At 41.1% G+C, this 60,948-nt stretch overlaps 1 protein-coding gene across 1 annotated transcript; it reads right to left on the reverse strand.

The window, feature by feature from the left end:
• Positions 1-21,126: 21,126 nt before the first annotated feature.
• On the reverse strand, positions 21,127-59,284 carry LOC309683270 (chondroitin sulfate proteoglycan 4-like; the record flags this gene model as incomplete). The annotated part of the gene is made up of 10 exons (XM_082497503.1): positions 21,127-23,592; positions 24,092-24,275; positions 28,223-28,395; positions 32,533-32,664; positions 36,236-36,434; positions 41,537-41,713; positions 42,558-43,028; positions 43,887-47,456; positions 48,067-48,230; positions 59,200-59,284. 10 exons carry the CDS (start codon positions 59,282-59,284, stop codon positions 21,548-21,550), a joined length of 7,200 nt encoding a protein of 2,399 aa, XP_082353629.1. The 3' UTR covers positions 21,127-21,547.
• Between the last annotated feature and the right edge of the window lie 1,664 nt (positions 59,285-60,948).

Below are 60,948 nucleotides of genomic sequence, written 5' to 3' on the forward strand. Positions count from 1 at the left end.
GAGTCCTGTTCTGCTGAGACCCCAGATGAAGTCAAGTCAATGGATGGGTTTGCCTTAGTTGATGAGGACTGGGTCAGAGACCAGTTAAGCAACCTGGACATCCATAAATCCATGGGTCCGGATGGGATGCACCCGCGGGTGCTGAAGGAGCTGTCTGAAGTCATTGCTGGACCACTCTCCACCATCTTTACCAAGTCTTGGGAAACGGGCGAGGTGCCTGAGGACTGGAGGAAAGCAAATGTCACTCCAGTCTTCAAAAAGGGCAAGAAGGAGGACCCGGGTAACTATAGACCGGTCAGCCTCACCTCCATCCCTGGGAAACTGATGGAGCAGCTTATCCTTGGTGCCCTCTCAAGGCATATCAAGGATAAGAGGGTTATTAGGGGCAGTCAGCATGGCTTTTCCAAGGGGAAGTCATGCTTGACCAACCTCATAGCCTTTTATGAGGAAATAACGAGGTGGATGGATGATGGCAGAGCGGTGGATGTGGTCTACCTTGACTTCAGTAAAGCATTTGACACGGTCTCCCACAGCATCCTCATGGCTAAACTGAGGAAGTGTGGACTGGATGACCGGATAATTAGGTGGACTGCGAACTGGCTGAAGGAGAGAAGCCAGAGAGTCGTAGTCAATGGGGCAGAGTCCAGTTGGAGGCCGGTAACCAGCGGAGTGCCTCAAGGGTCGGTACTGGGGCCCATATTATTCAATATATTCATTAATGATTTAGATGAGGGAATTGAGTGTACTATCAGCAAGTTTGCTGATGACACTAAGCTAGGAGGAGTGGCTGACACGCCAGAGGGCTGTGCTGCCATCCAGAGAGACTTGGACAGGCTGGAGATTTGGGCAGGGAATAACTTAATGAAATACAACAAGGGAAAGTGTAGGGTCCTACATCTGGGCAGAAACAACCCCAGGTTCCAGTATAGGATGGGGAGCTACCTGTTAGAGAGCAGTGTAGAGGAAAGGGACCTGGGGGTCCTGGTGGACAGCAGGATGACCATGAGCCAGCACTGTGCCCTTGTGGCCAAGAAGGCCAATGGCATCCTGGGCTGTATTAGAAGGGGGGTGGTTAGCAGATCGAGAGAGGTCCTCCTTCCCCTCTACTCTGCCCTGGTGAGACCGCATCTGGAATATTGTGTCCAGTTCTGGGCCCCTCAGTTCAGGAAGGACAGAGAGCTGCTGGAGAGAGTCCAGCGTAGGGCAACTAAGATGATTAAGGGAGTGGAGCATCTCCCTTATGAGGAAAGACTGAGGGAGCTGGGTCTCTTTAGTTTGGAGAAGAGGAGACTGAGGGGTGATCTTATTAGCGTTTATAAATATATAAAGGGGGAATGTCATGAGGATGGAGCCAGGCTCTTCTCAGTGGCGACCAGTGATAGGACAAGGGGTAATGGATTCAAGCTGGAACACAAGAGGTTCCACTTAAATTTGAGAAGAAACTTCTTCTCAGTGAGGGTGACAGAGCACTGGAACAGGCTGCCCAGGGAGGTTGTGGAGTCTCCTTCTCTGGAGACATTCAAAACTCGCCTGGACACCTTCCTGTGCAACCTCGTCTAGGTGTTCCTGCTCCGACAGGGGGATTGGACTAGATGATCTTTTGAGGTCCCTTCCAATCCCTACCATACTGTGATACTGTGATACTGTGATACTTCTCCCACTATCATTCAGTGTATGAATATTTCAGCCTTCTTGGATCAGCACCTTAGCTTTACTGGTGACAGGTATGTCACGGTAAGCACTCTTTTCCTCATTTTAAGTAATTCAGACTTTGTAACCTGCAGATGAAATGACAGAAGTAATTTAAAAGCATTTACCAATGCTGTTTTCAGGTTTACTGTTTTTAATTTATGATCTGTGGACTGTTTCTAAGAGGTTCACACACAGCAATGGAAAAGCAAGCCAATTGTCAGTGGGTTTAAATTCCCTCTAGATGAACTGCATGTTGATTAACTGCACTGGAAAAGATGAGGGAAATCTGCAAATCAAAAAATCGAATAGGATCAAATTGTGCCATCTCAAAGAGAACTTTATAAACACTTAATTTTCTCCAAAAGCAGCCGCTGTTTTATAAAAGGGGCCAAGGAAGTGATTTACCAGTTAATTTAATACCACTGTAATTGCAGAGAAGGAGGAAATGGTGCGCTATGCTTTTGTTAAATATTGCTCAATACAAGCAACTGCATACCGAAATTGATGCCTTCCCTATGTTTTAGCTTTTAATGCATAAAAAAACACAAACGTTCATGACCTAATGTCTGGACAAGGAACTTTCATGCTGTCTCACTTCTCTCTTTCAGTTTGGAACTCGTGTTTTTTTTTTCTCCACACTACCTCAAAATATCATAATAAAGAGAAGAAGGAAGAAAAATAAATTTAGGCAGCCTATATAATATAAAAGATTTTTTTTTCATGCATTTTGACATACCAAATATATGCAGGGCCAAATTCTAAGCCTTGTTAAATGTGAAGGCAGATTGAATAATAATTTTAATTTTTAAAAAATCATGAATTATTTATATGCAGAGAAATTTCCACACTGGTCAGATGAATTACTCATAATGAATAATTCATCCAGCTCCATTAAATATTTTTAAATCATTGAAACCTCCATGCCAGGCTGCCCAGATATCTCTTCTGAGATCCTGATCACTCTAAAATAATGTGATCATCTGCAGCACTAGTTCTGAATATTTAAAACATACTTTTAAAATTCTGTCCCTAGTTAAGGAAAGAATAAGCCAGTATGGAATGAGGAACTGCATGTATATAAATCAGGCTCTTTCCACTGAGTGAAATAACCTGAACTCCCAGAAAGTGAAGAACCGTCTTAGTTTCTTAATTTTTAAATGTGGGTCCTCATTTGGGTCACCAGAACCGCTAGATCATAGTATGGGTGTACTTGGTCATTCAGTTCAGTTGTGTGTAGCTACAAGATCAACCTTGCCTTGTTTCTTCAGGGGGTTGCCCTATCTATTCTCTTCTACCTGGGCAAAATTAGCCCAGGAAAAGTATTTAATACTCTGTCTGGCAGGGTGAGGGGCACCTTGCTGAGAAGCTGAATTTAGTGTAGACAGCTTCAGCAGCACATGTGATGTGTGGTAACTGGTAGGATCAGGCCTTTTTTTTTTTGTCAGGAGACCAACTAACCCCGACAATTACGACATTTCATTTAGAAATATATCCAAGTTAAGCCATTAGATTAGTAAACAGTTCCTGTTTGCTGGCAAAGGAGTCTTTTCAAACTTACTCAGCAATTTGTGTCAGATGTTGAATGTTTGTGCTCATAATCTCAAATTCCTGTTTATTTTCAGTGAGTCAGCTCTTTTTTCTTTTTTTTTTTTTTTTTTGCCATAAAAACACATAGTTTCACAGGAATCAGTTTCCCTAGATATTGTACTTCTCATGAGCAACAGGAGGACATAAGTCACTTTTTGTCTTCCTCAATGCTGAGGTCATGAAAAACACCAATCACTTGTTCCTCTGCTATTTCCTTCACACTGAATGTCCTTTAGAGCATACCTGACTATTAATGGCTCACTTCACAAATATGAGAAGTGCAAAAGCCATTCCCTTCTTGTCTTGCAGAAGAATTCGATGTGAAGGAAATCAGGAAGCTGAACAGTATGTGGGAACACGTATTTTTGAAAGGTTGGCTGGCACAACTCAGTGAAGTAACCTCTGTACGACTGTAAAGCCACTGGGATTATGCATTCTCCCATCATCCTCTATCAGCTTAAGTATTTTGTCTTTGTATTTCGCTGGTGTGAACAGTCTTTTCTCTTTTTTGACAATGAACAGAGTCCCAGCTTGATTTTATATGAGGAAATCTCCCTGGGGACTATGCAGACGCACAGAAGATGGGGCTATTGTTTGCTGGGACGTGACAATACCAGACCAGTGGAATATACAGCTGCAAGCCACAGGGCACTGCTGTTCCTGTGTTGTAATCTCCTCCAGTGGAGTCTTGCAGCGCACAGGGGAAAAATCACTCTTTTCAAAGAGGCTAAAGATATTGGAGCTTATGTACTCACATAGGGTCCAAGAGCTCAAACATTGCCAAAAGAGTTAGGTGAAGTGGTCCCATCTCATGCAGTACCAGCTGTGTACTGAGAGTTAGCGTTGCACTGAAGTACGAGGCATACAGGTCATGCTAGGCAGACCGGTGCTAATGAATTAATTAAATAGTGCTGTGGGATGTGCCTAGGCAGTGGCACTTGATGTTGTTAGGTTGTTAGAATCATCCTCAGCAAGGTTTCGGACCAAGACAACAAATAGACTCCCAAAATTTCCTAGGCGTGGTAATTTCCACTTGTGGCCATCATGTTTGGGAAGGAAAGTGAGGTTAATAGGCTGTGGGCTCTCCTAAGAGGATTGGCCTTTGTGCCAGAAAAAGATCTTTGTTATACTTCATTTACCAGCATAGATTTAATCACTAAGTTGAGCTCTTGCCTCAATGATTTCTGTAATTGCGATCTTCATGTCTTATGATTACAATAGCTGATATCTAAAAATGATTCCATGGCCCCCAAACCTGCTCCAGAGGACACACAGCACAGCAGGTTAGAACCCATCACTGTAATGCCTTGCTGTCTGCCAGTCTCCTGAATCAACCCTGGCTTAAATCCAACTTTTCCATCTTCCTTCTGAGGTTGACGCAAATGATGAGAGACTTTCTCTCTCCGCCAGCACCTTCCAGTGGAACACCAGAACTGATAACGGCACAGGCGGGACTCAGGAGCCCCAGCACACAGCTTCCTGGACACTTAACACAGGAAAATGGAACTTGCCTTGGGAAAAAAATAGAAGCACTGACAAGTTCTTGTGCTTTTGGAATGAAATTTAAAACTCATTTTTCCTGGATGAGAAGAGAGAACAAATACATTCAACAGCAGCTCAATCCAAAGAAGCCAATAGGATTTTTGTTGTTGATATTTTTATGAGCACACTACATACATGAAAAAAACATTCTTATAAAAATTGGTTGGGTGGTTGCTTTTTTTTTCAAATTTTGCTCTTCAGATACAATTGTAGCAAACGCTCTTTTAACAACCTGTCTTATGTCAGAACACACCAAAGGGGTACAAGTTTCAGAAAAGGCAAATAGCATGTATACAGTCATCTTTAGCCATTGCATCAACCACCTAAATCAACAAGGGTCCTTTTGAAATAAATAACTTCTAAAAAATATGAGAAAAGGACTACCTTATTCTTTGTGCGCTTTGAGAGTGCCTTGTTATTTAAGCATTTGGGAAATGATCTGTTCCTAATGTTTTCCACTCTTGTTTTTTCCCTCTGTGTTTCCCTTCCATTCTTTAACCCTACACCAGACCACGGTAAAATAAAACTGAAAAGGAGAAGTGCCCATGGAACAAAAGGGAAAACAAAACACCATGGGTGTGGAGGACAGTGGATTCAGCTGTAATTTAGTGCAGTTCCCAGCCTCATCTTTCCAGACTGCCCAGGAAGAGGCCACGTTGCCCAACTCATCAAGTTTCAATGAAAGAGAAACCCACGACTATTGCAACCAGGAAATGTGGACATAACGGAGTTACTTAGCAAACCTGAACATTGTTCATTCTCCATATTAGACACATTGCAGTCAAGGTCACAAAAGCGTTATTCTTTTGTCTTGACAGGGTCTATGACAATTAGGCAAAATGCTTTTTTTTGGTCAGTGCACAAAACAAAACAGCGTTTTCCACAAACCCATTGAAAAGAAACGCGTCGAGCCTGTAGCATGGTTGTATCCTGTGAACAGAGAATGGGTTTATTGCAAGGAAGGTGGCACTGCAGAGAATTGCCAGAAGGGCAGATTGAGACACATGTGGGTATCTTCCTCCCCAGGTTCCTACCATTATTATGCTTCTAATGCCCATGAAGAGACGTTAATCCTATATTCTTAACATTGAAAAATCTGGACAATGAACTGCCTATGGACTACATCAAGATCACACCACACCACACTTTGAAAAAGAAAATGTCATTACTGGAAGTAGCAGTAGCTGGGTATATGGAAGACTGAACTGGTTAAATTCAATTAAAGAGAGCTCCTATTGTAGGCGAGGGCTCTGTGGCACGAACCAAGGAGGAGAAAGGCAGAGTGAGCTGTATAATTTGAGCAGGATGAACAAGGCAAGGAGACAGATGGGAAAAGTCATCAACAGGTGTGGGACTTCATACAGTTGTGGTGGTAAGGGTGGGTTCTCCCCCCTGTGGTGGGAAAGGAGGGGGTGGGTGCCGCTGGAGAACATGGGACCACCTGCCTGCTGCGTGCCGGGGCGGTGTGCATGAGAGGCAGCGAGAACGCAAGCTGCGAAGGCGGTACAGCTGACCCCGTGCGCCTGCTTTGCATCCCAGTCTGCTGCTAAGGCTCTTGTAGGAACCTTTGCTTTCAGACCAGTTTTTATTCTCGTTCCTATGTTCCTCTATTAGCAGCAATTCACTTTCCATGATGTCCCACTTTCCCAAGAGAGGAACATAGCTGAATTCCATTGTTTTATTAAAAAAAAAAAAAAAGTACTCCAAAATCCTTTTTAAAATGTGAATATATAAGTCTTTGTGTCAGGTCAGTGAATATTATTGCTCAAGGACAAGAAATCCGGGGCAAACAGAAGATAGGGTGTACATGTTTATTCAGCCATTGGTTTTTGACACCTTCATTTTTAGGCCCTGAATATATGTGCAAATGATTCTCCCAGTAATGTGCTTCACCTAAAGACATTGACTAAATCAGTGTCAGTTAGTATTAGAAGCCAGGACTTCTAAAATCCTGATCTCCATATTTAACTACCTCTTACTATCTATTTCCTCCCTTTTGGAACAAGTGATCAGAGAAGGTCTGCGCATTTTGCACATGATGTAAAAATTGTGAAAATATATGGGATTTATATTGAACTGATATGTGAGGAGTGTATGGGCAAAATTTGATTTGCTTCTCTTAGCGTTCCTGCACGCTGCTAAGCTTGAATCCTTGAATCCTCTGCTCTCTTCATTGATACTACAATACAAAATGTCCCTTTTGTTTGAAAAGTCGTTAGTACATCAACTTCAACTGAAGTAAGCATGAATGAAACAGAAGCTTATATTTTCCTGCGAAAGCAAGTGACCATCAGTAATTTCTGAGTAATGAAATGGGTAGGTTTCATGATGGAGAGAACTCAGGCAGAACTAACCACAAGTATGTGTCATTCATTATTCACTGTAAAGCTGAGAGGGGAAAGCTAGTCTGCCTTTCATATTTGAAAGCTAAAGGTCACATTCAAAGCATTTTCAAGGTATTAGTAAAATTAATGTTCTTACATCTGTTATATCTCCCTCAAACATATAAACACCGTGCTTTGAATACGTACATCAAAATATACATTTCTTGCCATTATCAATGTAATCCAAGCATTTCAGGGTGCTGAAAAGCATCCCATTTGGAGTTGCTTATCTTTCTAATTGAACTGCAAACAGGTTTCTGCCGGGATGGTATCATTATCTAATGACTCTAAAAAGCATAAAGCTACTGAATTACTGACTGTAATTTAAATACCACTTAGAGAACTGGTAGAAAATCCACTATAAATTTGTTCATGCTCAAAATATTTTTTTTGTTTGTTTATTTGTGATTTAAAAGTTAAAAGAATTTTCTTAAACTTGAATTTTTGCTCACATATCATGTTTATTAAGATGCTGTATTTTTTTATCCTTGGATAGGCTCACCCTTTTTTACTTCTTAGGCTGCAACCTAACAGTGTCCTTCCCCTGCCATTTCCCCCATTGCAATCGTTTGCACTGTTTTCACTCTAACAGATCAACTATCACAATTAAAAATAGCAGTGTTTAAAAAAGGTATCAGCTTGTCTTTATTTGTATTTTCTCTCATTTAATTTGACAAGTGCTTTTATTTCCAGACTAAGAATCTCAGGACAGGCATACAGCACCCACCATGCGGGGCTTAATATTAGAAACACAGCAATACCAAAAACTTGACATTAGGGAGTCTCGCAACACTTTTATCTGAAAAATCAAACAAACCAACACCACAAAAAAAACACACACAAAAAAAAAAAAACAGAAACCCTCTACAGTTTTATGGTCTAAAAAATTAAATTAAGTCCATTCATTATGGAAAGGTTACTTAGACTGCATATCCCCCTGAGATTCTGGCTTCTTTACCAATTACTCTGGTAATTTGCAATGAAATGGACACTGGTCTCTGGATACAGAGTTCAGACCACCACCCTTATTTCATCAAGAACACTAAACAGCAGCCAGATGGCTGCTTATTATAAGCTTTTTAGGAATTTGAACCCAAAGTGAGCAACAAAGTGTGCTTTTCTCCATTTTCCAAGAGCATGAGCTGCATAAATACTGTGAAAATGCAGGACAAAACAGCTACAACATTTTCCACCAGTATCATAGACATTTCCTTGCCTTACTCCTTAAGGTAAGATAAGAAGCTTATTCAGGAATAAATGCCGGTGTCATTTCCTTTGATAAGGGATATAATTTCTTCTGTTTAGAAATGGGGAAGCACCTAAAGTGCCTCTACATGGGGCATCAGGAGAACAGCTCTGCTCTTGGAGCACGGCACTGTGAGGATCATCCTTGCTGGGCTTCACACAGGCAACCAGCTGCAAAGGTAAGGCAACACTTCCTTCCAACCCGTTAACTCCCATCCCAAACCAAAGCCTCACCAGGCTCTGAGAAAAACACCTGCAATGGCACTGACCGGGTACACTGGGGCTAACGTTTAAAATCTAAGGTATGTTCAGCTAGACTCCGCAATGCCTAGCGGAATATGTATATAATAGCCAAATTCAAAGAGGTAGAGAGCATACCGTGGTGGCCCTTCTGTTATTTGAGGAGAATTTCAGGTAGCAGCCTGCCTGCCAGAGAAAAGTGTGAGACGGGTAAGAGCTGAATGACAGGCCACACTTTCACCCCACGACTGCAGAAGCCCATATATTCAGGCAGCCAGTACCCACCGCCCCTGGATCCAGAGACTGGAGATTGTTGGGATGGGAGAAAGGAGAAGCCAGGAAGGAGAGGCTCCACGTGCTGTGCCCATGAGGACGTACTCAGGCATCAAGACAGGCCAGCCCATTCACTCCCCTTCCCCAAAGAGACGAGGCAGGCAGGATCCCTTTGCCTGGCTGCTGGCATTCCTTTTTTATGTCCTTTTTTTCACCAGGGCACTTTGGCTTGACAAGGCTTGACTCAGTCCTTGAGTTCATAAATTTTCAGACTTTGAGTCTGTTTAAGCCCATAAATGTCTTTGAGTTGCAATACGTATTTAAGAAAGACTTACAGGCCTAATCTGAAGACTTCCAAATAAACAAAAACACGATGATGTACCCAGGTATGTTTTTGCAATAGTTAAGCTGTTCACACAGAAACATTTCCTGCTCTTTCTAAATTTCTTCATAGTCAACATCAAAGTTAACTTTGCCTTTTTTTTATTACCTGTATTACCTGTTATCTGTTAACCTTCTAAGCCATCAGCACGCCAGGTCTCGGTCATTCTTTTTTCAAGCAAAGTAATTGCAGATTATTAGTCTTCTCATAAGAGGGGGAGGTTTATTTCCTCAAATATTCCCCCTCACCAAATCCCTCTCTTTCAGGTTCCTTTCCTACTTATACCACGTTCCCAAACATGGACATCAGCACTGAAAAACTCTGCTTGTTTTTGCTCCCATCAATGCAGTACCAGGACAATGCTTCTTCCTTAAGCCACCAGAGCCACGGATTATCCTCTTTGATCTAAAGCATTGGATTGCAGACCGAGCTGAACTGGGTTTCTTCTGTCACCTGTAGTTCCTGCTCAGTGTTCCTCCTCTAGGAGGAGGCAAACTCCGGTTGGACTTACAGTATTTTCCCTCAGACACAGTTGTGTGTGAACACGGTGGGAGGTTTTTCAGAAGCCCAGTCTCCCATTACAGCTGAAGCACAGCAAAGAAAAAAGAGGGTCAAAAGAGAAACAAAGAAAGCCCGATAACTAGGAGTACCACAGGGAAGGGAGAGGGAGGAGAAACTGTATCAGGGCAGTAACAGCATTTATCTTCGATGCTCACAGAACTTGTTTTAAAACCTAATTCCTCACTCTTCAGCTATGTACAAAGCATCATTTTACGAGATTGCTTCCGTGTGGCCGTGTTGCACATTTCAGTCTTTCAATATACGCAACACTAAAAACTTCCTTGAACGCTGAGTTGTTCTTAATTTCTAGCCTGGTTTTCTGAGGGAACAACCCCTGCACAACTATACCATCTGCCTGTCCGCCTCCCAACTCCAATCTCAGTGCAATAGCTGACTTTGGAAGAGGTGCGAAGGTCTTAAAGATGGTAACTTCTTACAAGTTAATTGAAAATTGGCAGCCAAAAAGAAGAAAGCAGCCCAATTTAGTATCTCATGGTGAGTGAAAGACAGGCCCAACTCAGCATCTTCTCTATTTGAAGAGGCAGCAGCCATCTGGCCAGTGTCTAGGCATATTCTGGCTGGTTTGTCAGGACACACATAGCTCTCAGTCAGCCACAGGACACACTGAAGCTTTTCGGTGTAAGATATGTGGGAAGGAACTGAAGATGAACCTGAAGAAGGGCAGGATGAGGGCCCCTAAAGCACACATCCAAGGGAAGCCAGACTCCATTCATCTTGCTGCTCCTCATCTTTCAGTGATTCCTTTTAATGAGGACAAGGAAAGGAGAACCGCTCATAACTTTTGAGCTCAGTGCCAGATCACCAGTGGTTTTAGTCAGATATTTTACAACAATAAGTAGTATCAGCACAGCCGAGACACTAGGAAACTCCGTGAGATCACACAAAACTCAATGAAGAGATGACAGCATTATACTAATACACCTTTTGTGCCATCTTGTCCCAATGCATAGTCACTACCTCACACCATCCTTACCACATGTAAAAGATGGCTGTGCAGACTGCATGAAACATTTGAGCAGATACAATTTTATTCCAGCTTCCTATTAAATATTGTTCTCATTTTTACTTGACGAGGGGCCTTTCTTTGTGCTTAGCAATATTGTCCCCAACCAAATTGTAGCTTAGACACACACAGTTGTTTGCATCACTTTCAGATTAATACAGAACGTGGTTTTGAAATGCCCTGACCTGTGAAAACTGATGCCAAATCATAAGGGATTTAGAAGTTGAACCCTGAACACTTACATTATTATTCCTACACTCTTAAAGTAGCATTTAATAAAAGTTAGTTCTGCAGCAAGCTCAGGCAGTGTTCTGTGAAGGCTGTCTCCTGTATTTTCAAGAACAAGCCAAAATACCTTCTTGTAAAGTGGTTCCAAAACAGCATAGATTATAAGATTATAAGAAAGAGTGTGATTTTGTGTTGTACGCATCTGAGAAAGAGACTCTGCCACGGTAGATTCACATCTGCTGCCAGCTGGGCTCTTTTGTTGGATGGTAGAATAACAGTAGAAACTGGAACAGCAACAGGGAAGCAACTTGTCAAGACAGAGCAGACATAGATGAATATAACTCATCAAAACTTGAAAACAAAGTAAGCATTGTTGCAAAAGCAATTGGGAGAATGTGTCTGTTGGGTAATTGATGTGTGACAGTAAAATGTCAGAAAACTTTGCCTGAGACTGCAGAGAAAGACATGATATGATTTCTGTGGGACTGTTTATCTGAAAACAGAAAACAAAAAAATCAGAAGTTGTAAAACAATGGGGGAAAAAAACCCTTGTCATTAACCGCTAAGGGCAGCTCTCTGGAGAAGAAAATTTATGCAGTGCCTTTGCCCTAGAGGAACTGAATGCTTAGACAACACCACACTGGGAGTCAGTGACTTTATATAAAAAAAATGAAAATAAAAATGGCAAGCTAGTGAGTTAGACACGCAAACACATCCACACAGTGTCAATGAGCATTAGATATCTGAAAATGGTTTTCTTAGTAACTAGTGAAATGTGCCTGGAGCCGCCTCAGCCAACCAGTGGGAAGGAACAAGGTCTGGATCACAAAAGGGAGGTTGGTTCCCAGACACCGGCTGCTGGACAGAATCACAGAATCACAGAATGGTCAGGGTTGGAAGGGACCTCTGGACATCATCTAGTCCAATCCCCCTGCCCGAGAAGGGTGACCTACAGCAGCTGCACAGGACAGCGTCCAGGCGGGTGCCAGGGTGACAGGGCCAGTCTCCACTCAGCAGGGTCTCCCTGCGCTCCTCAGTCAGTGACTCAGGTCATGTCTAAACCAGCTCAGCTGTTTTCCCCAGAAAGCCTGGAAGGTTATCCTGTCAGGGAACATACCTTTCCCTTGGTCTTTGCACGCAGTGGTGGAAAGGGCAGAGCACTCACCTGATTGACCGTGATGTTGACCCTAGTTCTCTGGAGAGCACCAAACTGACGCTTTAGTCTCTGTCTCCTTTTTCATTCAGTATTTCTGCAAAGAACACCTATGGCTCACAGCTTTGGGCTCTCTCCAGGGAGGTGATGGGGCACACCTTTCTCAGTCAGAGAGGAAGAAAGTTTAAACCTGGATTTCCCCAATATTATATGAATGCCCCAATCACTGTGCCTGCCTGCCACCACCAAGTCTTTCCCAGAGTGTGGTGGGGTTTGCAAACACAGTAGCAAGGAAACATGTAATTTAGTTTATGAAACAAGCCAAAGTGTAGGCTAGAGCAAGGTGCCAAGATTTGGCTTACTTTTCAGCAGTTGTGTATATACGCTTCATGGCAGAAACAGTAATATTAACAGATTTTGGTTCATACTACAGCTGTCTAGCTTAACCGTCACAGCTGCACTGGCAGTTAAATTTGGCAGAAAGATGAAAAATTCAAGTTATTTTCTACCCTGAACTGCCAGACCTGGGCTCCCTACCTCATCACCAAAGATAGTGTAAGTCCAAAGCAAGCCCAAAATATGACCAGTCTGATTTCAGCCTCTCCCAGCCAAACCAGGCACAATGAGGACTCCATCTACTAGAAGTAGGTTTTGTGAATGCTGATGTATGTCACTATATATTGGGGAGTGACAACTAAGCAGGTTCTTGTGATTTACCTCAGAGTGAAAGAGCACCCTAGATGGTCTTTTTATTAGCGGCTACGGCCAACACCCCAGATTTCACACCCTGAGCAACATCCTGGTGCCCACAGTGTTTGCTCCTACTACACCCCTGTGAGAGACCCCTCTAAGCTAGGTTTGAAGGATAACATTGGCACACAGAAGTCACTTCCCACCAGCCAGGCTACAGATCTGCTGTGTAACTGTCTGTGTTTCCATCACGTGTTATTTTCAAAGAATGTAGGAGTCCTGTCTGTCTGCCCCGAAAGCAAGAGGGGCTGTGCTGTTTCCTGTGCCTGGGGAATCTTCAAAGGCAGATTGCAGAGACTTTGAGTCAGGCATCTCCTTCACAACTAAAAACATGCTCGGGTGGAACCTATTAGTCACTTGTGTCACCAGTTCTAGCATGGGACAAAAAGTTGAGCTCAGTGAAGTACTTTGTAAATATAAATATTCCCTAATAGGAAAACAACAGCTTCCGTTCTTCTATAGAAACTGTAAACAAGAAAATAAAATAGCTTCTTGAGAAACTTGCTCATCCACCTTTGGTATTTCTGAAGCACGTGCTGTCAGCGTAACCAGTTGGATGATTTCCCCATACAGCATCCAAAACACATTTCCAGCAACAGCTGCTCTTCACTTGCTAGAGAAAGGCAGTTGTAGTCTCAGTGGACTCAGCACAGGCTGTACAAACAACCTCATCATTTTTGCTGTCTTTCATTTATGACATCAATAGCTGGGAAAGAAACAGCTCTATGTCTCATGTGATCAGCAGAGTGTGAAGAAGGTAGGGCAAAATATATTTTTCTATTTATTTTAAACTACTCTACTGGAAAACAGAGTTACCCATATATAACAGGGTTGGTTTATTTTTTCCCAAAGCTGTAGAAGTTGGAGAAGCTGCCATCGGCAGTCATTCTATTCTTTGAAATACACTTAGCAGCTCCAAGAGTTCTGGAGTGATAGTTACAAAGACTTTCTATCATTTGAAGTACTACAAACTTTCTGTTCCAAAATTCATAAACCGGAATGTCTTCTCAGCAAACTTTCCCATAAACTAGAGAAATTTGTGTCGGTGGCTTGTGACCAGTGAGCATTAAACCGTGTAAGAGTTCCATAACAGAGACAAGTAAATCTCCTAAGCAGTAAGAACTGTTTGAAGAAAACGACAACATCCACAACTGACAGCAACAAAACCTGTGACTGAGGAAGTGGGCAGAGCTGGGTTCAGGTACGTACACCCACCCTATACAGATTGTAGCTCCAACACCTGGGAGCTGATGCACTGTTCACAACCAAACTATTACAGTTGCTGCTGGCAGAGGCTTTGATTTATGTATGTGCTTACGTATTCTTGTTCTGGATTTGTGTTTCTTAAAAAATAAAGAATTTTTTAAATTATTATTTTTTTTTAAAAAGGAAGTTAAAACTCTAAAGCAGAACACGGGTAGTCTAGGTTTCTTAGCAAGTACTACCCTCTGCTCACAGCTGACAGCCTGAGAACTTCCCAGCAGGGTGGACGTGGGGAATCAGTGAAACCACAGCAGAGCTCCACTCCCTGACAACAACTACTTCTTCTGCAGCTGCACCCACCAAGATGCAAGAGAGGACCTCCCCCTGACAGCTGAAGCAGTGCAGAGAGGCCAGGCAGAGTGGAGGCTCTTGCCCCTCGTCCATGAAACAGCCTGGTATGACCAGAAAGAGGCTGTTGAATGCCCCCGGTCTGCCGGGCACTGTGCGTGCTGCAGCTGAGCTGCGTATCGGGGGGATGAGCAGCTGCTTCCCGAGCGGTAGCATCACTGAGGGGCATCATGAACTCACCGTTTTAGACACCTTCAGGCACTCTGGTGAACCAGTGAAATGGAAACGGGTATAATGTGTCCTGAAGTGTAACCTGTGGCTTCAGATTGGAGTAGGCCACAACACAGATCAGTGGTGACCAACCATTACCACCCTTTGGCTCTTGAGCAGCACGCACAGAAGTACCGGGCTTCTGAGGGCAGATCCAATACTCAGAACCAAGGACCGCCAAAGAGACATCTCAGAAACCCAGAAATTAGCACAACAGGGAAGACTAAATGAACCTAAAAGTCCCACAACCAGGAGCAAGTTGATTTAGGGAACGGAACTGGGCAACTTATCTCACTGGTGGCACTCCTAGCAGTGTATAGGACCTGGGATGGACAATACAGATTGCCTAAGAGATGCTATGAAGTAGGCTGTTGTTCTTCCAGCTGATTCGTCCCACTTCTGCTTACTTCTACACCTGGTATAATCTGAGTCCTAGAGTTGCTCTTCAACAGTATTTTGTGCAGCCATGTGTAAATGAGATCAGTCCTCAAGATACTTTCATTTCTTTCAAGGAGTAAGCTCAGGTCCATCTTTAGCTGCATTAGTTAGCCCAGTGCTCAAAATCAATACCTCTGTTGCCTTACTTTTAAGTACCTTTCAGTGACTGCCGGTAACTAGATTTACCATTAATTATTAATTGCGATTACAATCAGTCAAAACCTCAGCAAGTTCACCCTGTTCCTTTCTGCACTTTGACCAAGACACTGGGAACATTGCAGCTCTATTTTTAAGGCAATATTCATGCCAACAAGCTTTAACATCTGAGTTATACCCCGGGCAACTCGGCTCAGCCAGACTGGGCAATGGTTATACAAGGAAGGATTTTAGTGATCTAATCTGATGAATCCCCATAACCGGACTTCTTGACAGCCAGCCACCTTTGTAAGTCAACATCCAAAATGTTCATGCCATGGGAGGTTTACTTCTGCTACATTTCCTGCCAGCTGCAGAGGAAAGCAGAAGAAAATGCAAACTGAGTTCTAAGTCTTGCCACCCTCTCTCAAGCACAGCTCTCCCCTCTAATGAGAACAAAACTCATCATCTTGATTCCTGCTCTTCCCTTTCTCTGGCAGTGAGGAGAACTCCCCAAGTCCACTTCCCAGAGGCACCGCCTAGCACATCATCTCTGTCTTTCAAACAAGCCCATGGGTGCGCTTCCACATGACCTCCCCTTGTGTTTAGAAACTCCGTCTAACCTCAGAGAGCTTGTCTCTGTCCCATCCTCCCACCTTCTCCTGCCTCTCTAACCAACCTCTTCCTCAGTGCTCCCTGCTAGCAAAGCAGCTTCACTGGTGGCTTTGCATGTCTCAAACCAGCTTCCTGTGGAAGTACTGGAAGTACTCAAAACCCTCTCCCTTATGGAATCGATTTCATTTATATGTACTTGAATATGCACTTGTATAGGAAATAGGAACTTTTGATTCTTCCAATTATTTATTCTCTCAAGAATTTCCTCATGAATGTGTTTTCATGCACCATACATAAAAGCTGCTACGCAAGATCAAGTTGTACAGTGTATTAGCTGGAGCAAATCACTGTGATCAGTCACACACTAGTTGTGTGCACGCATTTATTCTGATCTATTGCCTGTGTTCTTGGAGGAAGTTCTGACACTTGGTACCACCCCATACCAGTGCTCAATCTGCTCAGTCTTCATTTTTCCCCAACAAATTTCTGAGACCTGATGCCCCTCTCACTGTGATGCCATGCAAAGGTTTTGCAGCTAAAACCTCAGTCTGCGAAACACTTTATGCCTAAGTAGTTGTTACCAGCACATATAAAGCATTACCACAAAAATAACCAAGCACCAAGTCTGGAAATGAGGAAATGATCACGTAAAACAAGCATTTCACCATACAATCTCCCTACAAACAGATGTGAAACTATGGATTTCACCAGTTGCGATGAAAGAACATTTTGTTCTGGGACTGCATTTGGGATATGCAAGCTCTGGCAGGAATTATTTAGCTTGAAATGAGTGAAGATAAATTAGTGGAGTTTCCATTGAATATGCCAGGGCAATTATTTTCAGCCTGTTTAAAAATATTCACAGAATGTACTTCAACATAACATCACAAGGACTGACTTGAAAAAAACAGTGCAAGCAGCACAGAGGCCTGTAGTCCAGTACATGTAAGTAGATTCACTGCTGAATTTGGCCCTGCAGGTAGTAAACAGGCGACTGCAGTAAAAGTTGTACCTGGCCCTTACTAATATTTTAATAAAAGGAAAAACCTACAAGGTTTATGACCATTTCTGTCCTATTTTCTTTTTTTCCCAAACCACCACTTTCTGACTGTAGGAGGGCTGGGGGAGAGGGACACAACCCCAGAACTGAGCACCGCTACTGCTGACACACATTTCTATGCTCAGGACGCTGAGCCACAGCGCCGTGGAAGATGCTCCACCAGGCCACCAGCATTTTTGACAGCTTAGGACAAAAGTTCCTTATCTCAAGTTACAGGAACAACTAGAAACCAGCTAAGTTCTCATTAACGAAAAACAAAATCGGGTCGAACAATGCATTTGGTGTGAAGCTGGAGTGAGTGTGTATTTTTGATCTAGAATAAAAGATAATCTGATGAACTTTAGAGATGAAAAAATCAAAGATTTTTTTATGAAAAAACAGCACATGTATTAACGTTTAAGAACTTGATGTTTTAAAATCTTCTCAGCATGTGCAGTGAAATAAAAGAAAAACTTACTGAAATAAATCCAGTGCAGTCCTATTTTAGCAAGTTCAAATCAATGCATTTATTTTGATGTTACATTCATGCAAGTGCTGAGCACAGCCGGGTAGATGCACAAGGAGATGTTTCTCCTTGTCCAGCCACACACATTATGTTAAGAGGCACAATGCTGGGCATAGCACAACAGCACTCCGGGCACATGTGGAACTTAAAAAATGAACATCAGAAAACTTGGAAGAACGCTGTTGCTGGCGGTGGGATGCTGTTGTTTTTCTGCACTGACCACAGTACTTTACAGGTCTTTAAAGAAAGCACAAAAATCTAAGTGTGTGGATTAGAAACAAAACAATTTATTGACTTAACATGTTTTCAAGGCACTTTCATGCTGCAGTTTAGAACTCCATTTGGTAAGAAAGGGAATCCTTCATAAAATCCCATCTTCACTAAATAAAGCACACAACTTCACAGTTAAGTGGAACAATCAAAAAATTCAAACTAGATCTTGACCATAAACTCTGTACATTTCTGGAATCACAAAAAGAATCCATAAGTACAGAACATTTATCTTGGGGATTTTCTGTATTGATTGTTACTTAGGAAATCCAAGATGAAATTACTCCCAGCAACTTTTTACTGTCTCAAAGCTGGACTTTTAGCTAAGCCAGTGACCTCAGCTCATCCAGAGTTGACGCTTCTCACCGATATTAGATATCTATGTAGGAACACGATGAACTGTCCTCTGCCAGAGACTATTCTGTACTGTCCACAGGGAAAGCCTGCATTAATGCAATCAGATATTTATTTTTTTTTTATTGGGGATTGAGGGTAAAGCAAAATCCCTATGTCATTATCAGTTACAATATTACCTCTGCATTTTGTATGAAACCCAGTAATCAGTGATACAATATACTTATATCCATATAAAGGTCTCATCAAAACATTCCATAATATGGGAGGCATTTTGGCATTATTATCTCACAGTAGCACCAACTGAGGAAGAAAACTGAATGCTGGCACACTTCACTGATGAATTAGGCCTTCAGGCTGTTTTTATTTAAAACAGAAACAAAAACAAAACAAAAAAAAATCTCAATGCTTTTAAAAATTGCTCAAAATACAATTCCATAATGCCTTAATCTACTTGAACACCTATTGTGAGCCAAAAGCATTTTGGAAACAGAGAATGACAGTTCAGCCCATTATGCTGAAGCCAAAAAAGCCAGCAAAAATTCTACCACCTTTTCTGTATTTTTCATGTGAGATTTCTTTCTCCGAGCATGGGAATGCTGAAACTCAAAAATGCCCATTCAGTTGTGGAGTTCTAATTACGCTGCTGTTTTTTTGACTCAGTGGCTATTATGTAGCAGTCTCATTTTTTACCACCATCAGCACTACAGCAGCCTTGTGTTCTATCTCCACTGCACACTGAGCACCGCAACTTTGGGCACACCTATCTTTACGATGATACGTTTACCAAAATCTCAGTAAGCACACATTTCACTTTCACATTTCTGTTCAACCCATCACAGGTCCACCACGTGGCTCTTGTCACCAGGCTCCAGCAGTTTTCAGCACTGCAGTATTTCTGTACCGAATTGGAGGCCTATCGGTTGGTCTCCCAGTAAGTACTGGAGTATGACACCTCTTGACAGGAAGGTCTCACGGTAGGGAAATGCAAGACAGGCTTCTTTAAGTGTCAGGAAAGTGTGGGGTTATAATTCTCTACTCCTCCTTGGAGTGTGGCCTTGGAGGAGGTGTAAAGGGATCAGGTTCCTGCTGCTGGCTAGAAGGCACTGGAGTCAGGCTGTAGCTCTGGAGGAAGTTGCTGTCTGCTTGGTGTTAGCAGAAGAGGTCTCAGGAGATGGCGAGACCTGCAGCTGCACCTCCACAAAGGACACTAGGATGTCCCTGTGATGGCTGGCAGTGCCACCTCTCCGGCTGAGAGTTTCTTAAAAACAGTCCCAAAGATTTTCTTTGGAAAAGCTGAAAAGGTCTATAATGCAGGTCTGCAGCAGTCCATCTGGGGCACCTGAACCCCTCAGCCTTTTACAACAACCGCACTGCTTAAATTCAAACCTGCCCACACTGGCATCAGGGTAAAATGGTAATGACAGAGACATACCTCTGTACCAGGGTTCAAATACATTTTAGTTTGAGCATACAAAGGGGTTCATACCTTTAGTCTCTAGTGCTCCACTAACTTGACCTGCTGAAGATCTGGCTTGCTTATTTTCCACTGACATGGACTGCACACCTTGAAGTGGGCTCTGAAAAATGCACTCCTTCAAAACGCACCACAATCATGGCTGACCATGGCAGAGGTGGTACAGATGAGGAAGAATGTCCCCACTGGTCCTGTGTTTAGTTCCCAGAACACAGCAGTAAGCATAGAGCCTGGCTGTCCTTAGGGGTGACAATTTCCCACCATTGAAATATATAAATGATAGAAACAGTGCAATCATCAACAATAAAAATAAAATAAATCAAAACAAATTAGTCTGAAACAAATAGCACCAAGGATGTTGAAGCCAATACATCTGTTCTGCAAAAGCACCACTGCAGTACTGAGGCTCAAACAAAAATGGTATTCCAGTGTTAACTGAGTGCAGTGCCGAGACTGCACCCTGACACTGAGCATGGTGTTTTACAGAGAAGCTAACTGGGAGCTGTAACAATACAAAAGTACAAAAATAGATTAGAAGTTCAGTGGTTATGATTGCAGCACCATTCCCTTGAAGTCAGTCAGTTCGTTCTCTGAAGTCAAAAAGCATTTTGCTGCTGTCCACGGTTGAAGAAAGACTGGACTTTAACTGGAGACTGCACATCACTATTGAGCTTGGAATTCCAAAACTACAAAAATATTCCCTTTGCAGGGAAAATATTGCACATTTTACCATCAGAGCAAAACTACAGTAGGTAGTACTTGTCATAGTGAGTAAGGCACATATGTTCAGTATTCTGGGAGACAAAGGGTAAATTGTGAAACTTCAGAAGGGGACACATACTTCCTCAGGTTTGTTTCTGTCAGTAGCTCCACAATACGTGATGGTATGCAGCAAGAGGACTTGATTCTACTGTCATCTGCTTGAATGCCCAGGCTCCAGAGAGAGTTGTGTTTGCTTCACTGAAAGCAGTATTTAGCCTTTTGTCAGCAGCAGGAAATTTTGATATGCACTTCCAGACATAACCTAAGCCTAAAGATAATTCAGCAGACAGGCTGACTGGCAGATACACAGTTTTTGCTGTGTGGATTAGAGGTCATGCATGCATTTTACCAGGCTGCAGATATCAAAGGCTAGAGTTCAGTATCAAGCAAGGAAAAAGAAAAAACAACATCTCACAGTAAGAGTATTTTACCAGAATCCTTATATACTGTCATTGCTGTACTATAGTTGGTGAGTTGAATTGTAGATTTTCAGTTCAGCGATGCGCATGAACACCTGTCAAAATAATCACAGCTTTGTTTCTTTAGTACTGGCCTCTGAACAGCCTTCAGGTCACAATGACATTATTGAGATTAGCACCTTGGCAATTACTTATAGAAACAGTTGAAAGTTATTCAAATAAAAGTGGTGGTTCAAGAAAGATTACAAGACCTTTACCAAGCAAACGGTTCTTCAAAAAAAGTAGTTATATTAAAAATACATAATTCATGACAGAACATTTTATTTTACCCCTGTCAAGGCAAATAAAAAATATTGCATACAATGGGTGCACTCAAAATCTATGGGGCCAAGTTCTGCACCAAATTAAGTAGAAATTTTGCTGAAGTACCAACTGGAAATCTTATTTTATGGCCACCGTAATCATTAAGATTTTTATTACTATTATTTCACAGGTATTTGGCTTTCATCTAACAAACAGTGCATCATTTGACCTATAATAAATAAGTGTAATATAGAAAAAATTATACATCAACAGTGTATACTCCCTATTTCATACTACATCAATTAGCATGACCAAAACTGGCCATACCTACACCCAGTATTGATTGCGCTTCAAAGTTGGGTTTGTTTTCCGACAATACTGGACCATTTCAGGATCAAGGCTTAACCAGCTGTTTTGCTGAGACCGTTCTACAGTTGTAGAAACCACCGCAGGAAGCAGATGTTCATGTCTTACTGCCATGAATGTTGAGGCTGTACTTCTCTCAGCTCCCTTCAGGAGAGGAGTCACTGTAACACTGGGTATAGTCAAGCTCCGTTCCAGACATTGATCCTGACTACTGAGTACAGCATCTGTCTGACTTTTGACAAGCGGTTTTGTCTTTTCTTTCTTCTGACACATTAGCAAAACACACACAGAAATAACAGCAACTATGAGTAGCACGGACACCAGGACCAGGGGTATAATGATGTACCAAGGGTTGCTGCTTTCACCTGACTGCTCTCTGGGACTCCTGGCATTAACCTGGGCTGTGGTCTTAGTCCCCGCAGATCCACTTGTTTCCATTGCCAGATTTAGCAACGGACCTTCCTCATGTAGATTTCCCCAGTGATTCTGCCCTGGCCACATGGTTGGTCCAGTCTTCTGTGATGCTGCTGTATTCTGAGAGGAGGCTGGTGGTTCGTTCTTTGAGGTAGTGTAAATCTTTAAAGTGGTTGTGCTGGTTATGGAAGGCGCTTCAGTTGTAAAATCCTGCACAAGTGAAGGACTGTATGGCACAATGGAATACTGAAAATAGCCGACAGCAGGCTGCACAGTGTCTGCCCTGAGTATAAAGGTGAATGAGTCATTTAACAAATCAATGCCTGTCATATTCGTGTCTATGTCTAGAAGCACAACACCGCTATCAATGTCAGCCTGGGTGAATGTCTGAACATCTTCAAACACAGTATCATTCACGAACCTTTTCTTTACAATCCTTCCATGAGACGGGGGCACTATCACTTCAAACCTAGGATTACTATTTGTCAAATTAGCTAGCTCAGAAGCATTCAGGTCAATGCTTCTGAATTTATAAGATGCATGATTTGAAATCTGCATGTTAGGTACAACATGTACTAAAGGCTTCACTGTGATGTTCAACACTTGTCCTGTTAGATTGCCTTCTGCAGTGAAGACCATAAACTCCAGTACTTCTTTGGACGCAGTGAGATTTTTCAGGTGGTAAGACAGCCTTCCTGCGTACAAATCTGCCTGTTCAAATTTAGTAACCTGCTCATTTCCAATCATCAGGTGCCCATATTTGAGTGGCTGAGTTATTTCATACATGATATTAGTGCTTCTCCCATTTGTGACAGCTGAAAGCTGCACATTAGTAATAGTGACAGATGTCTGGCCCTGTGGAAGTGCAACATTGGTAAGGTTGACGAGGACAAGAGCGATTGGTATGACTTCAAGACTGAATAGTTTGTATAAAGGGCGATGTTTACCATCTGTCACACTGAAATAAAACACCCCAGAAGATGAACTTCCATCCTGTACAAACCAAACTTTACCACTGTCAACATCAGCTTGTGTGAAATCCTTTATAGAGACACTAAGATTGCTTTTCATTGCTAGATAACCATTATTGGGGTTGCTAACAATGGTGTATTTGAGCTCGGCTGGGGTGTTATCTAGGTCTTCAACTTTCAGATTCTCTGACCCTAGCACTGACACATCCCCCTGCAAGACTTTTAAATGCAGCCTTTTAGTCTTCAGTTCTGGAGCTTGGTCATTCACTGGAACAACAGTGATATTAAACATCTCCTCTAAAACTTCGCTATGAGGCTTTGATGCAGACTTGCTCTTTAGGTTTAACCAAACAGCAAAAGTGAAATTGTCGTTACGTGATTCAGAATTATCATGTACATACACAATTCCAAATTTGTTCAGTATGTACTGGGAGAAGTTAGGTTTTTCTTTGGTAACGTTTCTTTCTCCAACAACAATCATGCCATGTTGGGGTAAAGATACAACTTGATACCAGACTTCATACATGAAGCGCTGTACCTCAGGTAGCTTAATCAGTAGATTTGAAGCATCTAAATTTGTTTTGTTGATTAATACTCTACCTCCTTCCTGGACTATGGCACCTAGCAGAAAGGAAAAGAGAATCTTAGAAATTGAATATTGTACAGTTGCACTGTTTCAGAGATTAGATATCAAACACTGATGATGCTCAGAAAAGTCTCTCCTTCATGGTATCCTTGATTTCCATGTCACGCTAAAAATAGATTACCACTATTTTTAAAATACAGCCATACATAGGAGACAAGATTTTCTATTGATGCATACCTTAAGGTTAAAGAAATATCAATATCTTGATGCTTCTGACAGTGTTTCTACCTACCATTACAGCAAAATGGAAAATACCTACCACAGCAATAGGGAGGATCTAAAATAGGTAGTTAATCTCATTTTTAAGATGCAATGATGCAGTTTTCCAAGATACTATCTACTCTACGCTGTGTGACAAAAGTATTCTGGTCATTTGTTACTGAAGAGAAAGTAGCCTTTGTTTTTTGACATTTGTTCATTGGTACCCTGACAGATCCAAACCAATTTGGAGCCCAAACAGTACAGCATCTTTACCTGTATTTGCTAGAAGACGACTGTTCTGATCGTGCCTGGTAATTTCATATGAAATGTCAATATGGAACACTTGGAGGTCCAGAGATGATGGTGGAGAGGAGACAGTAAATGTAAAGAAATCTTCTGCACTCCAGCCCGCTGACTCGGCATGTAAGTGCTCATACATGATGACACCTTCATCCACCTGTTTAGGGTAAAGAAAAGCCATAGGTGTAAGAGGAGAATAATTTTAAATACAGACATGTAAGTAGAGAAAAAAATATATCTTAAGAACAGTGTTCAAGAGAGGCCTTTGTCCCTTAGTCCACACACAGTGTATAAGCAACTTACATTGAGATTATCTTGCATTTGTCTTTCTCTTAAGATGGACTCTGTGTTGCCAGAAAAGCTTACTTGAAAGTAGGTTAAACGATACTGGGCATGAATGGTTAACTAAAGGCCTTATGTGAAGAACAGAGATACAAAACATTGAGAAACTTATCTCAAACTAGCAATGGTAATGGTGAACATGAACTCAGCTGGACTGTATCTTTAGTGAATCCATTACCCCTGGACAAGAGGTAATGGATTCAAGCTGGAACACAGGAGGTTCCACTTAAATTTGAGAAGAAACTTCTTCTCAGTGAGGGTGACAGAGCACTGGAACAGGCTGCCCAGGGAGGTTGTGGAGTCTCCTTCTCTGGAGACATTCAAAACTCGCCTGGACGCCTTCCTGTGCAACCTCGTCTAGGTGTTCCTGCTCCGACAGGGGGATTGGACTAGATGATCTTTTGAGGTCCCTTCCAATCCCTAGCATACTGTGATACTGTGTAATTGGAGCATCATATGTCTAGGGTTTTTTTCTTTATAAGGATACCAGCAGGGCTGGATTCATTGTCCTGAAAAAGCATATGAAAAACTGAAGAGTTGAAAAGGACTTTGATGCAGGTATTTAATGGTGAATAGCAAAAAATACTTGGTAAGAGACTACAGAAACAAGAAGGAGGTGCAAGGACCATTGAAATATACTCTCATTTATAACCAAAGAGTTGATGGGATTATGTAGTGAAAAATTTCTATGTTAAAGAAAGAAGGGGATTCCTAAGAGACAGGAAGGAACCCGGCTTGTCCTATATCTGCCTCCAGTGACCTTGCAGATCGTCATACGCAAGAGAATCCTATCAGTCCCACCGTGAGGATTTAAGCTTCAAAGTACTGCAAAATACTGCAGTAAATCTTCAGAGAAACACATATTTATACAAGATATAACCATTTATCTCTTTAGGCCCTAAAGCAAAAGGCAGTATTTTCAGACTAGGATTCTCACCAGTTGGAACTACACCTGAACTTTAAGATCAATACTGTAATACATTGAAACTGCAATAGGATTCCTAATAACCACAAGACTAGAACACTTATGAAATCTCATCCAGTAGATTCAGCGTCTGGTCTGCTTGATAATTCATCCACTGACCTGAAGACAGCTATACCTATTAAATCTTTGGCAACTTCCCAGGTGACCAGTGACCTGGCTTGCATGTGTTTGTTCATAATTGCCAGAGAGGTCCCTGTTTGAGATGGTGCTGACTCTGAGTTTACTATTTGTAACAGACTCTACACAGCTTGCAAACACCCTGAAGGAACTCCTTAGCACACGTTCCCACTACATATGCTTGAAAGGTGTGAAAAAAGAAAACAAAAACCCCCTGCTGCTATCATGGAGGAAGCACTTTAGCAGTGTAGAATCTGAGCTGTGACCACAGGGGCAGACAGCTAATCCTGAAATGACTGCAATGATCTCACCACGGAGATCACAAAGGAGACAGGGCTTGGCAGCCCCAAAACCATCCCAACGTATTACCTAAAAAATTCAGACTGATGTCATAACATCCTATATGCACATCTCCAGGTTTATGCTTTCCCTACATGGATTTAATTCTTAATGACTATTATAGGACAAAACAAAAAAAAGTCGATATTAAAAGGGTATGTTTATTCAGGACAACTTTCCAAACTATGCCTCTAGGACTCCAAGCTGGAGAAAGCAAATTTTTTTAACAAGAACAGGCAAAATATGCATCCTTTAAATTCAGGGGTGTTTAGTATCAATCGTAATAGGGTATTTATTTTTTTTTAATTGCAAGCCCATGCTAATATCTGCACTAAGAAGTGAATGGAATGGGTGAGGATTTCTGTCTTTACCTCTGTAATGATTTTAAATATAATGAAGAAACTGTGGCTTGCTGCAAGATGAAAATACTTCTAAGATACCACAGAAAGTACTGGCAGAGAAGAAAAACCCAAACGTCATGTCGAAAACTACTGTGTTATTCAGGTGTGTTTAATGCACAATTAATTTTCCTATATTGGCTGAACAACAACTGTCCATCAAAAAATTTCTTGGAATGCAAAAGTGATTTCAATTCTTTTTCTTTGGCAACAAAGCAATAAACTACTGGGCATAGGGAAGTGTTCAGCACCATAGCAAAAGTGCTAACTATTTCTATAAGCTAGCTGCACAGTACTTTTCAGAAGTTCAAGTTCCACAATACAGAATGAAGTCAATGAAAACCCAAAGAAATAAACTAACACAAAATATTTTCAATTCAAATCAGATTTACAAGCTTCTTATTACCAAACAGAAATTGAATGCCTTATTCTCTGTTACATGAAGAATATACAATGTTTGTAATATCAATGTCATTTTCTCACTGATATTTAACTTCATGCGGCTACAACACACTAGACAGTGAAAGTTTATTTAGGATGTCTTTTCTTTCCCTTATATCTCACTCTCTACCAGAATAAATAGCAAGCTGCCTAGGATACCTTCATTCTACCTGCAGTAAGTCACTTAGCTCTTTTTGTTTGAAGTGAAAGCGGCCAATACAAATACCTCCAACAGAGAAGAAAAGCATACACATTATTACAGCTCAAATCCTTACATAATTTACAAAGTTCAAAGGAAAGTTAGTGATACATTAATAAGAACTAAAGCTATAGAGAATATGGCATGTTCTGACATGGAACTGTCTCATAAAAATGTAAAGATCATATCCATAGGCAAAAAGTGTAAAACTTCAAAACCTTAGCTGAAAGATTTTTTGTCTGACATGCTTAACTGTTTCATCTAATGCTCATAAAAATCACGCACTTTAGGAACAGAAGGGAAAAGTGTCATTACACAGTTTATTTCCATAATAATGTAAGACAAAACTCAGCAACTATTGCAACAAGACCAGTAATATAATGGGATTAGAACATAGTTTCAAGAGAAACGTTCTGTGTTCATCAAGCTCAAGTGGAGATTCATTCCAGCCCAGTCCCTGGTCAGGTTCTTTTAAAGTCCAATGATAACTAATAAAAATGTCAACCTTTTTTCCAGCTTTTATTGGCCAAGTTTCAAATTCTGGCCAATAGATTTTCCATTCCTTCAAACACTAAATCAAACAGCCACTTTTACAACCTGTTAATGTAGATTAAGACCAAATTATCTCTTATTTTTTCCTCCAGCAAAGTCAGATTAAGCCCCTTTTATCTCCCTCACTTAGATTTTGAGAATAACCTAAGTGCACACAGAGCACACAGTTAGGTCTCCGTACAGAATCTGAATCTAAGTCACTTCTTTTCAGTTGCAAAAGACTGTTTTCCATGTTACATGAGCTGCCACGTTTCAGTCATTCAAGTATGAGACCCTGTATCACAGTTAAGATTCTTTAAACACTTAATATCAGAGCCAATCAAGTCAATAAAAGCCCTCTTGGGGACACCCATGAGCACTGTGTACAGCTGAAATGAATTTGATACTTGGACTTTTCATAGAGCAAAAGGCTATTCCTTCTGCCAAAAACTAAAGGCTTCCAACCTCGGACTGCTGGTTAATGGCACCAGAACAGCTCTTCTTGAAAAATACTGTTACAAGCAAAACAGTGGAAATTGCCAAGACCCTGCTAGTATCCAAGCAGAGAGGAACAAAGGCTCCTCTTGCGTTCATTACTAGCTGCCAGATATTTAATGACACAGCAAATCTCGGTGATCGCACTGATGGGTCACATATGCTTGGTTACTGGATCAGACAAAGAACGAGCAACTGAGATGCCCTTTGAAGTAACAATCTACCCTTGAACTAGTTATTATAAAGTAAATGCTTACCATAGACTGCGTAAAACTGAGGATTTCCTGAGTGGTATTATCAGAACTTACTCTGATCAGCCTTCCAAGTTTTGGGGAAGTTACAATCATAAAAGTTATAGTTCTGTTTCCTGTATTGGTCACATCATTGGTTACAGCTTTCAGGTCATGTCGTAAAATAGGTTTCCTGGAACCTAAAAAATGTCAATTATAAGTAACATAGATTTGCAACAGCAATTTTTCCCAATGGGTAAGTTTTGTAAGCATGACTCACCCTCTCATCTAGATATTCTACTTAGCATTTTAATAACATTGTATAAGATGAGCAAGTTTACCGTTTTTCTAGTTACCTTCTAGTTACAACTCTTCCACAGCTTTTTCAATCAAAAAGGCCACCAGTAGGATATACCTCTGTTTTACAGAAATGAAAAAAGTGCAGTTCTCTTTAGCGCATGTAATTGCTAAATACCACCTTCTGCAAAAACAACCCAAAGTAAGGAGTAGAGCATGTATAAGAAGCCCTGTTCCTCTATTACATGTCTAGAACCAAATTAAGACTCCAGCTGAAGACACCATTGCTAATGTTGTTTGGTAATCCTAGTTGCCCACAGAAGGCAGGGAGATTTGGCAGAGCAAAGCCTTAACACAGTAAAGTTTCTAGTGAACACACAAACCAAAATTGATTATTACTGAAGCTTGTACCACACCTTATCGATATGAAAGACGATTTTCATCAAATGAACTTATAAAATAAATACTGAATTAAAGAAATTAGGGAGACCACCACACAACAGAAATAACAGCCTGAACTGAAATAATGTATTATTAAGATGGATGGACACCAAGAGGTAACAAAATCCTTTTAATACATAGCACCACACTAACCAGTACCTTTTTGCTTAAAGATTATAAAGATTATAAAGAGCTTTCTGGCTTTTAGTCAAACCAAGACAATTTTTGACATAGCTGGGACAAAACCAAACCTAGTAATTTCCTAAAAGAAAAAAGAAGTTTTATTTGGCTTCTTTTTGATGCACTGTTTCACGGTACACACTCAGCAAACTAAATCTCATGTTTAATGATACTTTTGGAGGAGCAATAGATTCCTATAATCCTATTCCCTCTGCCCCCACTTCTGCCCCCATTTTTACATTTTCTTTTTTTCTTGAGCAACAAGCTTTTCTAGGTATCAATACATAATTTCAGATACTAGCAGTATCTGAAGTCTGAATTATCAATCCATCTTTGATAAAGTGTAATGTTTATACAGGAATAACACAAAATAACATGCTCCTGCTATAATATTCAGAAGAAAAAATATGGTAAGCAAACTGAAGAATGGAGATGTTTTGCAAGCCATTAGTAATGTCAGGATTCTGCCTGTTTACAGGTATTTGTGCCCTGGTTCAAATGACATAAACTTTGAAACAGAGTTGATATAATGAAATGAGATCTCCGACTCTGCCTGTTTTCCCCTTTCTACCTTCCCATGCCTCTCTGTCTCCATACTGCTTTGAAAAGCAAAGCAGTCCCTCGGGTCTAGAAAAATTCTTCCACATGATATCTAAAACAACAAGCCTCCCTCTTCTTCCTCTCTCTTTTTCCCCCCTTTTTGCGTGACTGCAGAGAAGGAAGCACAACCTTGAGTGGTGCGTAGAGCAGATGTGGTCAGGAAAGTACAACTGAGAGCAACAGTTGATCAAATGACGTGTATCTGCAAACAGAGTTATTTCTCAATAACCTCCTACTTATGCAAAGCGGGTCTCATTGCCTTAACAGTGTAAGACAGAATAACTCTCAAACATGGTCACACTGTAGTGCTGGAAGTTACCACTCCAATTTTGCATAACCAAACCAGGTTTTCTCACCACCACCATCACAGTGCAGGCAGACGGGGACAGAGGACGTGTACCACAAAGCCCCTGTTTGTTCCTAATAGACCTGATCTCACCCACTGCACAGCACAGGCTGAAATCCAGGCTAGGACCACAGACAATAAATTGTCTCATGCTTTCCTGTAAAATGGGATCCTCCCCCAACCATAATCTTCTCCTTCACCGACTTCTGTCCTGAGACTTCAGAACCTTTTCCAGTGTTCATAGTAGTTCTGCTCCGGTATGACCCCTCAACTGGAGAGGAAGGTTATATGCCATGCCAGACAACAGACTGGGTGAAGGAAAGGGAAGTGAGAACACTGTCTGCTTGTTATCAGGCACCGTAGCAGACAGATCACAAAACCAACCCCACCCAGACACTGGGGAAAGGAACAGAGAGAGGGGAGGAAGACACACAGCAAGGATTGGTGATGCCAAGTAGGGCCAAACTAATCCATACTAAGTAGAATGCCACAGCATAAGGCCATTATTGGTACCTAATAATTTTGGTATCCATTTTTACTGCCTACTTTTAAGATAGAAAGTGATTCAGCATGAGCATTGTGCTTATCACTGCTAAACAGTTATGAATCATCTCATCTACTGACTACTTAGACAGTTTTACTTCCGAACACCTACAAGTCAGGCTGCCTCTCCTCCTCAAAGAGCAACTCAGCTCATTCCTTCTTTCAGCAGTTGCTTCCCTGAAGAGAGCAAATGCTCACATTGTAGATATCTAGCATTTCTAAGAAAACACTCATATATCTAGGAGTCAGTTTACTGAGCATGCTGAATAAAAGAAGCTCCCGTTGAACAGAAAAAATCCATAAATTGTATAAACAAATCTGGTATATCCAACACAAAAGAATACAGCAGTACATGCTCTTATAAAATTGCAGAAAAATATGCTTGATAAAATAGTTTATACCCAGTCATGAAACATGGCAAATTCTTCACGATGTATTCAATTTTTACTTCCCTAGAGAGAAGATTCTTTAAGTTGTCTCAAAATTAAGTTTTCATGCAGTGCCATAAAATATAACAGGACACTGGCTATCGTTTATATGTGTATTAACCATTTCGCATGATCATTGTTGTAATAGTCACTTCATGATGAGCAAGTACAGCTGAAACTCATAGAGCTCCAGAATGTCTTTTAAAAGTATCATAACGAGAACAGGTGTAAAAGCTAGTAATATTTTTTAACACCAAAATGGAATTTCACTAAGCCAAAGTAAACAAGAATTCAGGAAAAAATGTAGGCTTAGATGAATACAGCTTGCAGTGCTGAAAATACTGTATTTTGCTAACTGGAGAACTGATAGTCTAGAGACTTTGCCTTCTATGGAAGTATCAAGCATAGTTTTCTTACAATTATCTTTGGCTTAAGACAGAATTCCTGTAAATCCCTGTGCCTGAGGCAACCTTACACACCAAAATCGCAGATTAATAAGCTTTGTAAATGGATTTATGTGAATCTCATTTATATTGACTGAATTACAAGATCATGCTGCTACAATCTCATTTTTTGTTGCCCCTGTTTAAGTGGCTTTTGTTGCAAGACTTTGTTTATGCAGCTTATATTCAGGAAGTTTAAGAAACTAAAGCGCTCCTCTTCTGTATCACATTAATAAATAAAACTACAGATTAATACCTACAGAGCTTTACCAATTCTCAATCTCTGGCTATACAGATCATGTTCAGAGCAAAAAGAAGGCAGCACAAACAAAAGTGTGATGCAAGACATTGCTGAGAGAAGGCTAACCTTCATTTCTCCTTTAATCCTGCAATTAATGTTAGATTACTAACTCAATGAGGGATTACTCTTGCCAATGCAAAGCAGTAAATGGCTCTGGAGAGACTCTCTTAACACATTGACTCCTGCAGAAGCAGGATTTCATTAAAAAAATACTCAGCTGATGATACAACTATTTCCAATGCACAAATACTAATCAAAGTTTTCAGTCCTTGTGACTCATCAAACAGTCTATGTTGCTCTCTGTAACTCAGCTCAAACAGTAAGAAACTGAACTAGCAATCTGGAGAGCTTTCATGTACCATTCAGAATCCCACAGACACAAGCTTCACTCTGCTTTTACCAGGCAAAACCACAACCAGCTGAGACACCTCTAAAAATATGAATATAATATAGGGCTTTTAAACAAATCTGAATGGAGAATGTTCAGAGTTTAGGCAGTCTTATTGTCACACTGTGCTTATATATTTCACTGCCAATTTCCGTAACTCCAAGCATATGCGCATAACAAAAAGTTAAAAGACTATAAAACAATAAAGCAATGTGTTGTTTGATAAAATATAACTGTTCTTTTAAAAATCAGACAGATAGACTTCCTAGGTACAGTTTTCTATAGTTTAGCCACTAGCTATCTGAGAAATAACCGTACATTATACAATTTTTTCAGGTGGATGAAACCATGATAATCTTTGAAAACAGACCTGGAAAGACTCCAAGTCCTCTGTTCACTTCAAGGCTAATGACTAGTGTCCGAGCTGTGATGCTAAAAATCTGTCGAGGTGCAAAGTTCAAACCATCTGTTACTTGAAAGTTGAAGCCTCCAGACATTGCTCCTGTAGAAAACAGAAATGTGTATTTATTCTCATATTATTCTATTTGTCATCTAAAACATACATACACTGGACACCTTTTGGTTTTGGCTACAGTGAAATATATCCAAAGTCATCCTGAAGCAACTTTTGATCAGTACCTTTGTCTCTTTATTAGAATTAAATAAACTAGTAATGCAGAGAACACATTCTCAATGAAGAACTACTGGCTGTTGCTTACACTGAAGGTCAGACATCCCTTAGATATAAATTAGCACAGTGGCCCTTCCTTTCTTTCTTCACTGATCCCAGTGGAGCTGAAACCAAGTTAAACTTCAGGAGACAAATTTCCTACTTGGGAATGTGGGGGAGAGTTAAGCTTGGGGGAAACTCCAAAATTTCTTACTCCTTTTATATCTTAGGAGGGACCAAAGTACTTAAGCAGTGACATTTTCGCAAAGAAGGAATTTGGGGAGAAAAGCATCTAGAATGTTCTTTCATTTTGATTTAGGTTTAAAGGACTAAATCAACTCTCAGGTTGTTTCCTTTGCCTCTTTGCACCACTTCAGCTTTGGTGAAGAGCGTATGTTGTCACAGCTTAAACTATTTCAGAGGTTATGTTTACTCATAATAAATGCACATTTTTTTCTTTAATCTTAGGACTTGTATGTACTTTGGCACAAGTGATAGCAAAATACCTCCAGGAGTCTGAGTGGATTCCTGTAAAAATACATCTCTCAGAACTGACTTATTCAGGTGTACAGAGCTTCCTATATCTTGCTTGAAGTAGAGGCTCCCTAGATGGTTTAATTAAGTAGAAAGATAGAATGAAAAATTGAATCATTAACTGTTGCAAACAGCTACCACTGCTCGTCTACTTGCTTAGCCCAATTTAGCGGTGCGATCTTGCTACGTGAATATATATCCTGAAAGTAAGAGGGTGCCATGTACGTTCACTTAAAGAGCAGCACTCCTTGCCTAACTATAAATTAACATATCAGAAGGTTTAAACGTGGGTTCTGAGATAGTTAACAACTACCCTAGGTGACACTCTTATATCCAGCCAGGCACCAAAGCAGCTCTGGAAGATCAGGTTATATTGTTTTTATTTTAAAAGCTTTTATTCTCTAATGTTTTCTCTCAATAAAAATGCACAAGTAGTTGTGCATTTAAAAAAGGCACTGAGGAGTCTACTATTTGCTTCAGGCTGCCAAAAAAGGGCTTAACTAGCTTCACTTGCTTTTCCGCCTAATGCAGGTCAACTGTCCAAATGAAACAGACATTTTGTCATCGGCAGAGTCAGGAACAGAACTAAATCCTGAAGTGCTGCTTGGGTGGAGCATGTATTATTTTATTGCAATTAATTTTTAAAAGCACATCTGATCAGAGGTGATAAAAAGGACACCAGAAAGAGGATTCTAAAAACTGCACTGAAAAGACATAGAGACTTCAGAACCAACAAGAGTTCAATTCAGTACTGCCCTAAGAAAAACACTGGCAGGGTTTAAGGGCAGACCCCATAGGGTGAAAGTGGGATGGGAGCAAGGGTGAAAAAGGGAAAGAATTCTCCCACTGAGAGAGGAGTACAGAAAAGGAAAGGTATGTTCTGGTTCTGCATTTATGCTGGTGACAGAACAATTGGGGATTACAGAGGAAACAAAAGGGAAAACATGAGAACGAAGAGGAAGATTCGCAACTCACAGCACAGAACAAGCAGCATAATGGAACTCAGAAGACTGAGCAAAGATGAAGGGAAATTTTTATGAAGTCTAATACTAGAGGCATAAAAGCAAAGTGCAGTAGTAATTTCTTTGGCAGTACAAAAGACCCTGAGGATGGAGAGTCACTGCCATGTACAAATGTAAAAGATCTACGGTGCCATGAGGAGCAGCCAGGGGATGGAAAGGCTGCCTCAGCCAAGGAGATGCTGCTCTTCCCCTTGGAAAGGGTTAGAGTGAGTAGATGAGCAGACACCAGACTGTGGAGAACATGAAGTGGAGGTACTTCCCAGAAGGAGCCAAAGAAGCTAGCACACACTAGAAGACTGAAGACAAGGGACAGAGCATCTGAAGAGAAAAGGGGTAAAAAGCCAAATGACAGCAACCAGATAAGGAAAGGCCCCAGGAACAGGCTGGGAGCAAGAAGATGAGATTAACAAGTATACTTCTAGCAACAGTCCAAGATGAAGGAGGAAAGAAAATCACAGACTGAGAAAAGAAAAGAAGCAAAATGTCCGAAGTACTTTCTGAAACACTGGAGGCCACGCGGCTGAGCAGATGGGAGAGCCAGAGCAGCTGCAAGAGCTGACATATGACCTGGGCAATTTTACATTTCAAATTTACTGTACAACCCGCACTCCCACTCACTGGAAAATGAAATTTGCTGTTCTTTTTATGTTTATTAATCAAGATTCACTTCCTAAGGCTACAGATGTGCTTTTGCCCTTTCTGGAACACAGAGTGGATTCATTTCCTCACGCTGATGGTACCACCGTCCTACCACCATAGGGGTTTTTACATGTCAACGTCTCCCTTGGAACAATTTAAACAGCTTGGTTCACTTTTGCCATGCTCTTGACCTTTCACTTCCTGGCCAATTATTTGAGCAGGATACTTACAGCTCACCAGCAGCTGCTTGTAAAGCAATTTCATCAACACATACGCACTCTGCAAGACAGTGCATCGGAAGTCAGAGCACTTTAACCTGCACCATGCCTCATGAAGACACAGCACAGATCTGGAGTAAGTGCTGCACCCAAAGGAGCACTGGAAACAATTCCAGCCTGCCTCAGGGCTGGCACGAGAGTGCTGTACCTCTTCCATCTCCTTCCCCAAAATTGATTTATTCCTTCTTTAGCACCTCCTTTCTTATTTCAGCTGAGGTAACATGATAACAGAGTGGGAGCAGGAGAAAAGCAGCTATCGCACTGTAAAAGCCCCACCTCTTCCTCTGACTGGAACCCCACTGGGATCTTCACTCCTGCCGCTTCCCAGCACTGCCATTCAAGGATGAATGAAGCTGCCCTGACTTCTTTTATTATTGTTCACACATTCTCTCTTTAGCAGCAGTAGCACAAACAAACAAATCTCTGGCCACTGGCAGAAAAGGGTCAATGGTTAAGACTGAATTCCTTCACAGTCTGAATGAGAGGTTGACATCACCCATAACTTCATTGCCCAAAGCTGCTCAGGAACACAGCTACACCATGGCAGGTATCTGAGAGACTGTTGGTCCATGAATAGCTCTGCACTGTAGCAAGACAGAAAGGCTTCAGGAGATACTTAATTATAATAGTCAAAAAAACGGATTTCATTATCTCTGAAAGCTGCAAGACAATACTCCCCTACTGCAAACTTGCATTCAGAAAGAAGGCTGCTACCAACTGAACCACTAATACACCAAGGTTTTTTGATGCCCACACATTTAAGTAGTCATCAGACCCTTTCCTGTTTAGTTTGTGAGATCATGTATCACATAATCAGTGCTCTGAGATTTTTGTGACATTACAAGGCGATCTTCAAAGGATTACCAACACGAATATACTGACTAGGAGCAGTATTTTGGTAACAGAGGTTGTATTTTTGAAACCACATACCATTGTGTACAAATACCAGCTGCCCTTCAATTATGTGAGCCTGGGTAAAATTAAGGATGCTCTTGTTCGGAGAAGACTTCAGAGCCAAGTGCCCATTGCTAGGTGGAGTAATGGAATATATCAGTTCCGACGGTGAGGAGTCCTTGTCTTCTGCACGGAGGTCATCAACAGTTATTTCTGTGACTGAACCCACCCAGACCTAGAAAAGCAAAAATAAATAAAAAAATTAATAATAAAGAAAATGCATACAAAATAAAATCAGGGGGAAAAATCCTTCAAAGAAAAAGAAAGAATAAAGATTTGTGCAATGCAACACTGGCAGCTATGACAGGTTTCCTTACTGTCCATCCAAATCTCTGATCATGGACTGGAATAGTTAATGTTGACAAGTGGTATTAAAAAAACAAGACCACAAAATAATAGAAGCAAACACACTCTACATCAGTTTGAGTTTTAGACAGATGCAGCATGAGTGCTCTATTTGTCAGGCACTATCCAAACTCGTACAAACACAACAAAATTGTATTTTGATAACTGAGTCAAGGAGCTCCTTTCCAACACATACACATGAATATTGCTGTCATGTACTTCACAGCAGGCAAGGCATTCAATATGCTCTACTTTCACCAGCAGAAAAGAAAAAAGAAAAACAGCCTGGGGACGGCATCATCTCTAATACAAATGGAACACTTCTTGTAGCTGCATTATTTGCTTTTAACAAGATGCACTAAAATCCCTTTTTTAGTGCACCAAAAAACCCACAGAGGTGCTCAGTCCAGTGGGAGATGAAGGAATCAACACCTCCAACAGCTGCTTAGCACTTTGCAAGGTCATGCTTCCAGACAAAATAGCTAACTAGAATTTGGAAAGATGGTATAAAACCCTTTACTTAATTCTAGTAAATCTAAATGCTTTTGGTTTTTTTAGCTCAAGATATGCACAAACCGCACGATCCTTCTTTCAAGCTGAAAGGACTGCTATCTAAGCTTCATCCATATATCACTGAATAATTTCTTGTTTGGAAATGATAAGCAACAGCCCATTTTACTCTTCATCTTTGCAGTATTTATTTGGAATCGGAGACAAAAGCAGTAACAAAGAACAGCACATATTTATCTCAACATGAAATTAAATTCCTAAATATTCAATACATCAATACCAATTCTTTCCATGTGGAGTTTATATAGTGTACAATCTTAAGAGCCTGAGCTCTTGATAAAAGACAACCCTCAGCTTGAGCTTCAAAACGCATACTGCATCATCCCTTTCTATCCTCCTAGGATCTTAGTTCATTTAACAAATATCCGGTAGTAACATCACACCAAATGGTTGAAGAGGAAACATGATCCTTGACAAAGGGCATTTTAGCTCTGCCAAAACGAAAATCAGCAATCACAATTTTTTCCCTAAGTATTAATTTTACTTTTTAATAAAAGCCATGGAAGAAAAGCCTTTAAAGCCACTGGGATTTTTGCCATGACATTTCAATAAAGGAATGATTTCAGATTACACAGTGTCACAAAATACATGCAATGGAAAAAGGGATATTAAAATGAAATTATATGTGTTTTCTAATTATAAAAAAGTTTGGAAAAGAAGTTGTGTTACATTTTATAATGGAAAATATCTTGCAAACAGAAAATAGCTATTTTCTCCCTTGAAATATGTATTTCTCTGTAATGCAATTACTACTATCAAAGTTTGATAAAAGATGCCACCTGTGAAAATACAGGATGATAACTAATAGCAAAGGCTGTCTTACTGAGTGGCACCAAATAAGCACATCAGTGTGCTTTTGTACTGAGACCCTTTACCTCTTCTCAGTAGCACTTGATTCAGATTATTCTACATAGAAAACAAATGGTCACATACAGAATATGCAAAAACATAAGAAAGGACTATGCAAACATATCATTATAAATGACTCATTAAATGTCCAAAAGTTTCAAATTTTTTTCTCTTATTAAAGGAAAAAAATTAGGGGTTTTTGCTATAATGCCAGTGTTGATTTCTATTGTTCCAGCACACTAACACACAGTGCTTTTTAAAGTATTTAATCTGCTGAGGCACTCCATGACCTGCAACACGAATGAAAGGAGATCCAAGAGCTGAAAAGGGCTGTAGGGAAGTGGACACTAAGAATACGGCAAATACTGTCCAAGTGGCTTATTTTCCACATCTGGGATCAAGTCCTCCTTGAAGAGCACCACGAAAATTGTATCTGAACTTGCAGGATGTAGCATTACACTAAATTTGCATGTGCCTAACACATTCCACAGCCATGGTCCAAAAAAAATGGTTCATAACCATGCCTGCTGGAAAATAATCCATTCTGCTCTACTTACAGCATTCTGCTTATCAGGATCTCCTTGCATGCTATATATCCTACCAGACACTCTATAGTCACAGCCATTTTAATACTCCGGTGAGTGACTGATTTAACGAAAAAAAAAAAGTCAGTGTTTGGTTTTCAAAAAAATCTAATTCTAGAAAAATACGGCCCTCTTGTGGCAAGAGGAAGATACAGTCATTTCACAGCATCACTACCCATAAAGATATACTTAAACACGCACATAAACACAGCAAACAGTGCCAGGATGGTGATTTCCTTAAAACACAAAAAAAAATGATCATAAAAACAAATTACCATAGAACCTGTAGAAATTTTAGGAAATTATACCTAAAATGCTGTATAGTATCTAAATACATCCCTCATGCACTTACTGTTCTACTGGAAAGGCTTTAAATTAAATGCAAGGATTACTAGCATACATTAGAGAAGCTCTCATGACAGTAGAACCTTCTGTATCTTATATGTTACGTGAATGTAAATGCTTCAGCATATCATAAATTCTCAGCCAAAAATAAAAACCAACCAAAAAAAACCAACTCCCTAAAAACTTCACTTAATTTCAATTTCTAGAGAAAAAACAGAAACAACTCCCAAAACGTTTGGTTGTTTGTGCTGCTGGAACTTTCCTCACGGTGTTTATAATCTCAATGGTGTTGATAACCTTGATAACAACAGACAAGGTTGTTTGAAGACGGGATGTTATGGATGCCTCAGAAGAGAAGGAGCTAGAGACTCATTCAACATGTGTGCACATGCTCAACAGTTTCTTGCATTTGGCCAGAAGCCCCATGACAAAGGCCAAAATTAACTTTCATATATCCACACCAACATCAGTGGCCATGTAACGCAGCTCTTCACAAGAGCTATTTCTCAACATCAGATGTGGTATGCTAGCCCATTTTTCAATTGTTCAGCAGTTCTTTCTAACTCTTTATATTGAGATCTGCAAAGTGTCCGAAGTGCTCAATTTCAGTCAACTCAAAAGGTCCTACTAAACCTCAGTTTTCACACTACTGGTCCCTCATTTATATTTTTGCATTTTGCGCATTTCCAACCTCTCGAAAGATACAAGAGAGCGACTGCCTTTTTAAAGGCAACACACAGTTTTTTAGTCCACATTCACCACTAGCAGCGTCCTTGAGGAGCACAGACTGCTTGACTAGAACATGGCAACAGCAAGTATCACCCTACACAGGAATGCCCGCTCATCTCAATATTTAGTAGGACTAAGAAAAATCCATTTTCTCCCACCTACTTGGGATGTGCAAGTCTGCTTTGAAGAAGGATCATCTCGGTGTATTCCTCCCAGTGTATAACTCAACTGCCAGCTTTGTTTTAGTCTGCACATGAATCCAACATATGTGTACATATTAGTACCCACTCATGACAAAAATAAAGGTTATTTCTCAGCAATAGGTTATGCACAACCAGCAAAACCACAGGCACAAAGGCAGCATTCTGGTTCTGGGTGCACAAACTGTCTCCCCAGCAGAGAGGACTAACGTTGGCTAGGTTAAGCTGTGTTACTGTTCTTGCAAAGCCTAGACACACAGATATTTTTAGAAAAATCCATATACTGCACTGCAGTGCACTGCACAGCCTCAGTTCTGTTAATAGACTGCAATTCAATGCCTAGCAATGCACCAGAAGGGAGACAGAAAAATTTCTGACTGGACATATATTCCACTCATCTGTAACTAGACAAACATTACTGCATGCTGTGCTGATGTTTGTAGAGTACCACTGTAATTACTTTAACCAGGGAAGATTTTACTCTGTACCACCCAAATGCTCATGAAGTGAGTCTGCCGTTCTGCCAGGAGTCCCTGCACACGGCAGGGTGTCTCATGTTGTGAGCATCTGCAGATTATCAGAGATTACCTACCGTCACTGCAAACCTGCTAAATACTACCCCTACTGCTGTTTAAAAATTATGTCTTTTCTCACGTGAAAAGGCTAAATACACAACACAAGGTTATAATAATCTTTACAGCAATCCATCCTCCTTCTGCAATGCACAACTAAATATGTGAAGTTAAATGCCTGTTTTAGGTGCCACCAATTTGCAAACCACATCACACAGCACTGGGGATGATGCAGCCTCAAAATATCCTGCTTAGCTTCTTTCAAACCTATTCCTAAATACCTTGTCTGTAGAGTTAGGAACAAGTCAGCATGTCCTTCTTTTAGTTCACAGGATCACACAGTAATAGCTTCGGTGTCTGCACTAGTATTTTGATGACCTCTAATAGCCCAGATTTTCACAGACTGCATTGTATTATTCTTACTAGGAACTTTTAACTAAGTGAAAATTCCTGGTTTGTATCAGGAATACCCAGCATGTAGACAATTCTCTATTGTAGTGCCAGTGAAAATGCTGCTCTCTTCTCTTGTCCTGTCCCACTGGGGATTTGGAGGAGCAGGCAGCTGAATGTATCTCAGCTGGTCTGAACCTTTGGTACACTTAATGGAAAGAGGCACTGGGTCTGAAGGCTGTGCAAAGACAAGGGTGAGATGTTTGCACCCTTGTCATCACTTTTCTTGGTACTTTTCTAACCTATGCTGTTCATTAACAGCCCTTAAGACACCCTAGCAAACAACACTAAAATGCAACAATGATCCAGGTGCAAGCCATCCCACTCCACAAGCCCTATGTCAGTCAACAGACTTCAGGTATGTTTAAGATTAAAAGAAAGCTCACTCAGCCTTCTAGATAAACTTTACATTACAACAGCAGAAAATGTTCTTCATGATTACTAGAATCTCCCTAAATACACATGAACCATGTACTGTATCCCTTCATTAACACTAACTTATTTAAATCCAAGGACCGCCATTTATTATTTTGACTATGCCACCACATATAAGCCTGATACTCTGTCAATGAAGGTGCACTAAATATATCAGATTAGAAATAATTTAACATTTCAAAATGTTGACAAACCTACCTGAAGAATTTTGTTAACTTTTATAACAGGAGCTTCATCATTTACTGCGGTAACAGTTACAAATACAGTTTGGGGCAAGCTTTGTTTCCACAATTCCGTGTTATTCACTATCACAGTAAAATTGTCCATCAGTTCCTCACTATCATCATGAACATAGTAGATTAATTCTTGTTCCACCTGAAAAATATAACAACCTGAAAAATTAAAGAGGCTAAAAGAAAGTGAATGCTGCATTAAAAAATAACAAAAATATTCATGTCTAGTCACGCCCCTCTGTGTTTATTGTCTCAACTTTTTATGACTTCTAAGACTTTATTTATGCTCATATCTGATCTGTACCTCTATCTTTGTTCTGTCCACCACAGCAAATTTTACAGCTCATCTGTTCATTCCTCTAGCCAGAGTATCGTAACTTGCTAGGTTTGGCATTCCCCCTTCCCCGTGAAAAGAAAATGGAAAATCCAATCCCACTATATTTACCACAAGGTTTTCTGGAATCTATAAACTGAACATACTATTGGTGACTTATGATACAATTTTGATTCTTAGAGCTAAAAGACAGAAAATTAGCCTATTATGCATATACTGGTTGTCTGCGAGCAAAGATATGACCTAAAAAAAATTTTTTTTCCATTTTCCTCCTTGTTCAACCTACACACTATTTCCTCTGGTCTTTTCAAAATATACCCACAGGCTGTCGGTCTTAGGTTTCCAGAGTTGCAATAACTCTGCCTGAGTATGAGTGGTCCATCAGTCTACTGTGATTATAGCACACTAGTCTGTGTGACCAGTGGCACACGAGGAAGTGATGTGGTTCACCACCACAACAATGCACCCTCTCTCCCCACCCCAAATGACCAGATAGCAACTGCAGAAAGACCTTCAGTACAAGCCCAGGATAAAGCTCAAACTCATGCATCTCATCACCTCCCACGAAATTGTCCCACTGCAGGCAAAAATTAGCTTTTAGCAATGCTAAGAATTAATTGTGACTACAGCAGAGTAGATCTAAATGCATTACCTGTTTTCTGGTAAACGTGGTTAACTTTATTCCAGGAACACGAGAGTTTTCAACATACCCATGTTTTGGCTGCTCAATTAAAATAAATTCACAGCTGAGTCCTGCAAAATGTCTACTAGAAATTTTTAGATAGTCTTCCACCAAGGCTTTCGAGCCCCCTTCAATTACTGTGAAGTTCTGTACTTCCAGGGGAATCATTCTGGGGATGATGTCTACAGACATCTCTATTCCAGTCACTGTTCGGATACCATTGGTCACATCCAGAGAAAAATGGTCATCCAGTTGGTCAGAAACTGTCTGCACATACTGAACTTTGCCCTCGTCAACATCTTGCTGTGTGAAGCTTAAAACTGGCCCTTGGTCAGCACCGAGGTGACTTTTTTCAGAGGAAAATTTCCGAATGTATCCATGTACTGGAAGCTGTCTTAGGGTGAACACAATCTCAGATGGAGAACTGTTTTCATGAATGACCTTTAAAAATATACCCCAAAATTATTTAAACAGAAATGGAAGAAATTTTTTAGTTCTCTTCTGAATTTTTCACTTTTAACCCTTGGATTATCTGACTAATTAATTGGCATTCCTTGTTTGGGTTATATGGTATATCTGCAAATTCCTAATACACTTGAGTAATACTTCAAGTAGACTTAGAATCATAGAATTGTCAAATAACGTGGCATGGGAGTGGTTTGTAGGCACAAATTTGTAAATTTTGAAAAGGAACACACTGCAGAATTAACTAATAGCCTAAGCATTACAGACCCCTGCCTGAAATGAGGATTTTGGCAGCACAGCCACGTGTTGCCAGAGCCCCCACGCGGTGGTTACTGAAACGCTGCACACAAACAATGGGGAGGAATGTAGCAACCAAAAAGCAACAACCTCAGGTTTGTGACTTGATGTTTTTAAATTTTTGGATGCCATTCTCAGACAGTGTTAGCTAGCCCCAAACTGAATGAAACTAAACCCTTTCTTCCTTGGCATTTCCCACCAGTTCAGCTAAGAATGATACATGAGCATTAAGTACAAACAATTGTCATAACTGTAACAAATACCAAAGTGCAGCATTTCCAACTTTCTCAAGCACCAATATGTAACAGAGTCAAAGATTATGGGCAGTCTTTTTCTTTAACATAACCCGTTTCCCTTTTAGAAATGGAAGCTTGGTAGTGTTAGTCTGTCAGAATTAAGCATCCAGAATGCAGTCATGTTAGTGAAAACCAAAAGGAGTTAAAGACGACAGAGAGACTAAAGACATTGCAATGGCTGGGAAAGCAGTGAAGAAAATCTGCTACAAGGTTGGAGAAATGGACAACATTGTTAACTTACTTGCAGTTTTCCTTTACTGATTTTAACTGGTTTTCCTTCTTCAACTAAGAGACTGTTTTTGTTCACAACCCTTGGTGGCCACTGATGACTTTCCAAATATATGCGAACATGCACTCCAGCATCCAGATGGACATCTCTAGCACGGACCGTAACATTAAATGTGTCAATAAGGTTATTGCTGTCATCGTGCCTGTAGATCACATACCCCTTTATCAGATCAAGTTGAGTAAAGGAATCCATCAATAGATTATTTACATATATTCTTCCATATTTTGGGAAAGAGAATATCTCATAGGTAATCTCATGATCATTTCTGATGTCTTGGTTTGTAATAGCACTTAGGTTAGCTGTTGTAACCGTTTCCTCTTTTCCTTTTTGAACCAACAAGCCTGTGTTATTTGCCAACCTAATATAAGGATCGGTGGCGCTAACTTCTAGAAGCAAAGAGGTATAGTGCTTGCCATCTGTCACAAAGAGCACAAAACGCCCAAAATCTGCACCACGGTGTATAAACAGGACTTGCTTTTGTTCCAGGTCCGCTTGTTTGAACTGGTAGAGTCTGTGCAAAGTATCATTTCTTAGCACTAAGTCCCCGTTGGAAATGCCACGTCTAGTATATAGCAACTGTCCATCATCAAAATCAGAATCAGGATCGTGATAGCAAAGATCTGCCAAAGTTAATAATCGCTGCCCATTTCTCACGACATTAAATATCTTATCAATTACACGTACTGGTTTCTCATCATTCTTCAGTTGGACAGAAATGTTGAATCTCATTTCTACTGACAAAGGCTCTACTTCTGGATCAAAGTTTGCCCCCTTCCCTGACTCTCCACTGGAAGCTCTGACAAGAAATTCATCAAATGCTGTCTCAGAATCATCATGCACATACATAAGGCGCTTATCGGTTATATCTTTGTTGGTGAAAGTGGTGAGATTGTCATTACTCTCAAATGAGCCTGAAAAATTAATGAGTTTTAATTTCCCATGCTTAGGAAACTGTATAACTTTATATTGGAAAGTTGTATTATCCGGTGTTTGCACAAACAATTTTGTGCTTGTTATTAACTCTCCTTCACCTTCAGTAACACTTAGGCCATTGTTAGTCAAAATAATGTTTCTGAAATCTGATTTGATGTAGACTTCAAAGTCATATAAATTTGATTCCAGGTACTTGGTAGAAATGAGAAATCTAAATGAATCACAGTTGTCTTCATGGTATCTGCTGAATAATTCATATGCCACTTTTTTATCAGTAATATCCTTCTGGCTAAAGATAGAATCTTTTTTCAAAGGCTGGTCATTAAGCAGTATTTGTCCATTCTTTGGTAGGGACAGCAATTTAAAATGAAGCTCATCTTCAGGTATTTCTAGATCCACAATTACAGCAAAAAGATTATCTGAATTCAAGTACTTCTTTTTTGATTTTTCAATTTCAAGAGGAGCATGTTTCAATAAACTGTACCTTAACCATTTCACTTTGATTGGAAACATGTGCTCTTCACTGATTCTGTTTCCTATGCTAACTTTGAATTTAAATTGGTCAGTCACATTTTGCTGCTGAATTTCTTTAAAAGTGCTACAGTATCTCACACGGCTGCGCTGAACAGAGCGTTGAGAAAAAGAGTTGACTCGCTTCCATACCCCCTTTGAATGCTGCCTTTGGACTTCTCCAAACTGGGGTGGCTTTGTGATATCGTATCGTATCTCCAGCTCCTGGAGGTTGGCATTTGTTTCAACTGCCAGATGCGTAGGTGTGATGAGAGCTGTAACACCTTGGATTAGTTTTATTCCTGAGCAGTTGACAACTCTGTAATCCAAAGGAACTGCCATGACACGTAACACAACAGTGTTGCTCACCTTCTCACCATCACTTGCCCTCAGAACAATCCTTGAGTTTTTGACACCTGTGTGGACAAAGAAAACAGTGCCTTTTCTTAAGTCCTCGTTAGAAAAAGTAGTAATAGCTTTTCCAGGATGCTCTGAATTTTCCAAAAATCCTGCATCTGCATTCAGATTTCCAAGCACTGAAAGACTGAGATCCACAGGACCTGTATCCTTATCTAGGACTTTTATCAGATCACTAGTCAAACGTTTCTTTGAGTTCTCTAAGAGAAGAAGCAAGTTTCCCTCAGGAAGTGTAATCTCAGGCGCATCATTTACTGGCGTGACAGTAATGCTAAACACATGCTGCTCATTTCCTTGCAAATATGGAGGCACAATCTTCTCACTGCTCGTAGAAATGGAGAAATTAAAATAATCATAAGTGTCCTCAGAGCCATCATGGACATAAAGAATCTTCCCTTGCCACATATCCTGCATAGAAAATGTATTTACCTCCTGCACTGGTTCGACATCTAGTTTCAACTCTCCATGAGAGGGTGGTTCCTTTATTTCAAAAAGAATTTGCGACGGATGAATCCCTAATTTCTCAAAGTCCAAGTTGACTTTAATATGTTTGGATTCAAGTGAAGCTTGTCCACCCTCTAGCACAATCAAATTACTTAGAGCTAAAAGGTGGCTTTTGTCTTCCTTGCCCAGAGAGACAGAGCTTTCAGGGGAAATGGCAAAAGTTGGGGCTGCTTTCACAGTAGGGTTCTTTACAGCCATCTCTAAAGAAAGACTTGTATTAAAAGCACTCTCTGTTTCACATCCAGCTGAAATGTCCTTTGTTACCAGAACATTCTTCAGTGAGTTCTTTTCTGTATTCACTTTCAGATCTCTCAAGCAACCTTTGAAAGACCCTCCTCTGGCATATTTCCCAGACACTGAAGTTAGCTCTAACTTAATCACTTCTGATCGTGTGCTGTCATCTACACCACCTACAAACAGAGACCCCTTCAGAAGTGGCAGCTTGCTGTGGGGAGGCAATGATTTTTTCACAGTTTCTTCATCCAATGTCAGCTGCAAATAGTCTGCAGTAAACTTCAGTTCGATGTAGTGCCAATGACTATCATTGACAGACCTACGAGAGGAAAGCTGGGTTCTACTTTTATGTTTTCCAACATAGGCTTTAATTAATCCATCTTCCATTTCCATTGCAATGAAATCTCCTGCTTGCCCAGGATGGTAAAGCAGCAAGCCACGTGCAGCTGAGGTTTGTAATGTATACTTCAAGATCCCCTCATCATCAACATTCCATGATGGGAAAGAAACATAGGATCTGGAACTGAAGAAACTAATGGGTTCATCTTCACCTGCAAAGAATTCATCACTGCATCCCACCGAAACTTCATAGATATTTTTGAAGCCAGGAGAAGGTCTCAGAGGCATCAGAATGTCTAGCTGATTGAATGACACATCATCAATACATCCTCGGAAATTGGGCAGTGCTCCAACAAGGTAGGGAACATCAAGTTTACCAGTACCACCCACGTAGAATCCATAATCAATATTTAATTCATAGAGAATTCCAGGCATTTTTGCACCAGTTATATCACGTTTATCAATTACCAATGTGACATTATCATGTTCATGATGTAGTTCAACCAGGTGCCAAGCTAAATCATTCAGCTGAGATCTTTGCTGAGAATGCAGTATTCGCTCCCCCACGCCAAAGTTAATTCTCAACTGCAAGAGACAGAATTTTAACTATCAAAATCCAAAGTGGTATTTTTCACAATCATATGTTAATATAGCATTAATAGATTAATTTTAATAGATTTTTGTCTTAAGTATGAAATTTACAAAATATAATTGACAAAATAAAATCCCGCTAAAATTTTGTGTAGGTTCACTTGCCATCACAAATATGACTTGAATAATTGCAGTAGAGGGAACGGACTCCTCTGCAGTTCTGCTAGGACCAACAACTCCTAAAAACCCAAGTAACAATGATCTTTCAAGAACTTACCTTGCAGAAAAACTACTTGGATCAAAACATTTTCTATGATGTTAACATCATCAAATCTGAAATTTTGCCTTTACTGAACCTCATGCTTTGAACACAATAATCTTGATTTTAAGCTCTAGAGATCTCAAAGGCTTTTAGAGGCCAATTTTAATAACTATCATTGTAAGAAATAAACACCATATTTTGAAATTATAAATTACATTATGTGATTTTTTCCATTTTTTTTTTAAATGTAAACTTTGAGAATTTTTATAGACAACAACTTGAAGAAAACCACTAAACAATACAGGCTACGCATATCTTTTTAGCTATAGCTATAATCCATACCTGTAAATTTCCTGAGCGTAGCTCCATTAAACAATAATCCTTCTTCCCAGCTGCAAGAAAAAGCAGTCCATGTGGCTTGCTTGTTCGAAACCGCAACTGTAAGGATGTCTGAGAGGATGCTTCTGTCGTGTTCAACTCCACAAAGCTATCACCATAAAATGATACTGAAAGAAAGAAACCCAGGAGATTTAGTCACAAAAAAATCTCTTTTTCTTATCTACAGCTATATTAAAAAACTTGTATCAAGTCTCTATATACTTATTTATATATGAATGAAAATACATCTCAGATACCAAATTCACCGGTCCAAGAAACTGAGTAATAGACCAATGGCCATACCAGTATGGACAAGGAGTGAATATAGCCCAGTATTCTACCTCCAACAGTGACAACAGGGAATAGTAAGAACACTGCAATCATATTTAATACTTTCTTTCAAATACTCTTACAATTATTTTTTTGTTTCAGGTCAGTCTATTTAGTAACTGCCAAAGGATTTCTCTCTGAAGTACTCCTCTAATTTCTCTTTGGAAATGTCTTAATCTACAACTTGTTTTTACATCTCCATCAGCGAGATCCTCTTTTATCTCTGATGAGAAGACCCACAGGTCTCCAGCCATCTGCATAATTCTTTCTATGTTCTCATTCCTCTCTCTTCCAGGCTGAAGTGTCCTCTTATTTCATTTATGCAGCCTCCAACCACCCCTGCTGCCCTCTTGCGCAGTTACTCAGTTCTGTACAGGCCTCCTGCAATCCTTCACTCTCTTCTCCCCTCTTTACTGCCTTGAAGAACAGTAACACCAGTAAACTTTCTCATTTGTCTGCACACTACATTTACCATCTCTGTTACTACTACACTGAACAGCACAGATCCCAAGACCAAATCCTGAAAAACTCTGCTGGTAACTTCCATCCCACACAACAACAACAACAACAAAATAAATCATTTACCCCTCCTCCTATCTTTTAATCCATTACTTAATATAGAAAGCCCTGCATTCCTAACCAATGGCTGCTCAAAAGCCTTTGATGTCAAACTTTACCAAAGTTTTTTGGAAATCTAAATCTTAGACACTTTCCTGCCCCTATCAAAAAAACTCCCAAGAGATTTGTAAAGCAGAACTTATCTTTAAAGAAACCCTACTGACTCTTCCCAAGTTGAGTCTACTTACTTCTGTGACTTTTATTCTTTCCTACAATATCTATGAATTTGAATGGTACAGATGTCAAGCTTACAGTCCTCTGGGCATTCTTGTTTTAAACACCGGCATAAAATTTGCCACTCTCCAGGCTTCAGGTACCCAGGGAGTTTAGAGCACGAGATCAGATAGTACTCTTAGCAAGCAAGCAATTTTTTAGGTCAACCCCTCTCTCTTCTCCCCCCCCCCCCCCCCCCCCCCCCCCCCAGCAAAGGAATTTCAGTTTGGGAATCTTCCCAATTAGCAGTAAACACCATTTCGTTTAGCTTCTCTGCAGTAGCCATGCCCTTTCTGAGTGCTTCTTTTATACTGATAACTTAATCAACTGGCTGCACAGACCCTCTGCAGGGTTTTTGTTCTTGATGTATTTAAGAAGGATTTAGTAAAAGCTTTGATTCCTTCAGCTAGCTGATCCTTGACCTTTTTTTTTTTTCAGGCCTGTCTATTTTCACTTTACGTCTGCCAGGGCTTACAATTCTTTTAGCTGTGTTTGGACAGAACTCTTTAAGGACGTCACCAGTTACATATTTTGCAGCTTTTAGCTTCATTCTGAGACAACTTTCTCATTTTAACACAGTTCTTTTTAAAATTAAGCACAACTTAAGAGGCCTTTTGAGGTTTAATTGTTACTGCCTCTACATTAGCTGTCCCTCTGCTGAATCTAACACTCTGATGACTCTTATAAAGTGTGGCTTTAACTCAAACTCTGAACTGGGTTCTGCACATTACAGAGTACAAATCAAAGGTCTCATTAACCAGCTGTTTCACAAAACAATCACTAATAGTTTCTAAAAATTTGCTGTAGCACACATAAAAATTCTAGGTGGCTTTCCCCAGAATAAGATTTCAGCAAGCCCCACAGCCACAAGCTATGTAATAGTGTGCTACGTTAATTACCCAGAGAAACACAGGAAAGATTTTTAGATTACAGAAGTACATGTATTTCTTGCAACAGAAGAGTCACCACTGTGCACAGAAAAACTGGTTGCATGTTGAATAAAAAAGAATTCTTCCCCAACAGTTTACCTCTAGCATAAAAGAAGCTTTCATCAAATAGTTCTAATATACCGTATCGATCTTCCATAAAATCTATACAGTAAGAGAACCAAAGCATTTTGTTATATACAGAAATGTTATTGTTAATAAAGAAGGGTCTCCCTTTCAAAGCAAGTATTGGAATAACAGAACTAGAGATAAACCCCCAATACAATTGAGGACTAAATTTTACTAATAAACCACGAAACAGGTTAAATGTTTATGATTTTTATATTATGGCATATTCATATTATGGCAGCAGCTAGGACTGCCACTGTTCTATCTACCATACAGATGGACTATAGGAAATTGTTCCTATGCTATAGTGCTTTGGACCCAATAACACAGGTGAGGGAGAGGAATCCCCTGACCTCCATCTCAGCGAATGAGGCACTGAGATACTGTCATCCTGAGGATCACAGGAGGCATAACCTAGCTGTCTGAAATAACCTGTCTTAATCAAAAGATTGCTCCATTTCCTTCGGCCATTGTAGAAACATCAAAATCACAGAACGGTTAGGGTTGGAAGGGACCCCTGGAGATCATCTAGTCCAATCCCCCTGCCAGAGCAGGGTCACCTACATACAGCACGTTGCACAGGATGGCGTCCAGGCAGGTTTTGAATGTCTCCAGAGTGGGAGACTCCACAACCTCTCTGGGCAGCCTGTGCCAGTGCTCTGCCACGCTCAAAGTAAAGTTCCTCCTCATGTTAAGATGGAACTTCCTATATTCAAGTTTGTGCCTGTTACCTCTTGTGTAACATCAATATAATGTTATGGGTAGAAGAAGGTTCCACCTTGAGATCTCCACATCCTGCTGAGATTCCAAGAAGCAGTTACCTTTGTTTTGCTTCATTACATCCTAGTACTCCTAAGGAACTTGCAAGTAAGAGATTTCATTATAATTTTATCAGTGAAGTTCCTCAGAAATTAACAAACGAAATCCAAAGCTTTCACAGATGTTAATGTCCTGAAAGTTTCACTATGATCACTGTAACACAGCCTCCAATTTCATTGGTGAGTTTCTGACTCAAAACTGATGACTGACGATGGAACTTGAAAATAACTTTTAAAGACATCAAATTCTCATTAGACTCAATTATCTGGGCGAAAAAACATTGGATTTGGGGGGAAGCAATTGAGCAGAAAGATAAACTTATCCATGGATTACTAAGTGCAATTTAGAATAACTAGAAACGAAGTTGCAGAGTCAATATTTTGCAGTGCACCACCGGGAAACAGTTTGGTGTTTATACTAAATATGAATTTACTGGAAAAGAAAAAAGAAATGTAAGTTAAAGCTTTTGCCTTCCATAAAACACTTCAGAGTCAAAATCCATCATTGAAGGTGGGGCAGGAAAATCAACATCAGTCTAGGCACTGATCCAGCACTAAATGAGATCTTCAGCCAAGACCACCTACAGTGCATTGGCATGATTTCTGCTTCAGTACCCACCAAATTAAGAAACATGTTATTATAGTTTAGGAATCAAGTTCCACTAGTGCAGACACTTATAGAATGATTTCTAGCTGGAACCATGTTATGAGTAACCTCAAAGTGAATCTGGTGCCACAGCTTTTGAAAAGGGGACATTTTGTCCTGGACGATCTGATGTCAATCATACCATATAGAAAGTAAGTGGAGTTCAACCAACAACACCAGCTTTAAAGCTCCCTTGGTACTGGAACAGGTGAACTCAGTATATCATATAGGGAACGATTCCTTTGGAATGCCTTGGGCACACAATCTATTCTGTAACAGCTTTATGCCTCATAGGGAAAAGACAGGTGGAAGCAGCTGAGAATGAGAGCCAGATCTATGTCAGCTATGACAGCCCTTCATGACAAAGATATACAAAGGCTCAAAAAAATAGAGGCTTAATCACTTGGGATGTCAATTTAAAAATCTGTTCAACCTGAGTTACTGGCTAATTTGTGGTCCTCATCTCTCTTCCTCCTCCCTTAGAGCCAACCCTCAACTAGAAATACCACACTGGGGCTACAAATCCCTCCTAATATTTTCATCATAACAGATAACATTTATATGGGAAGAGTAAGTTTTGAGAATTTTGTTTGAAGTAATTTTACTGAAGATTCCTGACCAGCTCTGTCCACAGCATTTTTCTTAGAAATAACCACGAGAAACCAGGCCAGGCACAGTAAAAGCTTTCATAATCACAGAGCAAACAGTTCTTCACTCATCATCTAGTGGTGGCATTAGGCTGGCATTTTATCTTTTTGTTCAGCCTTCATTCTCTAGTGTTAAAAATATCATCAAATTCAAAGAACAGCTACATCTTGAATATTTTTTCTCCTGGTTTCTGTGCTCAAAGCACAAAGCAATAAAAGCCTTGTCTCTTCTCCATTGCCAAAACTAACAACCCCAGAAACATATCTACAAGAAACCAAACTCAGACTCACTACTAAGTTATCACAAGCTATGCACGTCCATACACCAACAAAATCAAGACGAAGGAGCTAACTGAAAGAATGGATTTTTTTCTTTTTTCCATCATTTCTCATTTCAGACTAACTTACATATCTTCTTAGCAACATAAAGGGATCATAAGGAAGAACGGTGACCTTGGTATCACAATTCCACACTCTTAATTGGAAGTAATTTAATACAGATTTCATGTCTGCTGAACTCCTTTTGGTCTCCACTATGGACAAGAAACAGCCAAAGCTCCACACATCTCAGCCCTTTCCTTCTTTGGATCCCGCTTACACCTTCTTCCCAAAGGGAGTCACAAGGAAAGGCTTTCCCCACTGGACCTGAACCAGTAACCCAGAGACTTTTATACTCATGTAATCCATAAGGTTTTGCATTTATGCCAAACGAAACAGAGAAGAGGGGCATTTTACCACATCCCTTCCCTACCCCTAATGTCCACCCTTTTATATAAAAAAATTGAAATACATAATTTGATCTTCAAGCAGAAAAGAAAAATTACCAAGTTTCCATGTAAGAGTATTTGGACAATGTTTTTTGTCTTCAAAATGTTCAGGACATATCAGTGTCAGAGCCCTTTAAAGATAATGCTTTGGCCAGAAGCCTAATGTGTAATGAAAAACAGTATAGGTAACGCTTAAAAGCACAGACATCCTGAATCCTTCTGATGTAGACAAAAACATTTGTCTACTTTTTTTACATAATATATTGAGCTTCTGTTTTCAACATTAGAATAAATGTCATAATTAGGCCTCAGAACTACTGCTGCTCAGACAAATTGTTCCCATGTAGCCTGCTAATTTGAAAACAACTATATAGGACTTGTTTTACAAGGGAAGTCATGCAATCTATTACACTACCAAGTCATTAAAGATAAAAGTAGAGGATTAAGTCTAATATCACCCATGTCTTTTCAGTCAGGATCCTCTCCAAACTCCAGAACTGCCATGCGAGGAGGTGTTGCTTGCTTGTTTGCTGTCTGCAGGAAAGCTAAGAGTCACTTCTATGCCACAGTAACTCCTCATCTGAGACCACAGTCCTTGCAGTGGCCTCACTAATAATCTGTATCAGTAAGCTCTACAGGCTGGCTGTATAAAAAGGAATTAAAAGAAGAAAGGGGGGGGGAATTGCATTCACTGGTTTTGAACCTGCTACCTTATCATCTACTGTTGTCATGTGCTACACTGGTATCCAGGAGCCCCAAACACAGAGAAGGTCCTTACCTGCTTGATGTTTCATGCACATCCCTCCCAAGATACTGTACAATGTCCCTTCAAGAAAATAAAGTTACTTATCTTTCTATGTGAAAAACGTAAAGTCAAAATAAAGGCTAATTCATCTGTCCTAACAGCACACTCAGACGAAGTGCAACAAGCGCATACAACATCAGTTGTGACTGGTGAGGCACTGGCTGCATCACCTCTAGTACATCTAGAGGCAAGACCTGGTTTAGTTATTTGAATGAATAAGCTTCCCATTGCCCAGCTGAGATCTGCACCTTAAAGATTTGTCCCCTGCAGCTCATTCACAAAAGTGTAACAGGAACAGAAATCAACTGGCACAGATAGCTCAGATAAATAATAATCTTCCAGATGATAGTGTGCATTTCTATCTGTCTGTTGAAAAATTCAGGAATGCTTTTGACTCTCTACTATTTTGGATGTTCGAGTAGGAGCTCTGGCTAAGAGTGCAGTCTGTTCCTCCCTTGGTTGGTGAAAAAGTTGGGACCTCTGCTTTTGTAGAGCAGACCTTCAGGGCTGTAGGGAAATCAAAGTGGTTTAACTTTGTCCCCCCTTTCCACCTTTCTCCCTCCATTCTCAAAACAGAGCAGTTGGTTTTTGTACTGACACATTTATTTTGTACTACCAGGTCTTTTAGCGTGCTCCAGTGAGAGGTGGAGGGGTTATGCAATCTAGAAATGAAGGCACGTTTCCACACAGTAAAAATACTTTCAGGCTATATAGAAGTACAACTTGAGAAGTACAGCTTGAAGCCTCATGAAGTGCCCTCATGCACTAGATGCTTTGCAAACGAGAGACACCTTAAGTCCCAAATAGCTTCTGCTGTACCTAGAAATAAAACACGCAGATCCCAACAGATGAAGATGCAGGTCCAAACTTTGGTTCCCTAAACCACAGGAAAAACAGCACACAACTTCCAACGTAAGTATGATAGGAAGACTCTCTGTTGGGATAGGATTTGAGTGATGGAAACAAGTGTTCAAAGCCTATTAATACCAAATATAAATAAGCTGTTGTGATATTAATAACTTTTAAAAGCCTTGTTTACCCTGATTGTACAGCACATGTGGAGACAGATTAAAAAGGGAGAGAGCATTAGTGAAAGAGTACCAAATTCCAGGTACCCGATGTAATAAGCTTTTAACAGCCCTCCACCAGAAAACACGGCAGAATTGGGGATTAAAGAATACACTTGCAATTATTGCATAGGCTCACATTCTGCACTATAAACACGCTTAGAGCTGTCCCACAGAACCAAACTATTTCTCTAGCCCCTTCTAGCTAACAGAGCTTTGCACCCAGGTCCAAGACTTCACCTACTGCACCACCAGAAGGGCTGTCAGTCCTCTCCAAAGTGAATTCCTTAGTGTGCTCTACAAATACCGACCCTACTCCTACAAAAGTTTGTAGCTTTAGCATGTTTCAGTTTTGTGCTGAAGAACTTAGCTGGAACCATGTATCAGAACAACTGAGCCAAAGCAATTCTTTCACATGCTGCAAGTATCTGTTCCAAAATATTGTGATTTGTACGTGTATTTCCTTCTTTCACCCTGAAACTGCCAGTAATATGTTTGAATCCACTGTGACACAGAAGAATCCAAACTTCAGAGTATTTAAAAACATGTTGGAGAAATAGACATCGAGTTCTAGTACTCACATAGAATTACTTTAAAAGTGATTAATTGATACTAAAGCTTCGGAAAGAAACTTCTCCCAAGGGTATGAAAAAGATGCTATGAAGACAGGATAAAAAGAAGAATTCATTACGTGAACCTGATCTAACTGAGAAAATAATTCTTTCAGGCAAAATACCTTACATGGCTAACATTTTCTTGGAACTTTGGAAAGGTCTCCATATACTTTTATCACATCAGTGATAAAAATCACTATTTTTTAAAATGTAATGTAAATAGTAAAAGAAATTGCCGTATGTTTCCTGGAGTTGTCAGGAGCTGCACATTCTAGAAATAAAGATGATCAGTTCTGGTGATTCAAAACTCAAGTAAACGAGAAGTTAGAGAAATCAAATTTGACAGCAATTACTTTCTTAAAGTAGTTCTGTATTTGATTTTTTTCTTCTGAACAGCAGTGAAGAATCAGATTGGTAGCTGATTTTTGTCAAGTTTCTAATTGCAATCTGACCTCATGTTAGAAAACCTTACAGTTTGTGTGACCGCCCATTAAAACTAGATTGTATGGGCTTTAAAGTACTAACTAGAACTCCATGAGCATGATGAAGTGAAGACTGCCCTTACACAGGTGTAACCTGATGCTGATGATAGTCCTGTCTTTTACAATTAATCTCAACGCCTCTTGCTTTTGCAGGGAGAGGAAAAAGTGAACCTCCTTTCAGTCTGATTCAGCAGCAATTACTAATAATCACCTGGAGAAAAAAAAACTTCAGAAAATATATCCTCATAAAATAAAAATGCCTCATGGCTTCTTCATTTTCTCTTACAGGTAGATAGAACCATATTTTGAATGTTTACTTTTTTTAACTCAGTACTTGCTGCATCACAGATACCATCAAATTCAGCTGGTGAGACTGAAAAGCACTTACCAGTACCACAGAATACCTCAGGTAATATTGTTTACTTACAAATCTTATGCTCTCCAAAACACACTGCTGATACTTCACAGAACAGGAGTTTGGTTAATGAAGCTTTGCTACAAGGACAAAGAGCAGAAATAATGCAGCACAATGACATAAAGAAAACAAAGAACCAAAATAGGACCCTTCAGAACAACAAAAACAAATACTACTTTCATCTTTGTCTCCTTATCTAAGCTGGCAGCAGCTGACATCAACAGCACATGAGGGGCACAGGAAAAATGGAAGTGGAAAAAAAAGCTGCCAGATACACTGGGGAATGCCCTTTAAGGCTAATGTAACCATTATTCAAAAATGAATTTGAGGGTGGATTCACATTTTCTTACTGTAGGATTTACAGTGAGATTTTGTGGGTAAAACTATGAGAGTCTGTAAGCCTGTTACGCTCACCTAAAATGTACACAGTGAGGAACATCTTTGTGTTGCGTCTACAAATGCTTTACACACCAGACCAGATGATATTTAGAGGTCCCTTCCAACCCCAAACATTTATGATTCTATGATTTCCAGATAAAAGACAGTGCTGTAGTTAAAGTGCTGAATGTCAAATGAACAGAGCTGATGTTAATTTCTGGTTCTATCACAAAAACACGCTGAAGAGTTGGGAAAACTGCTGAACACCTCATGTCAGTTCACTGCCTGCAGGACGCTCTTGGTACTTTTTCCTTCCAGTTTTTGACTGGTTTTCCATTTCACTCTAAGATTTTTGGGAGCAGGAACTCTCTATCCCTAGGTACAGCTATAGATATAGCTGCAGCTGGAGTAAGAGGGGAGAGCTGAAATTTAACAAGCTTACCTGGTAGTGATGCCAGTCCACATGGCCTGGCAGAGCTCAGCTTGAACGCAGCTCAGCCGGCACATCCTGCACTGCTGCACCTAGGTTAGCACAAGCAGCAAGGCTGCGTTGCTGATGGCACTACTCTGCAGTTTGGAAAGGTACCCTCTGTCTCTGGGTTTGCCTTGCACTGCCTGCAACACCGGGTATGAAGGATGCTATTGCAACAGCAAGGCATAACGTGGTCTGTCAGCTTCATGTTTTCAAAGCAGTACTGGTTGGCCTGGCATTACTGTCAGCAAAATCAATGACAAAACCCTTTGTCATGACATTTAACACAACGCTACTGTTACTAGAGAAATTCCAGTGGCAATCAGATCCCCCTGACATAATTGATAGCTCCAAGACATCCCTATGAGCAATAAAATAATCCCCCCTTCCCCCACATGCAGGCTTTTTGTTCAAAAAACAGGTGAGAACACCACTTAAGAGTTCCACACATTGACATTCTCTCATGGAAAAGACAAGAGAGGTGTATTTCACTTGTAGTATCTGAAATTAATCCTGTAAGAAAAACTAACAATTCAGTCTTCGTTAATCTCTGAAGAACTGAAAACTAGTTTTTAAATTAAATACAATTAAATATTAGTTCATTTCTAACTAGTCTTCTCATCTAGTGAAAACAGCCACCATGCAATCACAGAAACCAACAAGACACTCGACATTTCTAAAGGAGGGGAGTTAGGGCAATTGGTTCATGTTACATGGGACTGCAAAGGGTATGGAAAAGCACACTTTCTGCAACTGCCTTCTGGTCCATTATTTTAAAAAGGTATTTAAATAATAAACTTGATTACCGGTCTTTGATGGTCTAATTATAATTTACTCGAAGATAAATCACAAGAGAAAGAAAAAGATGTTTCCAGCTGAAGTTTTTGGCTGTCCCAAGACCTGCACCTTAACGTGCACCACCACCAGTGAGAGCTGCAGGCCCCTGGCGTGCCTGAAAAGCCAGACATCAGACAGCTGACTCTAGATGCCAGAAAAACAAGATACCCGCTGTCGCCGGCTGATACTTAACGTCGGGACCACTAGTTCACACACATGCCAAGGCAGGGGAAGGAATCACAGGGAATATTCTTGCACGTGCCTCAGTGCTTTCCTCATGACGCATTACAGTTATGATTGTAAAAATAAATAAATAAATAAAGGGGGGGGGGGGTGTCATCCACGTTGCTTGGGTTGGTTTTTTTGTTTGTTTTTATTAGAAAGCCTAGCTACGTCTAGCCCCAGCATCTCCCCCGCAGCAGGGGAAGGCTCAACCCCGCGCTGACAGGCTCTTGGCCTTCCCTTTCACGGAAGGGGGCAGCGGCTCCCCCGCAGACATGCCCGCCGTCCCGGCCACCTGCGAGGCGGTGCCCGCAGAGCCAGCCGAGCGCGGCAAAGCCCCAGCACCCCCAGCAGCCCGCAGCCACCCAGCCCCGCCGCCGGGCCTCACCCGCCGCGGCTGCCGGCCCGGGGAACGGGGCCCGCGGCGCTCCCCGCCACGCCGCCCTCCACCGAGCCGGGGCAGCGGGGAACCCCTTTGCGGGGCGGCCGGCGGAAAGCCCTCTTCAGCGCTCAGGCGAGCCACACCGCAGCCCGGCAGCGGGAGCCCCGAGCCCGACCCGAGGGCGGCTCTCCCCACCACACCGCGGGGCTGCCGGTCAGTCAGCGGCCGGGCCGCCCCCTTCCCCCGCCCCGGAGCAGGTGCCTTCCGGCCGCCAGGCCCGCAGGCCAGCGGCGCCTCCCGCCATGGCGGCGCCCCGCGGGCAGCCCTACCTGCGAGAGCCGGCCGGCTGGCGGCCAGCAGCAGCGCCAGCAGCAGCAGAGCGGCGGGCACGCTGGCCCCCTGCCCGCCCGCCATGCCGCTGCCGCGGCGGGGCCGGAGCCACGGCCCGAGCGGGCACCAACCACCGGCGGCGGCGGGGCCCTGGGGAAGCGGCAGGAGCGCGTCACCGCCCCTGCCCCGCTTGGCGGCTCCCGCGGGGGCTCCGTCCCGCCGGTCCCCGCCCGCTGCCCCGGGACGGCCTCCGCCCTCCTCACACAGGCAGCTGCTCCCGCGTCCCGCCTCCCGCTGCAGGAGCGGCGGCCTGGGCCGGCAGCGGGGCAGCGCGCCTCCCCGCATCCCCGGGCCGCCCCTGAGGGGAGCGGCGGCCGCCCTGCCCTCCCCGCCGGCCGCTCTGCCCGGTGGAGGGTCCCTCGGGGCAGCACTAGGCCTCCCGCGCTAGGGCCACCTCAGCCCTCAGTGGCGCCGTGGGGACGAACCGCGCTGCTCGGGGAGGGGGGGGGGGGGGAAGGGGTTGTTTTAAAATGTTTTAAAGAGCACGCTTGAACCACTCGTGCCTGAGCCGCGTACCATGCCTAACTCAAATATGCAGACATGCCTTCGGTTACGTCCACGGGCCGTGCCAGGAACAGCCTTGCAGTCATGCAGCTTTCCCTGATGCTATCAGCTGGCGGGGGGGGGGGGGGGGGGGGGGGGGGGGAAGGAGGAGTGGAGCGCTGCAATGTGTCTCAACAGGTCGGTTATTTTTTTTTTTTTTGACTTGTTGCTACTCCCTTACGCATAGGACTGGAATTTGTGACCTGAAATCCGACACTAAGCAAGCAGAGTCAGTAACCCAGATAATATTCCAAAACTGCAGAAAGAAGAAATGATGGTGGTGGCATAAATCTATTTTCTGGGTCAGCCGTCTGGTTCTTCTCTTCCTTTGAGGTTTGCAGTCATCTTTTAGTCTACATTTTCCTTAGTAATTTTTGGCAGGCTTTGCTGCCTTTATGGTTTTAGAATAATATGGATGGTGGGAGGGGGGGATCTGTGCCCAGAGGGAAATCACAGGGAGTTATCTTCACCCAGGTATCACTTAACAGCTTTATTAAAGATATCAAAGGCACAGGCCTAAAAATGTCATTCTCTTCAGACTAGCACTTGAAGAAGATTTGTGGAAACCTGGAGAAGGAATTGTTAAAATGCACCAGTCTAGGATGTGAACAAGGATGGAAAAAAAGGATTTAATGTGGAATAACGACCAATAATATGACTGGTCTGGGAAAGCAGACTTCCAGGCATACAGCAGTGAAACTGTGCTGTGGAGGGGAAGCCTGGGAAAAAATTTTGCCTTTGCACCGTTCATGTGTTGCAGTGGTCTGACTTACCATATCCCAACCTAAGAGTATTTGGTTTCCCTAACGCTGTGCAGAGAAGTTTGCCATGACACTGCCCCTCCAAAGGGACAGCATCATCTCCACTGTAGGCCTTGGAAAATAATATTCAAAACTCCATTAGGAAAAAAATAGTGCAGCAAGGTGCTTGGATGAGAGGCGGGAGGTAGGTAAACGGGAGTATCCCATACATATGAGGTGGTTTGGGGCTAAATGCAGAGATAGTGCGACAGGGAGTGTGAGAGCTCAGGTATCATATGTAGGGTTGGTAAGGCCAGATGCAGGACACTGTGCAAGCAGGGGCACTCCTGTGCTGGACCAGACTGCTAGCTGGAGGTCTGAGTTCAGAGGAGGGGAAAACGAATC

Source organism: Vanellus vanellus (genome assembly GCF_965231255.1).
Source record: "Vanellus vanellus genome assembly, chromosome: Z".
NCBI lineage: Eukaryota > Metazoa > Chordata > Aves > Charadriiformes > Charadriidae > Vanellus > Vanellus vanellus.